Below are 72,089 nucleotides of genomic sequence, written 5' to 3'. Positions count from 1 at the left end.
CGAAACACTTAAGTGGGGTATTGGGTAGTGATAAACCCTAGTATTCTAAGACATTAACTTACTTCAAAAAATTTAGAGAATTAGTATATATGAACTAGGAATTTTGAGAATTTCTAGATTTAAACATGAATTGTTAAGTGAAGATGATACAATATGTATCTGATATATTTTAGGTTGAATACCTAATGGGGTAAGCACTAGAATATTAAGAGGAGATATGCCTTATATTCTAATATGTGCTAAAGGATAAGTAAATATAGCATGCTTTAGGTTTCATACCTATATTGCTATTATTTGAGAAAGTTTAAGGTCTGTTGCCTTCCTTGGTTTAGAAAATTTTATGTTTAGAATTCTAAGAATTTTCGTAATAGAATTTACATGAAATTTTTCGAAGTAATAAAGATACTCATGATAATTGATATTGATAAGTTTATTGATAAACGATCGAAGGATATCGTGAAATAATAAATATGGAATGTTATCGTAAATAGTGTATTAATACCTATAAAGTGGTATTATGCATTTAAAATATGTAAGATAATATAATAACATCTTTGGAAGAAAGATGTGCGTTTGAAATACATTTGGATGAGATAAATGTTTTGGTATAACCGATGAAGTTGTTCAACCGCTGTCCAGATTAAAGCAGTGATAGTTTATAGAGTCGGAAGAACCGAGGGTGGTGATAAATACTTCAACAGTATTGAAATTAATGTAGTAGAAGATTTAGAAGAATTAAATGAAGATCAAGGAAAAGGCTAATGAAGTTTTTTTAGACTTATTAGGCCAAGACTTTGTGATGAAGTATGTAGTTCGAGTAGTAACCCTATACAGGATGCTCAGACTTAGTATTTAATAATACTGAGTGATGATTGACTTCTATCACATCCTTATGGAAGTTCCATTGTGTGTTAAGCCGACTTTAACATACAAGATTGGGATAGTGAAATAGGTTATTTGGTTGTGAAAAAGCTGAGTGACTTACTTGTTAGAGTAAGATAGAGTATTTAGTTGAAGAAGATATACACTCATATTATTGTATGAGAAGAAATGTTGTAATTAGGAATGACAGAGAACCAAGTTGAAGCTAGTAGAGCTTGCTAAGATGCAGCTACAATGCAGACTTCTTGGGATATACTCCTATGAAGTAGACTTAAAAGATACAACCATGAGAAGAAGACTTACTCAGATACAGGAATGACGATGTCATGAAAGGATAATGAAACCAACGAATATGCATGATGGTTTGCATGAGTTAGAAGATGATGTAAGTAGTTGGAAACTATTTGTCTTTACACTGCTAGAGGAAATTTTGGGTGTAGTATGTCTTGCAGAGTAGACACTACCCGAGAAAGAATTTATATGAAGAAATGGAAGTAAAATTTCTATCGACCTATGGAAAAGTATTAGGATATATTAGATCGAGTTTATGCATGAGAAGAATCCTAGAAGGCGAGTATAGGTAATCCAATATATGTTTGATAGAAACGCGAAAACCCTAGTTGAGTCTAGGAGACGTTGTTGTATGTACTTGTTTGAACGCACTTAAGTGTGAAAATTTGCTTTGTGAAAACTTTTGAATGCTGACTTGGGAACTGCGAGACAATACTTGGGATGAGTATGAGTAGGTGTGAATAGTAGTAGAGGCCTATACTACTGGAAGCACAGGACTCACACTTGGATCAGGCAAAGTCACAAGGTTACCAAGAAGCTAGTAAATGATTCCGTTTTATTCATATGTGTCGTTACCTTCGTTTCGGTAATGACTAAGAAGATAATTATCGTTCAAATCTTAATGTCATAAAGAATCGAGTCCGATTAGTATAAATCCGCGAAAGGAGTTGATTGGTTCAGAGAACCATGTCTTGTATAGTGACGAAACTTCAGTAGGAATACTGAAGAAGTAAACGGTCGAGATAGTCGATAGAAATATAACGATCTTCATTAAAGGATTGAGCAATCCTTAACCAGAGATGTGACTTGCTATGTGGTGTTACTGGCCACAAGAAATGTTTCCGCCCTACTCTTACTAGTCAAATAACGGGGAGTCAAGTTTCCGATCAACAATCAAAGAATACTCCAACTAAAAAGGGGGAGGTGGCAAAAGCTAAAAGATGTATATGTCCGAAAGCACGAATTGGAGATACGTGGTGCTATGCTTTCTATTTCGAAGCATCCACGTGTTGTTCAAACTCTTTTTGTTTTATTTATTCCATCAGCTTGATTTATTCGATCTGATTCTAATACAAGAGTTTGGTTCGTTACGTGTCTTGTGCGTTATAAAATCAAAGGTCATTAGAATAAGACCATTCGAGTTGTTGTTATAGCAAAAGTAAAGACCTTATCTTGGGTTTAGTCTATAAACCAAGAAGGAGCAGGAGTCTGCAATGAGAATTGAGTTTTAACTCAAAGATTAGGATCGAAGACCCAATAGAGAATGATGAGCGGGTGCAGGTTTGAGCACCGCTAATAATTAAGAAATTTGAAGAGTTTGACAATCATTTGGCAAACCAAAAGTTAAAAATCGTACATTTTAGATTACCACAGAGGAAGTAAGTTAGGACACGAATGTTGTGACTAGTAATTTTCTCATAAACTTTAGATCTGCTCACATCTTATTTGATTGTGATGCCTCAGATTCTTTCGTGCCTTATAAAGTCGCATATTCTTTTCAAATTGCTTGTTACGCAATTGTCCAATCATTTCATATAGATAACATAGGAAATATATCATTACTTGCTGATAAAGTCTATAGAGATAGTGTCATAGGAATTGAAGGTTATAATCTTCCTGCTAACCTAATTCCTATCTATTTGCCCAACTTTGATATTATTCTCGACATGAATCGATTGTCAAAGAACTACGCAGATCTCTTGTGCTATGAAGAGATGATATGCATCCCTATCGAAAGGGAAGATTCTATTTATATCTACGGTGAAAATAATAAATTTATTTCTTAAAAACTCATAAATTTATATCGAAGGGATATTCTACTTATCCGGCTTATACAATTAATACCTTGAAAGAAGAGAAGAAAACTGTGAATGATAGCATTTGGATAATTATCGACCGGATGATTAAGAGTGCATATTTTCTCGCCATACGTACAACGGTTCTAATGGAGAAATACGCACAAGTTTACTTAGACGAAATTGTGGCGACTCATGGTGTGCCACTAAAGATTATTTCCGATCATGATACTCGCTTTACTTCTCACTTTTAGGCTAGTATGAAAAGTGAATTGGGATCTCGAGTTGCTCCCAACACAGCTTATCATCCCCAGACCAATGGTTAGACATAGAGAACAATCTAAACAGTAGAAGATATGCTTCGTGTATGTGTCTTAGAGTTCGGTAGTAAATGTGAACACCATTATGTTGGCATAATGTAGGACAGAAAATCCTTGGTGGTCCTGAAATGATTCAAGACACCACTGATAAGATTCAAATTATACGAGAAAGAATGAAAGTAGCCCAGGATCGACAAAAGACCTGTAGAAATGGAGGAGACGATCCATAGAATTCCAAGTGGGGTGATACTGAAGGTAACCCCGTGGAAAGGTATTATGAAATTTGAGAAGAAAAGGAGATTGAGTCCTAGATTTGTTGGACTTTTCAAAATTATCTAACAAGCATACCGCTTGGAATTGCCTGAAGATTTGGCAGGTATTCATGATGTATTTCATGTAAGATATCTACGTAAATGCTTGAGCATATATGATGAAACGGTTCCATTATCCAAGATGAAACGGGATAATAAACTTATACTTAGGGAAAATAAGAATGAGATAAGAGCGAAATATCCTCATTTGTCCAAATCGTTGTGATTTCGGGGACGAAATCCTCAAAAGGAGGAGGTATTTGTAACATACACGTTTTGAAATCGTGTTATGTAATTCAAAAAGTTAAAAATATTATGAAATATTATGTGAAATTAAGTGTTGAGTTCTAACAGATAGTTTTTACGAGAAATGAAGTAAAACTATGTTTAGAATCACTGATAAATTATTGGATGTCTTATGAGATTCCGATTAAAAGCCAAATAGTGAAATTTAGCGAAAATATAAAATTTGAAATAAGTAAAATTTTATTATTGAAAGTTGTAGATAATCTCGTTAGAAACATATAGGCGAAAACCTCATCGAAATTCGAGTTATAACGAAGAAGTTATGACTAATCGAAGATCCGCGATAAAACCGACACGGTGCCGAATGACGTAAAAAGTGAGTTTTTGATAAACTACTTTTTAGCCTTAGTGATCTAAATGAAAGTCGTAGTATTCGTTAAACCGAGAATTTTGATAAAAAGAACGCCAAAATCTGACTTCGTATGAGGAAGTTATGATTTTTAACAGTTTCAGCTTAGTAGTAGACAGCTAAAAACTCGAATTTTCGATCGAGTGGTTTTTAACTGACACAACCTAAATGAGAATCGAAGTTCTCGTCATTAGTAGTACAACGGTAAAAAGTCTGACGAAAACGGACATCGGATGAAGAAGTTATGAATTTTTAACGGATTTACCAGTCCCGGTCTGTTAAAAATAATAATATAAAAATAAAGCCAAAATTTTCCGACGAAGTCTAAACAAAAGTTGTAGAGCATAATTTTCTCTACGCGTGGATATAAAGAACGTAAAAAACGGAGCCCGTATGCAAAAGTTATGAATTTCGGAAGATTTTTGCACAAAAACCGAGAAATTGTGGATAAGACCCGGGGAATCTCGCATGAACAGTGCCGACCACCGCGATCAGCCACGTATCTGATGTCGATGAGTCGTGCGCGCCACGTATCACCGGTTCCTCGCACGTCCGATGCGTGCCGCTTCCGGATTCGACCAACGTCGCGACCAGTAGCCATCCGACGCGCTGCTGCTTCCGTGTCGCATCCGAGCTCGTTCCGCTTGCCTTCGCCTCCTGATTGCACGTCGCTGCTGACTCGCTACTTCTCGGATCAGAAGACTCCGGCTCGCACACTATAAATAGTGCCTGCGAGCCTTGCCGAGGAAAAGTTTATTTTTGCCACTTTTTCACCCCTTTTCAATATTTTTACCATTTTGATTTCTCCCGAAGCCTCGGTATCAACTTTAGCACCCGAAACACGCCCCGAGGTGCCCGAAGACCCGGAAATTTTATCTTTTCGGTTTCGAAGCCCAACCCTCGCAGGGCCCGGTTTTCAAGAAAACTCCCGGTTTTCAACGACGAAAGTCATATTTAGAGCCGAAGTGCTGCCCAAATTACTATTTTGACCCCCGGTTATTTCACGGTGAGTTTAATATGTAGAAACAATTGTATGTTATGTGTTATATGTGCTATGTGCTTTTCCATGTTATCATCTCGAGTTGTTGTATCCGCTATTTTTATAGCAAGGCTGTACCTCTGACTTGAAGTGTATCACATAGGCATCACTTGGGTATTGGTATGAACCGTTGACCATGAAGTGTATGACATAGGCATCACTTTGGCTTCGGTAGAATAATATTCCTGAGTATTTTCCCATGTTATTTTTTATTTCTTCTATTTATGATAACAAAGCTATACCTTTGACCATGTGATCAGTTTAAGAACTCAGATTCACAGTGGTACTGGTATGTAGCCTCTGGCCATGTAGAGCATGTCCCCCAGTAAGTGAATGACTCTATTCTATGGCATTGGCAGAAGGTTAGACAGGGCGTGAAAACCTGAAATCTACCTTAATGTTAATCATAAATTGTTTGTCTTCAGTGCCATTTGGGCCGAAGCGTTATTGATGTTTATCAAGTATGGAAATTGTTATGTCTCAATGATTGTATATCTTTGAATCAAATCAATAATTGTTAGGGAAAACTTATCACATTATGCCTTTGTTGTTCCTTGATCCTATTTGCTTCTGCCATATATATATATATATATATATATATATATATATATATATATATATATATATATATATATATATATATATATATATATATATATATATATATGGCATAACGTTATATTGTATCTATTATTGAACTCACTAAGCGTTATCGCTTACCCCTCCCAATGTTTTAACATAATGCAGGCAATAAGCACCCAGTATAGTTGGAAGACTTAGAATAGTTGTAATATTATTTTTTTGTATTTTGGTTTTGGTTTGTATAGATTTACAATATCCTGGGTAGTCATGTAAAATCTTAAAACATAGTCGGTTTGTATCCAATCTTTTGTAATGACTTTATCAATGTAAAAATATTATTTTATGAATATGCATGTAGCATGTTATGGAGTAACTTTATGAAAGTTTAGAAATATGAAAGTATACAAAGGGGTCCTTTCAATCATGGTATCAGAGCAGTGGTTTAAGTGAACTAAATCCCATGGATTGGTATTTAGACTTAAACTATTGGAAGTTCAATATATGAACTGGAATCATTGTAAATATATGGATACAAATCATACGAAACACTTAAGTGGGGTATTGGGTAGTGATAAACCCTAGTATTCTAAGACATTAACTTACTTCAAAAAATTTAGAGAATTAGTATATATGAACTAGGAATTTTGAGAATTTCTAGATTTAAACATGAATTGTTAAGTGAAGATGATACAATATGTATCTGATATATTTTAGGTTGAATACCTAATGGGGTAAGCACTAGAATATTAAGAGGAGATATGCCTTATATTCTAATATGTGCTAAAGGATAAGTAAATATAGCATGCTTTAGGTTTCATACCTATATTGCTATTATTTGAGAAAGTTTAAGGTCTGTTGCCTTCCTTGGTTTAGAAAATTTTATGTTTAGAATTCTAAGAATTTTCGTAATAGAATTTACATGAAATTTTTCGAAGTAATAAAGATACTTATGATAATTGATATTGATAAGTTTATTGATAAACGATCGAAGGATATCGTGAAATAATAAATATGGAATGTTATCGTAAATAGTGTATTAATACCTATAAAGTGGTATTATGCATTTAAAATATGTAAGATAATATAATAACATCTTTGGAAGAAAGATGTGCGTTTGAAATACATTTGGATGAGATAAATGTTTTGGTATAACCGATGAAGTTGTTCAACCGCTGTCCAGATTAAAGCAGTGATAGTTTATAGAGTCGGAAGAACCGAGGGTGGTGATAAATACTTCAACAGTATTGAAATTAATGTAGTAGAAGATTTAGAAGAATTAAATGAAGATCAAGGAAAAGGCTAATGAAGTTTTTTTAGACTTATTAGGCCAAGACTTTGTGATGAAGTATGTAGTTCGAGTAGTAACCCTATACAGGATGCTCAGACTTAGTATTTAATAATACTGAGTGATGATTGACTTCTATCACATCCTTATGGAAGTTCCATTGTGTGTTAAGCCGACTTTAACATACAAGATTGGGATAGTGAAATAGGTTATTTGGTTGTGAAAAAGCTGAGTGACTTACTTGTTAGAGTAAGATAGAGTATTTAGTTGAAGAAGATATACACTCATATTATTGTATGAGAAGAAATGTTGTAATTAGGAATGACAGAGAACCAAGTTGAAGCTAGTAGAGCTTGCTAAGATGCAGCTACAATGCAGACTTCTTGGGATATACTCCTATGAAGTAGACTTAAAAGATACAACCATGAGAAGAAGACTTACTCAGATACAGGAATGACGATGTCATGAAAGGATAATGAAACCAACGAATATGCATGATGGTTTGCATGAGTTAGAAGATGATGTAAGTAGTTGGAAACTATTTGTCTTTACACTGCTAGAGGAAATTTTGGGTGTAGTATGTCTTGCAGAGTAGACACTACCCGAGAAAGAATTTATATGAAGAAATGGAAGTAAAATTTCTATCGACCTATGGAAAAGTATTAGGATATATTAGATCGAGTTTATGCATGAGAAGAATCCTAGAAGGCGAGTATAGGTAATCCAATATATGTTTGATAGAAACGCGAAAACCCTAGTTGAGTCTAGGAGACGTTGTTGTATGTACTTGTTTGAACGCACTTAAGTGTGAAAATTTGCTTTGTGAAAACTTTTGAATGCTGACTTGGGAACTGCGAGACAATACTTGGGATGAGTATGAGTAGGTGTGAATAGTAGTAGAGGCCTATACTACTGGAAGCACAGGACTCACACTTGGATCAGGCAAAGTCACAAGGTTACCAAGAAGCTAGTAAATGATTCCGTTTTATTCATATGTGTCGTTACCTTCGTTTCGGTAATGACTAAGAAGATAATTATCGTTCAAATCTTAATGTCATAAAGAATCGAGTCCGATTAGTATAAATCCGCGAAAGGAGTTGATTGGTTCAGAGAACCATGTCTTGTATAGTGACGAAACTTCAGTAGGAATACTGAAGAAGTAAACGGTCGAGATAGTCGATAGAAATATAACGATCTTCATTAAAGGATTGAGCAATCATTAACCAGAGATGTGACTTGCTATGTGGTGTTACTGGCCACAAGAAATGTTTCCGCCCTACTCTTACTAGTCAAATAACGGGGAGTCAAGTTTCCGATCAACAATCAAAGAATACTCCAACTAAAAAGGGGGAGGTGGCAAAAGCTAAAAGATGTATATGTCCGAAAGCACGAATTGGAGATACGTGGTGCTATGCTTTCTATTTCGAAGCATCCACGTGTTGTTCAAACTCTTTTTGTTTTATTTATTCCATCAGCTTGATTTATTCGATCTGATTCTAATACAAGAGTTTGGTTCGTTACGTGTCTTGTGCGTTATAAAATCAAAGGTCATTAGAATAAGACCATTCGAGTTGTTGTTATAGCAAAAGTAAAGACCTTATCTTGGGTTTAGTCTATAAACCAAGAAGGAGCAGGAGTCTGCAATGAGAATTGAGTTTTAACTCAAAGATTAGGATCGAAGGCCCAATAGAGAATGATGAGCGGGTGCAGGTTTGAGCACCGCTAATAATTAAGAAATTTGAAGAGTTTGACAATCATTTGGCAAACCAAAAGTTAAAAATCGTACATTTTAGATTACCACAGAGGAAGTAAGTTAGGACACGAATGTTGTGACTAGTAATTTTCTCATAAACTTTAGATCTGCTCACATCTTATTTGATTGTGATGCCTCAGATTCTTTCGTGCCTTATAAAGTCGCATATTCTTTTCAAATTGCTTGTTACGCAATTGTCCAATCATTTCATATAGATAACATAGGAAATATATCATTACTTGCTGATAAAGTCTATAGAGATAGTGTCATAGGAATTGAAGGTTATAATCTTCCTGCTAACCTAATTCCTATCTATTTGCCCAACTTTGATATTATTCTCGACATGAATCGATTGTCAAAGAACTACGCAGATCTCTTGTGCTATGAAGAGATGATATGCATCCCTATCGAAAGGGAAGATTCTATTTATATCTACGGTGAAAATAATAAATTTATTTCTTAAAAACTCATAAATTTATATCGAAGGGATATTCTACTTATCCGGCTTATACAATTAATACCTTGAAAGAAGAGAAGAAAACTGTGAATGATAGCATTTGGATAATTATCGACCGGATGATTAAGAGTGCATATTTTCTCGCCATACGTACAACGGTTCTAATGGAGAAATACGCACAAGTTTACTTAGACGAAATTGTGGCGACTCATGGTGTGCCACTAAAGATTATTTCCGATCATGATACTCGCTTTACTTCTCACTTTTAGGCTAGTATGAAAAGTGAATTGGGATCTCGAGTTGCTCCCAACACAGCTTATCATCCCCAGACCAATGGTTAGACATAGAGAACAATCCAAACAGTAGAAGATATGCTTCGTGTATGTGTCTTAGAGTTCGGTAGTAAATGTGAACACCATTATGTTGGCATAATGTAGGACAGAAAATCCTTGGTGGTCCTGAAATGATTCAAGACACCACTGATAAGATTCAAATTATACGAGAAAGAATGAAAGTAGCCCAGGATCGACAAAAGACCTGTAGAAATGGAGGAGACGATCCATAGAATTCCAAGTGGGGTGATACTGAAGGTAACCCCGTGGAAAGGTATTATGAAATTTGAGAAGAAAAGGAGATTGAGTCCTAGATTTGTTGGACTTTTCAAAATTATCTAACAAGCATACCGCTTGGAATTGCCTGAAGATTTGGCAGGTATTCATGATGTATTTCATGTAAGATATCTACGTAAATGCTTGAGCATATATGATGAAACGGTTCCATTATCCAAGATGAAACGGGATAATAAACTTATACTTAGGGAAAATAAGAATGAGATAAGAGCGAAATATCCTCATTTGTCCAAATCGTTGTGATTTCGGGGACGAAATCCTCAAAAGGAGGAGGTATTTGTAACATACACGTTTTGAAATCGTGTTATGTAATTCAAAAAGTTAAAAATATTATGAAATATTATGTGAAATTAAGTGTTGAGTTCTAACAGATAGTTTTTACGAGAAATGAAGTAAAACTATGTTTAGAATCACTGATAAATTATTGGATGTCTTATGAGATCCCGATTAAAAGCCAAATAGTGAAATTTAGCGAAAATATAAAATTTGAAATAAGTAAAATTTTATTATTGAAAGTTGTAGATAATCTCGTTAGAAACATATAGGCGAAAACCTCATCGAAATTCGAGTTATAACGAAGAAGTTATGACTAATCGAAGATCCGCGATAAAACCGACACGGTGCCGAATGACGTAAAAAGTGAGTTTTTGATAAACTACTTTTTAGCCTTAGTGATCTAAATGAAAGTCGTAGTATTCGTTAAACCGAGAATTTTGATAAAAAGAACGCCAAAATCTGACTTCGTATGAGGAAGTTATGATTTTTAACAGTTTCAGCTTAGTAGTAGACAGCTAAAAACTCGAATTTTAGATCGAGTGGTTTTTAACTGACACAACCTAAATGAGAATCGAAGTTCTCGTCATTAGTAGTACAACGGTAAAAAGTCTGACGAAAACGGACATCGGATGAAGAAGTTATGAATTTTTAACGGATTTACCAGTCCCGGTCTGTTAAAAATAATAATATAAAAATAAAGCCAAAATTTTCCGACGAAGTCTAAACAAAAGTTGTAGAGCATAATTTTCTCTACGCGTGGATATAAAGAACGTAAAAAACGGAGCCCGTATGCAAAAGTTATGAATTTCGGAAGATTTTTGCACAAAAACCGAGAAATTGTGGATAAGACCCGGGGAATCTCGCATGAACAGTGCCGACCACCGCGATCAGCCACGTATCTGATGTCGATGAGTCGTGCGCGCCACGTATCACCGGTTCCTCGCACGTCCGATGCGTGCCGCTTCCGGATTCGACCAACGTCGCGACCAGTAGCCATCCGACGCGCTGCTGCTTCCGTGTCGCATCCGAGCTCGTTCCGCTTGCCTTCGCCTCCTGATTGCACGTCGCTGCTGACTCGCTACTTCTCGGATCAGAAGACTCCGGCTCGCACACTATAAATAGTGCCTGCGAGCCTTGCCGAGGAAAAGTTTATTTTTGCCACTTTTTCACCCCTTTTCAATATTTTTACCATTTTGATTTCTCCCGAAGCCTCGGTATCAACTTTAGCACCCGAAACACGCCCCGAGGTGCCCGAAGACCCGGAAATTTTATCTTTTCGGTTTCGAAGCCCAACCCTCGCAGGGCCCGGTTTTCAAGAAAACTCCCGGTTTTCAACGACGAAAGTCATATTTAGAGCCGAAGTGCTGCCCAAATTACTATTTTGACCCCCGGTTATTTCACGGTGAGTTTAATATGTAGAAACAATTGTATGTTATGTGTTATATGTGCTATGTGCTTTTCCATGTTATCATCTCGAGTTGTTGTATCCGCTATTTTTATAGCAAGGCTGTACCTCTGACTTGAAGTGTATCACATAGGCATCACTTGGGTATTGGTATGAACCGTTGACCATGAAGTGTATGACATAGGCATCACTTTGGCTTCGGTAGAATAATATTCCTGAGTATTTTCCCATGTTATTTTTTATTTCTTCTATTTATGATAACAAAGCTATACCTTTGACCATGTGATCAGTTTAAGAACTCAGATTCACAGTGGTACTGGTATGTAGCCTCTGGCCATGTAGAGCATGTCCCCCAGTAAGTGAATGACTCTATTCTATGGCATTGGCAGAAGGTTAGACAGGGCGTGAAAACCTGAAATCTACCTTAATGTTAATCATAAATTGTTTGTCTTCAGTGCCATTTGGGCCGAAGCGTTATTGATGTTTATCAAGTATGGAAATTGTTATGTCTCAATGATTGTATATCTTTGAATCAAATCAATAATTGTTAGGGAAAACTTATCACATTATGCCTTTGTTGTTCCTTGATCCTATTTGCTTCTGCCATATATATATATATATATATATATATATATATATATATATATATATATATATATATATATATATATATATATATGGCATAACGTTATATTGTATCTATTATTGAACTCACTAAGCGTTATCGCTTACCCCTCCCAATGTTTTAACATAATGCAGGCAATAAGCACCCAGTATAGTTGGAAGACTTAGAATAGTTGTAATATTATTTTTTTGTATTTTGGTTTTGGTTTGTATAGATTTACAATATCCTGGGTAGTCATGTAAAATCTTAAAACATAGTCGGTTTGTATCCAATCTTTTGTAATGACTTTATCAATGTAAAAATATTATTTTATGAATATGCATGTAGCATGTTATGGAGTAACTTTATGAAAGTTTAGAAATATGAAAGTATACAAAGGGGTCCTTTCAATCATGGTATCAGAGCAGTGGTTTAAGTGAACTAAATCCCATGGATTGGTATTTAGACTTAAACTATTGGAAGTTCAATATATGAACTGGAATCATTGTAAATATATGGATACAAATCATACGAAACACTTAAGTGGGGTATTGGGTAGTGATAAACCCTAGTATTCTAAGACATTAACTTACTTCAAAAAATTTAGAGAATTAGTATATATGAACTAGGAATTTTGAGAATTTCTAGATTTAAACATGAATTGTTAAGTGAAGATGATACAATATGTATCTGATATATTTTAGGTTGAATACCTAATGGGGTAAGCACTAGAATATTAAGAGGAGATATGCCTTATATTCTAATATGTGCTAAAGGATAAGTAAATATAGCATGCTTTAGGTTTCATACCTATATTGCTATTATTTGAGAAAGTTTAAGTTCTGTTGCCGACCTTGGTTTAGAAAATTTTATGTTTAGAATTCTAAGAATTTTCGTAATAGAATTTACATGAAATTTTTCGAAGTAATAAAGATACTTATGATAATTGATATTGATAAGTTTATTGATAAACGATCGAAGGATATCGTGAAATAATAAATATGGAATGTTATCGTAAATAGTGTATTAATACCTATAAAGTGGTATTATGCATTTAAAATATGTAAGATAATATAATAACATCTTTGGAAGAAAGATGTGCGTTTGAAATACATTTGAATGAGATAAATGTTTTGGCATAACCGATGAAGTTGTTCAACCGCTGTCCAGATTAAAGCAGTGATAGTTTATAGAGTCGGAAGAACCGAGGGTGGTGATAAATACTTCAACAGTATTGAAGTTAATGTAGTAGAAGATTTAGAAGAATTAAATGAAGATCAAGGAAAAGGCTAATGAAGTTTTTTAGACTTATTAGGACAAGACTTTGTGATGAAGTATGTAGTTCGAGTAGTAACCCTATACAGGATGCTCAGACTTAGTATTTAATAATACTGAGTGATGATTGACTTCTATCACATCCTTATGGAAGTTCCATTGTGTGTTAAGCCGACTTTAACATACAAGATTGGGATAGTGAAATAGGTTATTTGGTTGTGAAAAAGCTGAGTGACTTACTTGTTAGAGTAAGATAGAGTATTTAGTTGAAGAAGATATACACTCATATTATTGTATGAGAAGAAATGTTGTAATTAGGAATGACAGAGAACCAAGTTGAAGCTAGTAGAGCTTGCTGAGATGCAGCTATAATGCTGACTTCTTGGGATATACTCCTATGAAGTAGACTTAAAAGATACAACCATGAGAAGAAGACTTACTCAGATACAGGAATGACGATGTCATGAAAGGATAATGAAACCAACGAATATGCATGATGGTTTGCATGAGTTAGAAGATGATGTAAGTAGTTGGAAACTATTTGTCTTTACACTGCTAGAGGAAATTTTGGGTGTAGTATGTCTTGCAGAGTAGACACTACCCGAGAAAGAATTTATATGAAGAAATGGAAGTAAAATTTCTATCGACCTATGGAAAAGTATTAGGATATATTAGATCGAGTTTATGCATGAGAAGAATCCTAGAAGGCGAGTATAGGTAATCCAATATATGTTTGATAGAAACGCGAAAAACCTAGTTGAGTCTAGGAGAAATTGTTGTATGTACTTGTTTGAACGCACTTAAGTGTGAAAATTTGCTTTGTGAAAACTTTTGAATGCTGACTTGGGAAATGCGAGACAATACTTGGGACGAGTATGAGTAGGTGTGAATAGTAGTAGAGGCCTATACTACTGGAAGCACAGGACTCACACTTGGATCAGGCAAAGTCACAAGGTTACCAAGAAGCTAGTAAATGATTCCATTTTATTCATATGTGTCGTTACCTTCGTTTCGGTAATGACTAAGAAGATAATTATCATTCAAATCTTAATGTCATAAAGAATCGAGTCCGATTAGTATAAATCCGCGAAATGAGTTGATTAGTTCAGAGAACCATGTCTTGTATAGTGACGAAACTTCAGTAGGAATACTGAAGAAGTAAACGGTCGAGGTAGTCGATTGAAATATAACGATCTTCATTAAAGGATTGAGCAATCATTAACCAGAGATGTGACTTGCTATGTGGTGTTACTGGCCACAAGCAATGTTTCCGCCCTACTCTTACTAGTCAAATAACGGGGAGTCAAGTTTCCGATCAACAATCAAAGAATACTCCAACTAAAAAGGGGGAGGTGCCAAAAGCTAAAAGATCTATATGTCTGAAAGCACGAATTGGAGATACGTGATGCTATGCTTTCTATTTCGAAGCATCCACGTGTTGTTCAAACTCTTTTTGTTTTATTTATTCCATCAGCTTGATTTATTCGATCTGATTCTAATACAAGAGTTTGGTTCGTTACGTGTCTTGTTCGTTATAAAATCAAAGGTCATTAGAATAAGACCATTCGAGTTGTTGTTATAGCAAAAGTAAAGACCTTATCTTGGGTTTAGTCTATAAACCAAGAAGGAGCAGGAGTCTGCAATGAGAATTGAGTTTTAACTCAAAGATTAGGATCGAAGGCCCAATAGAGAATGATGAGCTGGTGCAGGTTTGAGCACCGCTAATAATTAAGAAATTTGAAAAGTTTGACAATCGTTTGGCAAACCAAAAGTTAAAAATCGTACATTTTAGATTACCACAGAGGAAGTAAGTTAGGACACGAATGTTGTGACTAGTAATTTTCTCGTAAACTTTAGATCTGCTCACATCTTATTTGATTGTGATGCCTCAGATTCTTTCGTGCCTTATAAAGTCGCATATTCTTTTCAAATTGCTTGTTACGCAATTGTCCAATCATTTCATATAGATAACATAGGAAATAAATCATTACTTGCTGATAAAGTTTATAGAGATAGTGTCATAGGAATTGAAGGTTTTAATCTTCTCGCTAACCTAATTCCTATCTCTTTGCCCAACTTTGATATTATTCTCGACATGAATCGATTGTCAAAGAACTACACATATCTCTTGTGCTATGAAGAGATGATATGCATCCCTATCGAAAGGGAAGATTCTATTTATATCTACGGTGAAAATAATAAATTTCTTTCTTAAAAACTCATAAATTTATATCGAAGGGATATTCTACTTATCCGGCTTATACAATTAATACCTTGAAAGAGGAGAAGAAAACTGTGAATGATACCATTTGGATAATTATCGACCGGATGATTAAGAGTGCATATTTTCTCGCCATACGTACAACGGTTCTAATGGAGAAATACGCACAAGTTTACTTAGACGAAATTGTGGCGACTCATGGTGTGCCACTAAAGATTATTTCCGATCATGATACTCGCTTTACTTCTCACTTTTAGGCTAGTATGAAAAGTGAATTGGGATCTCGAGTTGCTCCCAACACAGCTTATCATCCCCAGACCGATGGTTAGACGGAGAGAACAATCCAAACAGTAGAAGATATGCTTCGTGTATGTGTCTTAGAGTTCGGTAGTAAATGTGAACACCATTATGTTGGCATAATGTAGGATAGAAAATCATTGGTGGTCCTGAAATGATTCAAGACACCACTGATAAGATTCAAATTATACGAGAAAGAATGAAAGTAGCCCAGGATCGACAAAAGACCTATAGAAATGGAGGAGACGATCCATAGAATTCCAAGTGGGTGATACTGAAGGTAACCCCGTGGAAAGGTATTATGAAATTTGAGAAGAAAAGGAGATTGAGTCCTAGATTTGTTGGACTTTTCAAAATTATCTAACAAGCATACCGCTTGGAATTGCCTGATGATTTGGCAGGTATTCATGATGTATTTCATGTAAGATATCTACGTAAATGCTTGAGCATATATGATGAAACGGTTCCATTATCTAAGATGAAACGGGATAATAAACTTATACTTAGGGAAAATAAGAATGAGATAAGAGCGAAATATCCTCATTTGTCCAAATCGTTGTGATTTCGGGGACGAAATCCTCAAAAGGAAGAGATATTTGTAACATACACGTTTTGAAATCGTGTTATGTAATTCAAAAAGTTAAAAATATTATGAAATATTATGTGAAATTAAGTGTTGAGTTCTAACAGATAGTTTTTACGAGAAATGAAGTAAAACTATGTTTAGAATCACTGATAAATTATTGGATGTCTTATGAGATTCCGATTAAAAGCCAAATAGTGAAATTTAGCGAAAATATAAAATTTGAAATAAGTAAAATTTTATTATTGAAAGTTGTAGATAATCTCGTTAGAAACATATAGGCGAAAACCTCATCGAAATTCGAGTTATAACGAAGAAGTTTTGACTAATCGAAGATCCGCGATAAAACCGACACGGTGCCGAATGACGTAAAAAGTGAGTTTTTGATAAACTACTTTTTAGCCTTAGTGATCTAAATGAAAGTCGTAGTATTCGTTAAACCGATAATTTTGATAAAAAGAACGCCAAAATCTGACTTCGTATGAGGAAGTTATGATTTTTAACAGTTTCAGCTTAGCAGTAGACAGCTAAAAACTCGAATTTTAGATCGAGTGGTTTTTAGCTGACACAACCTAAATGAGAATCGAAGTTCTCGTCATTAGTAGTACAACGGTAAAAAGTCTGACAAAAACGGACATCGGATGAAGAAGTTATGAATTTTTAACGGATTTACCAGTCCCGGTCTGTTAAAAATAATAATATAAAAATAAAGTCAAAATTTTCCGACGAAGTCTAAACAAAAGTTGTAGAGCATAATTTTCTCTACGCGTGGATATAAAGAACGTAAAAAACGGAGCCCGTATGCAAAAGTTATGAATTTCGGAAGATTTTTGCACAAAAACCGAGAAATTGTGGATAAGACCCGGGGAATCTCGCATGAACAGTGCCGACCACCGCGATCAGCCACGTATCGGATGTCGATGAGTCATGCGTGCCACGTATCACCGGTTCCTCGCACGTCCGATGCGTGCCGCTTCCGGATTCGACCAACGTCGTGACCAGTAGCCATTCGACGCGCTGCTGCTTCCCTGTCGCATCCGAGCTCGTTCCGCGTGCCTTCGCCTCCTGATTGCACGTCGCTGCTGACTCGCTACTTCTCAGATCAGAAGACTCCGGCTCGCACACTATAAATAGTGCCTGCGAGCCTTGCCGAGGAAAAGTTTATTTTTGCCACTTTTTCACATCTTTTCAATATTTTTACCATTTTGATTTCTCCCGAAGCCCCGGTATCAACTTTAGCACCCGAAACACGCCCCGAGGTGCCCGAAGACCCGGAAATTTTTTATTTTCGGTTTCGAAGCCCAACCCTCGCAGGGCCCGGTTTTCAACGACGAAAGTCATATTTAGAGCCGAAGTGCTGCCCAAATTACTATTTTGACCCCCGGTTATTTCACGGTGAGTTTAATATGTAGAAACAATTGTATGTTATGTGTTATATATGCTATGTGCTTTTCCATGTTATCATCTCGAGTTGTTGTATCCGCTATTTTTATAGCAAGGCTGTACCTCTGACTTGAAGTGTATCACATAGGCATCACTTGGGTATTGGTATGAACCGTTGACCATGAAGTGTATGACATAGGCATCACTTTGGCTTCGGTAGAATAATATTCCTGAGTATTTTCCCATGTTATTTTTTATGTCTGCTATTTATGATAACAAAGCTATACCTTTGACCATGTGATCAGTTTAAGAACTCAGATTCACAGTGGTACTGGTATGTAGCCTCTGGCCATGTAGAGCATGTCCCCCAGTAAGTGAATGACTCTATTCTATGGCATTGGCAGAAGGTTAGACAGGGCGTGAAAACCTGAAATCTACCTTAATGTTAATCATAAATTGTTTGTCTTCAGTGCCATTTGGGCCGAAGCGTTATTGATGTTTATCAAGTATGGAAATTGTTATGTCTCAATGATTGTATATCTTTGAATCAAATCAACAATTGTTAGGGAAAACTTATCACATTATGCCTTTGTTGTTCCTTGCTCCTATTTGCTTCTGCCATATTGGTATATATATATGGCATAACGTTATATTGTATCTATTATTGAACTCACTAAGCGTTATCGCTTACCCCTCCCAATGTTTTAACATAATGCAGGCAATAAGCACCCAGTATAGTTGGAAGACTTAGAATAGTTGTAATATTATTTTTTTGTATTTTGGTTTAGGTTTGTATATCCTGGGTAGTCATGTAAAATCTTAAAACATAGTCGGTTTGTATCCAATCTTTTGTAATGACTTTATCAATGTAAAAATATTATTTTATGAATATGCATGTAGCATGTTATGGAGTAACTTTATGAAAGTTTAGAAATATGAAAGTATACAAAGGGGTCCTTTCATCAGAGCATTTTAGCCCCATTGTATTTATAGTTGTATATCTTACATGGTTTGATATACTTAGTTTACTATAAACAATGCTCTGATACCAATCTGTCACACCCCCAAACTGAGTAAAATGGCGAAAACGTCTGTGGGCGGATGACTTTCACGTACAGTATCATAACAATTGAATAATAGAGATCAAAGCATTACAACCATCATATTGATAATTTAATATTTACATTGAGTTCGATTCATTGTTTGTTTGACTCCAAAAACACACGACAAAAATATAAGACTTGACACTGCTACGCTCCATCTTCACAAAACCTGTGTGGGTACCTGTCTACTAATTCCCTGAGAATACAGGTGGTTTTGAAAAAGTGTCAACATTTAAGTTGGTGAGTTCATAAGCATTTTGTATGTGAAAGATATGCCATTGTTACTTGAAAATGATAGTGTGTTCTTCCGGAAAATCCAATATTTTTTTTAAAGTGAATTGTAGACTTAGGAACCCTAAGACTGAAAATGTATAAGTATTGATGTCCTCTAAAGTAGTATAATGTAGTTTTATATCTTTATAAAACCATTTGAATGCATATTTCCAGAAATGTAAACTGTACTGTACTGGAAAATAGTGTAATGTAGTTTTATCTAAATAAAACCATTTGAAGGTATGTATGTATTTGTAAACCAAACGTATTGTTAATATTCCTTGTGAGTTATTATAACCATGGTAATGACCTAGTTGGCCTGCTACGACGTTCTTCATACGTCGGTATGGTATGACATTTGTCACCCCAGACCTGCCGGTCCAACTGTAGCTAACAATTTAGGTGCGGGATTGTCAGTCCCATATAGATCTATACACAAGTGTCACGCTTTCTTTCGGGAGATTCTGGTTATAATACAGGGACTTTAGTATGTACTGTGGTAAGTACAGTGAAGGTATGTCTCATAAAGCCGTATTGATGGTTTACGTGTAGTATAATGAAAAACCATTTTGTAATGTGGAAGTATTATCCTTCCATAGAAGTTACATGGTATAAAATAATTATGCCTTTAAATAATTATTTTGTATTGTATCCCGAAATGGTAAAATAGAGTGTATGTCCCATAAACTATACCTATTATAGTTTATAAAGATGTTTCGTTGTATTGAAAATCCTTTGTATGTACATTATCATTTTTACTATGATAATAAAATGGAATGAAATAATTATATATGTAATTTTTATATAATTATACCCTTTTGCTCAACATATTACTATAGGGTTAAAGTCTTATAAACTATATTTATCAAGTTTATTATTGTAATCAAATTTGTACCAATATATATATATATATATATATATATATATATATATATATATATATATATATATATATATATATATATATATATATATTGTAAGAATAACATATGTAATGGTTTGTATATTAACACAAGTTTCTTGTGTTTTACTGGTATCCCCCCCTAATAAAACATAGGAAAATATTGAAAACTGTAGGGGTATGAACTCACCTAGAGTGTGTTCTAGGCTGGATAACGAAATGGTAGGGATGATCTTCAAGTTAGAACACTTGTGTAGCACCCGATTCCTGGTACGTATTTAATTTCATTGAAATGTTACAATTTACTCTGGGACTCGGCGAGTTGGAGGCCCAACTCGTCGAGTAGACTCGACTGTTGGATCGAGGGTTTAAGTGACCTACTCGAACAGTTGGAAGACCGACTCGACGAGTAGGAGCTTTCTGGACAAACCCTAATATTTAGGGTTTGCACCCTATTTAAACACTTTATCTCGTCCCAACCTAGCTTCCATCACCCTCCCAACTCAGAGAAGCCCTAGATTGAAACCCTAAACCTTTTTTTGAGTGATTTGAGCTCTTTTGGTGCCTTTTTGTGTGTGTTTGAAGTTGAAGGAGAAGAAGAGAGCTTAGGAGATCAAGAGGAAGCTAGTAGTTCCCAAGGTTTTGCTTCATTCTCAGTCCATTCAAGGTAAAAAGCTTGAACCTTGACCATCTATTTCCTAGATCTTGTTTTGGGGCTATTTCTCCACCTTTTCTAAGCTTTTGAGAAGCTATGTTCAATTTTGCTTGTATATGTGGGTTGTGCTTCAGATCTGGAACCATTGAGGGTTCCCATGGCATAAAGGTGCCAACTTTATGGCCATAGGAGACCCATGCATCATATAAATCCCATTTTATAGCCTTTTGAGCCAAAAACCCCATGCATGGACATCAAGTTCGTAGCTTTACGTATAAAAGGGACCATAGGAGCTCAGATCTATGATTGGGATGCATTAAGTCCCACTAAAATCGACTGTATACTTTTGGACAAAGAAGGACTCGGCGAGTCACTTAGGTGATTCGGCGAGTCGGGACGCTTTTTCCCCCAAAGTGTCTCCTGGAAATGGTTTTGGTTGAGTGGAAGGAACACTCAGCCTGATAGCAGTTTGTTTTGGACCTGGAACTCATGGGACTCGACGAGTGTATGAACAGACTCGGCGAGTCCAAGGCAATCTCCCAACTTATGAAGACGGACGCGGCGAGTTCAGATGGAACTCGGCGAGTCATAGAATGAACATCTTCTTATGAATGAAGATAAACTCGACGAGTTCAAGAACGAACTCGACGAGTCGTTTGAAGATCGTCCGATGTGTTGTTGAAGGCGAACTCGTCGAGCTCTTGCTAGACTCGACGGGTAGGAGCGGGTTTATGACATTTTGTGGTTATGGGGACTCGACGAGTTGGCGGGCCAACTCGGCGAGTCGAGTCAACCAGATGTTGACTTTGACCAAAGTTGACTTTGACCATGGATTTGACTTGGACATTGATTAGGTTTGGGTTGACCCTTGTAAGGGTTGCGAGTATGAGTATGAGTTGATAAATTGGAAGAGTTGTCGTGTAGTGATTGAGGAGTCGGGGAGAGTCAATTTCCACATCGAGATCAGTGCAGACACTACGCGACATCGAGGTGAGTTACCTTCCAGTAGCGGGGGGGTCTACGGCCACAATGCCGGCCCACCAGTAGGAGTTGTATGTTAGATGATTGTCTTTGTGATATTCATCTAGGTTGTTTGAGAGATAGGGTCAGGGATTGGTGGGAGTCGGTTGGTGACTCGTTGGGGGCCTCGGGGATTGAGGCAATGACTTGGTAGGACTTTGTGTCCAAGTTCAGGTCTGAGTTTGCGCCAGCTGTAGAGCTTCAACAGCTGGCCATGGAGTTTCTGGATATGAGGCAGACGATAGAGTCAGTGGCGGAGATTACCGCCAAGTTCCGGGAGAGGGCATTGTTGGTGCCCCAGTATGCGGGAGATGAGGATATGCGGAGGACCCGCTATCACGACATGTTGAGAGCTGATAGTCAGGAGCATGTCAGCTTCTCAGCATGCCCGACCCTGGATTCCATGATTGTCAGGGCGAGGGAGAGAGAGATAGACTTGGAGCACATCAGGAAGAGGAAGGCGGAGGAGGGACAGGTTACTGGGGCTTCGGGGAAGAAGCCCAAGGGATCCGACTCTAGGTCGAAGGGCCAGCAGGGTCGGGGCCGCTGCGGAAAGTACGACAAGACTCATGAGGGGGTTTGTAGGATGGTATCATCGTGCTGCTACAAGTGCGGCAAGACGGGGCACTTCAGTAGGGATTGTACCGCCCCTGCGCCCACTTTCCAGACATCAGAGTTGCTGTGTTTCCACTGCAACCAGCGAGGCCATAAAAAGGCCAATTGCCCTCATTTGACAGCAGCAGCACCAGTGAAGGCGCCAGCTCCAGCGACCCTGTGGATTACTGATGGCTGGCAGGGCAAGACAGAGGCTCCAGTGGTGAGGAGCCGAGCCTTCCAGCTGACTACCGAGGAGGCACGCGTCGCAGCCGATGTGGTGACGGGTATGATTTCTTCTCCATAGATTTTATTATATGCTGTTTACAATATTGATATGTTATGTTGTATGTTGTTTAGGATCGTTCTATGTGAACGGTATCCCAGTTCAGGTATTGTTCGATTCGGGTGCTACCCGATCATTTGTCTCTCTTGTGCTTAACAAGAGGTTCTCTGAGTCTTCGGGCATGTTGGATTGCCCTCTAGAAGTTGAGATTGCGGATGATCGATCGGTGCGAGCATCATCGGTTTTCAGAGATTGTGTTCTGAGTTTATTCGAAGAGCGCTAACTGGTAGACTTGGTTCCCATTCCGCTGCGTGGGAACAAGGTGATTATAGGCATGGATTGGTTGAGCCCCAACGGGGCAGTGATCGACTGCGTGCAGCAGTTGGTTCGGATCAGGACCTCGAGTGAGGTAGAGCTGGTGATTCAGGGCGAGAGGCCACGGCGCGGACCAGCACTATGTTCAGCAGCGAGGGCTAGGCGCTATCTTCAGCAGGGCTGCGCTGGGTATGTCGCCTATGTTATGGATACCCGGGAGGCGGGTAAGAGTATGGTGAGCGATGTTCTGGTGGTGTGAGATTACGTGGATGTATTCCCAGAGGAGATGCCTGGGATACCTCCGGAGCGACAGGTGGAGTTCAGGATCGACCTAGTCCCTGGTGCGGCTCCGATAGCCAAGGCACCATATCAGTTGGCTCCTCCCGAGATGCAAGAGTTGTCTACACAGCTGCAGGAGCTGTTAGACAAGGGATTTATCAGGCCGAGTAGTTCGCCTTGGGGAGCCCCGATCCTGTTTGTCAAGAAGAAGGACGGGTCGCATCGCATGTGCATAGATTACCGGGGGCTGAACAAGGTAACGATGAAGAACCGTTACCCACTTCCGAGGATAGATGATTTGTTCGACCGACTTTAGGGAGCGTCTTGGTTTTCCAAGATAGACTTGCGGTCAGGATACCACCAGATGAGGGTCAGAGAGGAGGATGTACAGAAGACGGCTTTTCGGACTCGGTATGGCCGCTACGAGTTCGTGGTGATGCCCTTCGGGCTCACCAATGCTCCTCCCGCGTTCATGGACCTCATGAACCGCGTGTGCAGACCGATGCTAGATCGGTCTGTGATAGTTTTCATTGATGACATCTTGGTTTACTCCAAGACGCAGGAGCAGCATGATGTTAACTTGCGAGAGGTGTTAGATACCCTGAGGAGGGAGAGCTTGTATGCCAAGTTCTCCAAGTGTGAGTTCTGGTTGCGCGAGGTGCAGTTTCTTGGACACCTTGTCAACCAGAACGGGATATTGGTTGACCCGACCAAAGTGGAGGCCGTGATGAGATGGGGGGTTCCGAAGTCTCCATCTGAGATTCAGAGTTTCCTCGGAATGGCAGGCTATTATCGGAGATTCATTCAGGACTTCTCCAAAATAGTCGTACCCTTGACGCGGCTGACGAAGAAAGCCGTTGTCTTTCGCTGGGGGCCTGAGCAGCAGACACCATTTGAGACGTTGAGACAGAGACTGTGCGAGGCGCCGATTCTCGCCCTGCCCGAGGGCGTGGAGGATTTTGTGGTATATTTTGATGCTTCCATCTCAGGGTTGGGCGCGGTATTGATGCAGAGAGGGCACATTATCGCTTACGCTTCGAGGCAGCTGAAGCCTCATGAAGCGAACTACCCGACGCATGATTTGGAGTTGGGCGTGGTCGTCTTCGACCTCAAGATTTGGCGACACATCTACACGACCCACAAGAGTTTGAGGTATCTCATGGATCAGCTGAATCTGAACATGAGGCAGCGTCAGTGGTTAGATGTGGTGAAGGATTACGATTGCGAGATCCTTTACCACCCGGGGAAGGCCAATGTCGTGGCCGATGCGCTTAACCGCAAGGCAACGCCAATCAGAGACATTTGCATGAGGAGGACGGTGGTGACTCCTCTTTTGGAGCAGATCCGAGAGGCTCAGCAGGAGGCTATGAAGGAGGAACATCGGAAGAGCGAGCGTATTGTGGGACAGATTTTCTTCGTCGACTATGATATCCGTGGGTTATTGACGCTACACCACAGGGTGTGGGTTCCCTATTATGGGGGTGTGCGCCAGGTTCTGATGGAGGAGGCGCACAAATCCTGATTCTCGATTCATCCCGGGGCGACGAAGATGTACAAGGATCTTTGACCCGATTACTGGTGGCCCTGCATGAAGCGGGACGTCGCCTGGTACGTAGAGCGATGCTTGACCTGCAGGAAGGTCAAGGCTGAGCACCAGAGGCCACACGACAAGATGCAGCCTCTAGACATTACCATGTGTAAATGGGAAGATATTACTATGGACTTCATCACCAAGCTTCCCAGGACTGCACGGGGAGTGGATTCGATTTGGGTTATCGCGGATCGGTTGACCAAGAGTGCCCATTTCATACCGATCCAGGAGAGCATTTCGGCCGAGAAGTTGGCCGACATCTACATCCGATAGGTAGTAGCTCTGCACGGAGTGCCAGTTTCGGTGATTTTGGACCGAGACGTGCGGTTTACTTCCAGGTTCTGGAAGAAGTTTCACGACGAGTTGGGTACTCGTCTTCATTTCAGCACATCGTTCCACCCGCAGACGGATGGTTAGAGTGAGCGGACCATCCATAATTTGGAGGATATGCTGCGGGCCTGCGTTCTAGACTTCGGTGGTAGCTGGGATACCTACCTTCCATTAGCTGATTTCTCCTACAACAACAGCTACCACGCGAGTATCGACCGTCCTCCCTTCGAGATGTTGTACGGAAGGAAGTGCAGGACCCCGATATGTTGGGGCGAAGTCGGATAGAGGGTCATGAGGAGCACCAAAGTGGTGCTCAAGACGACAGAGAGAATTCAGCATGTTAGGAGCAGGCTTCAGACTGCTCAGAGTCGGCAGAAAAGTTACGCCGACAAGCGCCGATCAGACCTGGAGTTCCAGGTAGGGGATATGGTCCTCCTGAAGGTGTCGCCTTGGAAAGGCGTCATCCGATTCAGGAAGCGGGGCAAGTTGGGCCCCAGATACATTGGACCTTTCCAGGTTGTAGCCCGGGTGGGCAAGGTGGCATATAGTCTCGACCTGCCAGCCGAACTCAGTCAGATTCACAGAACGTTTCATGTCTCCTAGTTACGGAAGTGCCTAGTGGACGACTTAGCAGTTGTACCCTTGGAGGATATTCAGGTGGATGAAAGCCTGAATTACATCGAGCGGCCCGTAGCGATCCTCGACAGGAAGTCGAAGGACCCAAGGAACAAGAGATGGGAGCTGGTGAAGGTGCAATGGCAGCACCGCAAGGGATCAGAATGGACTTGGGAGCCGGAGGATGAGATGAGGCAGCGCTACCCCGAGCTTTTTCCAGAATCAGCAGCAGACTTCGAGGACGAAGTCTAAAATAAGTGGGGGAGATTTGTAGCACCCGATTCCTGGTACATATTTAATTTCATTGAAATGTTACAATTTACTCTGGGACTCGGCGAGTTGGAGGCCCAACTCGTCGAGTAGACTCGACTTTCGGATCGGGGGTTTAAGTGACCTACTCGACGAATCGGAAGACCGACTCGACGAGTAGGATCTGTCTGGACAAACCCTAATATTTAGGGTTTGCACCCTATTTAAACACTTTATCTCGTCCCAACCCAGCCTCCATTACCCTCCCAACTCAGAGAAACCCTAGATTGAAACCCTAAACCATTTTTGAGTGATTTGAGCTATTTTGGTGCCTTTTTGTGTGTGTTTGAAGTTGAAGGAGAAGAAGAGAGCTTAGGAGATCAAGAGGAAGCTAGTAGATCCCAAGGTTTTGCTTCATTCTCAGTCCATTCAAGGTAAAAAGCTTGAACCTTGAGCATCTATTTCCTAGATCTTGTTTTGGGGCTATTTCTCCACCTTTTCTAAGCTTTTGAGAAGCTATGTTTAATTTTGCTTGTATATGTGGGTTGTGCTTCAGATCTGGAACCATTGAGGGTTCCCATGGCATAAAGATGCCAACTTTATGGCCATGGGAGACCCATGCATCATATAAATCCCATTTTATAGCCTTTTGAGACAAAAACCCCATGCATGGACAGAAAGTTCGTAGCTTTACGTATAAAAGGGATCCTAGGAGGTCAGATCTATGATTGGGATGCATTAAGTCCCACTGAAATCGACTGTATAGTTTTGGACAAAGAAGGACTCGGCGAGTCGGGACGCTTTTTCCCCCAAAGTGTCTCCTGGAAATGGTTTTGGTTGAGTGGAAGGAACACTCAGCCTGATAGCGGTTTGTTTTGGACCTGGAACTCATGGGACTCGACGAGTGTATGAACAGACTCGGCGAGTCCAAGGCAATCTCCCAACTTATGAAGACGGACTCGGCGAGTTCAGGTGGAACTCGGCGATTCATAGACTGAACATCTTCTTATGAATGAAGATGAACTCGGCGAGTTCAAGAACGAACTCGGCGATTCGTTTGAAGATTGTCCGATGTGTTGTTGAAGGCGAACTCGTCGAGCTCTTGCTCGGCTCGACGGGTAGGAGCGGGTTTATCACATTTTGTGGTTATGGGGACTCGATGAGTTGGCGGGCCAACTCGGCGAGTCGAGTCAACCAGATGTTGACTTTGACCAAAGTTGACTTTGACCATGGATTTGACTTGGACATTGATTGGGTTTGGGTTGACCCTTGTAAGGGTTGCGAGTATGAGTATGAGTTGATAACTTGGAAGAGTTTTCATGTAGGGATTGAGGAGTCGGGGAGAGTCGATTTCCACATCGAGATCAGTGCACACACTACGCGGCATTGAGGTGAGTTACCTTCCAGTAGCGGGGGGGGGGGGGGGGGTCTACGGCACAATGCCGACCCACCAGTAGGAGTTGTATGTTAGATGATTGTCTTTGTGATATTCATCTAGGTTTGCTACTACCTGTTATGTTTTATGTGCTAGCATGATATAATGTTACGTGATGATGGTAGTAGTAGGGGGAGATAGTCCCCAAGTTACCGGCCGTTAGGGCCGAAGGGGTAGTTTAGTACCCAACTATGTTAGATTATGATTACGTGACTGTATGTGATAGACCGGTCGAGAGGGCCGAAGGGGTAAGCCAACACCCAGATATGTTAGGCAAGGTCACCGGTCGAGAGGACCGAAGGGGTAGGCCAGCAACCAGATATGCTAGGCAGGGTCACCGGTCGAGAGGACCGAAGGGGTAGGTCGGGCACCCAGATATGCGTGGTAGTATGTATGTTATGTGTTTGTATGGTATGTGGTATGATGGGGGAACTCACTAAGCTTCGTGCTTACAGTTTTCAGTTTTGTTTCAGGTACCTCTTCAGCCAAGGGGAAGGAGTCGGCGCGGTAGCGGCACATCACACTCGCACATGCTTTCCGCATTGAGTCTTCTGGGATTGTACTCTGATTATTACTATTATCCGATGATATGTTTTTGAGACACGACGTAATGGTTTTATGAAGTAATATAATATTAGCAATGTTTGATAAATGATTTTACACGATTACTTAATTAAAAATGAAATTTTTAGCCTTGAAAATTGGGATGTTACAACTTGGAGGTGTTCGTGTCCTATGAGTAATTAATACACGATAATGTTTATAAGTTAGTTGAATCTACATTTAAGTGTTATATAAAATACCTGATTTAACAAGGAAACTTACAATGTTTCCTAAGAATTAACTTAAGGAGTTTTGTTTTTCCTAGGAAAGTTTGAAGATGTTCTGGGAAACTGTATGAAGATTTGATGATGTTCTTGGGGATAAAACGTATGAACTTGAAGATGTATGAAGTTGAATTCGGTTCTTGAGAGCAAATTGAAGAAACTTTGAGGATGTAAATAAGGAATGTGAATGTGAGTTCGGTCCTATATATAGATAAGGTGTAAGAGTGATGTGATAATTGCATTGGTATGTGGATTATATCACATTGGGAAGAGCACCACCTTATCCAATTGGTGTTTTTGGCGTAGTCACCACTGAGTTCACCCTTAGCCCACCGAAATCATATGTGATTTCGGTCCTAGGCATGAATGGGATCAAGCATGATTTCGGTCTTAGGTGTTTTCGGTCCTAGCATGTGATGATTTCGGCCATGGTATGATTTCGGCCTTGAAGATATTTCGTTCTGTGAATGAGATCTCGGTCCAATACAACTGAAATCTCATGGCTTTTGATTCCCAAAAACGAAAACCCTCAAGTAGGGCATTAATTAAACTTTATGTCCTAACTATTTGACTTGCTTTGACTTTTGTTGACCCGAAATAGCCGGTTGTTACATTATCCCCCCATTAGAGGGAATTTCCTCCCAAAATTATTTCTAAAGTGGGTACTCATGAACTAGGGAAAAGATGTGGGTATTTTTGTTCCATGTGGTCTTCTCGTTCCCATGTGAATTCAGGTCCTCTCTTGGCGTTCCAGCAGGCCTTCACTATTGGTATACGACTTTGTGTCGTTCTCTTTATCTCCATGTCCATGATTTCTACAGGTTCCTCTACGAAGTGTAGACTCTCGTTTATCTCGATTTCATCGAGTGGGATTACAAGAGTTTCGTCAGACAAACACTTTTTCAGATTGGACACGTGGAAAGTGGGGTGTATGTTGCTGAGTTCCTGCGGTAGTTGAAGTTTGTAAGCCATCGGGCCGATTCTAGCAAGAATCTCGAATGGCCCGATGTACCTTGGATTTAGCTTTCCATATTTTCCAAAACGTATCATTCCCTTCCAGGGTGAGACCTTTAACAGAATGCGGTCACCAACCTGAAACTCCAAGGGCTTTCATCATTTATCCGCATAACTATTTTGTCGGTCCCTAGATGATTTTAGTCATTCCCGAATTTGGACGATCTTCTCTGTTGTCTCCCTTATGATCTCAGGTCCGGTTAGAGTGCTGTCAGGAACTTTTGTCTTAGCTAGTTGTGTGTTACCCACTTCAGCCCAGCACAGAGGTGATCTGCACTTGCATCCGTAGAGGGCTTCGAATGGCGCGACTTTGATGCTAGTGTGATAGCTGTTATTGTATGAGAATTCGATGAGTGGTAAATGGGTATCCCAAGCTTTACCAAAGTCTATCACTCAAGCTCTCAACATGTCTTCCAGCGTCTGAATGGTTCTCTCGCTTTGCCCGTCAGTCTGGGGATGGTACGCTGTACTCATGTCGAGTTTGGCTCCTAAGGACTTTTGTAGTGATTGCCAAAACCGTGAGGTAAATATACTATCTCTATCGAAGATAATGGATATTGGCACACCATGCAATCGTATGATCTCTTTATTGTACGTCATGGTTAGCTTCTCCATCTTGTCGGTCTCTTTTATTGGTAGGAAGTGCGCGAATTTGGTCAACCTGTCAACGATTACCCAAATGGTGTCAAGACCACCCGTTGTCTTGGGAAACTTGGTTATGAAGTCCATGGTTATCCGCTCCCACTTCCGCTCGGGTATATCTGGTTGTTGTAGTAAACCCGAGGGCTTCTGGTATTCTACCTTGACCTTGGGGCAAGTCAGGCACTTGCCCACATAGATAGCGATTTTCGCATTCATGTATGGCCACCAATAAAGTTTCTTGAGGTCCAGGTATATCTTGTCTGAACCGGGATGAACGGAGTATCTGGTCTTGTGAGCCTCTTTCATGACAACGTCTCTATACCCACCGAACTTCGGTGTCCAGATCCGATTCATGAGATAACGAACTCCGTCACCCTTAACTTCCAAGTTTTTATCCATTCTTCTTAAGGCTTCACCTGTCATATTCTCGCATTCGTAATCATTTAGCAGCTCTACCCATCGTCGTTGCCTCATGTTGAGTTCCTTTTGGTAAAAAATGTGCTGGAGACTCTTATGGTCTGTGAAGATTCACTTCGTACCATAAAGGTAGTGCCTCCGGATCTTCAGAGCAAATACTAATGCTCCCAGCTCAAGGTCATGTGTGGTATAGTTGACCTCGTGAGTCTTAAGCTGTCTCGAGCCATAGGAAATGACCTTTCCTAGTTGCATAAGTACACAACCTAGCCCTTTCTTAGACGCATCGCAGTAGACCACAAAATCTTCCGTCCCTTATAGGAGGGATAAGATCGGGGCGCTGCATAGGGCTTGCTTTAGTGTTTGAACGCAATTTCTTGTTTCTCCTCCCAGTTGAAGGTTATACCCTTCTGATTCAAGGTGGTGAGTGGCTTTGCGATCTTGGAGAAGTTTTGTATGAACCTTCTATAGTAGCCAACGAGGCCTAAGAATTGACGAATTTCAGTTGGAGTTCTTGGTGTCGCCCAGTTTTCGATTGCCTTAATTTTGGAGGGATCCATGTGTATCCCTTCCTCGCTGACCACGTGACCTAGGAAATCTACCTTTCGAATCCAGAATTCACATTTCGAGAACTTCGCATATAATTTCTCTGCGCTTAATGTTTCCAAGACTTGTCATAGGTGCTGAGTGTGTTCCTCCTTACTTCGTGAGTAGAATAATATGTCATCGATGGATACTATCACAAATTTGTCTAAGTAAGGTCAGCATACACGGTTCATCAGTTCCATGAACACCGCGGGTGCATTGGTTAATCCAAAGGGAATTACTACGAATTTGTAGTGACCGTAGCGAGTTCTGAATGTGGTCTTGGGAATATCTTCCTCCTGGACTCGCAGCTGATGGTACCCAGATATGAGATCGGTGTTTGAGAAGTAACTTGATCCTTGTAGCTGGTCGAAGAGGTCGTCGATTCGAGGTAAAGGATATCGGTTTTTGACGGTGAGTTTATTTAATTCCTGGTAGTCTATGCACATGCAGAATGATCCATCTTTATTTTTCACGAACAGAACCGGTGCTCCCTAAGGTGAGATGCTTGGTCTTATGAATCCTTTGCTTACCAGTTCGTTCAGTTGACTGGACAATTCCTGCATTTCTTCCGGTGCTAAACGGCATGGGGATTTGGCTATGGGGGTGGCTCCAGGAATTAAGTTGATTCTGAACTCGACTTGGCGTTCAGGAGGTACCCCTGGGAGGTCTTCAAGAAATATGTCAGGGAAGTTACAGACTTCAGGAATATTTTTGATGTTTTTCACTTCCTATTTCTCATCCACTATGTGAGCTAAGAAGGCATAGTATTCTTTGCGTAGATACTTTTGAGCCTTGACGCAAGAGATGATTCAAAGGTTCGTGTCGGGTTTGTCACCATAAATGACGATGGTTTCACTACTTGGTAGATTAAGGCGAACGACTTTTTCGTAACACAGGATATCTGCATGGTGAGGACTTAACCAATCCATACCAATAATGACGTTAAAACTTTTTATTGTGACCGACATTAGGTCGATTTGGAAAGAGTAGTTGTTTAGAGTGAGGGTACATCCTACGTATATATCGTTAGTACTCTCTGCCGTTCCATTTGCCATTTCTACAGTGAATGTGTATTTTAGTGATTGGGAATTTTGTTTAAGTAAGTGCTTAAACTTGTGGCTCACGAAACTTTTCTCCGCACCACTATCGAAAACTATGCGTGCATATGAATTATTGAGGAGGAACGTACCGGTAACAACGGTAGGATCATTTACGACCTCCTCGTACCCCATTATTAGAACTCTGACCACACCTCCGACATTCCTTCCTTTTGGATAATCCCTCTTGTAATGCCCCATTTCACCAGATCCATAGCAAACCTGGCTCACTCCGACATTAGCAGCTTGGGTGGTTTGTTGTGTCGGTGCCTTACAGAAACGGGCGGTGTGCCCCTTCCTGTTGCAATTACTACAGTGCATCTCTCGGCAGGCTCCATAATGATGAAAGTTGCACTTGTTGCATTTTGGGAGAGTTCCATCATATTGTTTAGCGGGAGCTGGAGTAGCAGGAGCAGTAGCAGCGTGGACTGCCACAATTTGTTGTTTCTTTGTGGGCTCTTATGACAGTTGGCTCTTGTTGCATTTATGAGTTTTAGCTTTTTATTTTTGTTCAATTGGAATGTCCACAGCCTGACATTGGGAGTGCTATATTGATGAGAAATTCACATACACGATTGTCCACGGCGTGGCAGCCGTTTGGGCCTATGTAACACACGTGTTTCCCGCTAGGTGTTAATAAAATGATGTAATTATAATGGTCAACAATTGTAACCTTTTACCAAGTTAATAAAGAGAATTTTCTGAGTATTATGTGATTTATGTAGTTATGAGTAGTATATGTAACATCCATAAAAATTCAAGCCAATTTAAAACTTTTTAAAACATTTAAAACCATTAAGTTATTACCGTTAGTTTTCAAAATAGTTTAAACATCATAGTATCCCCAGAATTAAATCATAAAATCATAAAATCATGAAATATGAGGAGCTGTACGATCACGTCTTCGCCTTCCCGCGATCATCAGAAGTACCTGAAACAATAATCAATAAATGTAAGCTCGAAGGCTTAATGAGTTACCCCCAAAATACCAACGCCATATAGATATAACCATATCATATAAACATATAAGAAATTAGCATGCACAATAAGCCTTCAGCCTGACTGGACCGCCTCGCATGCGTTCAGACTATCTGGACCGATCTCCGAGCCTTCGGCACATTTGGACCGCCTCACAGGGCCTACAGCCTATCCAGACCTCTCACTGGGCCTTCGGTCTGACCAGCATGCCCTCCTGGGCCTGTAGTCTATCCGGACCGCCCTGGGTATGTTGGCCTTCATACGTTAGCATATACAACAGTCAAACCGATCTAACAGATCATCAATCATAGCAACATCCTATATCCAGGATACAGACCTAACCGGTCACTAACATAGCATCATCCTATATACCAGGATACCGACCTAACCAGGTCACTAAGCATAGCATCATCCTATATACCAGGATACCGACCTAAACAGGTCACTAAGCATATCACCATCCTAACTACCAGGATGTAAATCAATAAGCATATCATGCAATAAACGCAGATACAAATCCGATAAGGGCCGGCATTGGTGCCTTAGACCCTGTTGATATAGTGAGGATAACTCACCTGGCATTGCTAAAGTCCTGCGGATAAAACTCCAACTGCTAGTTGACAGCTTCCCGAACTGTCAACATCAAACAATACCCAATTAATAATTGGTTCGCAGCCCAAGGTCCAACTCACACAACAAAGGCCCAAAAGTCAAGTAATGGGCCAAAGCCCAACATATGGCCCAATTTTCCAAATTGGGCCCAAACCTCTACATGGTCTTTCCTTAAGGACCATTCAATTATTCTAGTCCAAACTCTTGGTATTCCCATTGCCCAATATCACATAATCATTAAGGCCCAGTTATGGCCCACCTATGGCCCAATTTTCCAAATTGGGCCCAATTCGTTAACATGGGCCTTATCCTAAAGCCTATCCAATTATTTTGGTCCATTTACTTGTTCTTGGATAGCCCATCAATTGTCTAATCACCAAAGCCCAACAGGAAGGCCCAACTCAAGGCCCAAGTGAAATTAGGGTTTTCACATGAAATGATGATTAGGGTTAGGTGTTCCTACTTAACCCATTAAGGACTTAATCCATTATGTCCAATATTGCCTTAGGTTAATTTGCCAATGATTTTAAATTAATATTTTAAGTTTATTAAATAATTCCAGTGCGAGTCCCGATCAATCCCCAAAATTAGGGTTTCATGACATTAGGGTTTTCCAAACCCTAATTAGGGTTTCCAACCCAATACTAGCCCATTAGTCACATGGTTGGGCTTTTAGGTCAATTAGGGCTTCCTTGGGCCCATTAGGGTTAAACAAGTCAGGCACTACCCACTACCACCTCGGGTAGTGGTGGTCAATGGCGGCTCACGGCGGCGGCCACCACCTCGTGGTGGTGGTTATGACTTTTGGCTAAAAAAATGTCCGAGCACCTAAACTAACAATCCAACACACAATGCACACCGCCGCCCAACACGGCGACAGGTGGCGGCAACCACCACCTCACGGTCGTGGTTATGAGTTTCTTTTTATTATTCCAGCCACTAATTACAATTTACAATGAAATATCCCAAGTAGACACATACACATACTAAAATAAACACACACACACACACAGCCACTCTAGTGGTGCCCGACAGTGGCACATGGTTGCAGCCACCACCTCACGGTGGTGGTGGTGGCTGTTCTTGTGAGTTCCAGGCAAACGGAACCACCTACAACACACACACACAAATGCTTTGCTTCGTAAAAGAACCCCGCCACCCACCTGGTGGCATACTGCGGCAGCGGTGACACAAAAGGAGGACAACATCGGCGGTCGGTCGGCAATGTAGCGGTGACTCAAACGGCGGCTGGAACAATAGTGGAGAAGAAAGAGGACGGCAGACGTCCGTTGACGAGGCAGCAAACACGACGGCATCGGCTTCTGGTTGGAAGGGAGTGAGGGTAGTCGTTGGAGTCCACAACGAACAACATCAAACTAGCCACCGACATTGGCGGCGGCTTCGTCTTCAACGGCTGGGCACATCGGCGGTGGTAATGTAGCAGTGGAATGAGGTGGTGGCGACGACTGAAATACAATCGATCTAGCAAACGGCGGCAGCGACAGCCTCAACTTCGGTTCCCGGTGGTCCTCAACGCCAACAGCAAGAGCTTCACGGTGGTTTGTGACTCGACGGCAGTGGGGGTGTAGCAGCACCAGAGATCGGAGGAAAGAGGGGTGATTGGTGTTTAGAAGTGGGGTGGCGGCCGATGTCTCTAGGTTTAGGGTTAGGAAAAAAGGTGACGGGTTTATAGTCCCGTCCATTCAAACTATGATCCATATTGACACTACTGGTCCTTCCTTATCCTTTCTCTTTCAATTTCGATCCAAAATTTACCATTTCTACCCTGCTCCCATAAATCCTTCCAGAATAAGTCTAAAAGTTACCAATTACACCCTACCTTCTAAAATCCTTTCAAAATAAGTCCCGAAATTACACTTTAACCCATGTAGATTCAAATCTTGTCATTTGGCTTCCCGAAATCAACACCCCGCTAATTATTATTTGATTTTGGGCTATAATGATATAAAATAATAATAAAAATTACATCTCGTGGTTTCGGTTTATTATTTAATTATTCTATTTTAAACGGGATGTTACAATATACGTGCTTAAAACAATATAATAAAACAAGACTAAAATACACGTCCAAAATGAAATAATAATTAGGATGAATAGCCTTGATGAAAGAGGAAGTAGTCGTGATGAGGATTCCAAAGATATAAAGAATAATCCAATCTGACTTATAACGGAGAAGTTATGTTGCGTTGAAATTTCGCGTTCGACCCAATACCGCTACAAATATCATAAATTGTTAATCAGAGATAGATCGCTTAATAGCATAAGTAGTATAAAAGAAAGTCGTAGTAATCGTACAACCGAGAGCATGCATATAGAGAACGTCTAAATCTAACTTCATGAGAGGAAGTTATGATATTTCAAATATTTCAGCATAACTGTGTTTCCACAGAATTCGAAATTTAGATCGGTTAATTTTTAGCCAAAACAATCTAAATGAGAATTGAAGATCTCGTTAATAGGAGTCCATCGATATAAAGACAGTTGAGAAACGGAAGTCGGACAAGATAGTTATGAATTTTTAATGGAGTTTAATAGTCTAAGCCTGTTAAAAATATATCTTTAAAAATAAATTCAAAAATAGCTGATGGAGTCTAATGAAAGTTGTAGATCTCGTCGATAGCTAAGCATGGATGTAAAACCCATCAAAAACAGAGCTTATATGAAGAAGATATGAATTTTTGAAGAAAATATGATTTTCGTGCGCAGCCGCGCGCTCAGACAAGATGCACGGTGCGCATCTGACATCCACCCAAATCTCGGCATATGACACCACTCAGAGAATGACACGTCAACACCCCGACCATTTGCACGACGCGCCCCGACAGAGTGCGCAACGCGCATATCTTTTTTCGGCTATAAATACTCACCTATGTATATGTTTCTCATATCTCACCCCTATAGATCAATCCCTCGAGTTCTCTCTACATTAGATCCAAATTTCCTTAGTTTCTAGTATACCGACGAAGCCCTGTGACTCGTGAGTGCCCAAAAAGTAGTAGCCATCGAGTAGGAGCTCTGTCAGTGCAATTTCTAGACTTTTGTCTAGGGAATCTCTGTAAGTTAGGTTACACTCTATATTATTTTAGTGTAATTTATATTTATATACATAGTCGTTATTATGAATTTATAAATAAGATTTGTCAGTGATTCCAAATCATTATACTGATTGATCTAATTATGGGGGTGATGTCTATGAAAGATTTAGTGAGGTGTTTAAAGTAGGATTTCCAAACAGTATACTTTATATACCAAACAGACCCTACCTACAGTATGATCTTATCTGGCCGCTCCTTAGTTGATAGATCTCTATGTAGACATTGAGATTGTTGAGGAATCTAGACTATTAGTTAGTCATAAGGAATAAAAAACTAAGGCTTAGTGATAACTAAACCTAGGTCACATCAAGGGAAGAGATAAGTGCTAAAGAGAAACGATGCGCAACTTTCTAGTCATCCACTTTAACAAGTGAGTGCATAGTTACCTTCAGCTTACACATAAATATAAAGTATCTAGATGATTAATTGCTATGTGTGCCTATTATCTGAATTACTTGATATCTGTGTTAGATAAATTATATGATTTTACTTGATTAATTATATATGTATTTTCTTATATATTTATATAAAATATGTTGGGAAGTAATGGGTGATGAAAATGATGAGATGATGATGAGAGGCCTTGACTTTTGATGAACCAGTCATCTACCAGAGTATAGATGGCGACCACAGACTATTCTAGACAGTCTAGTGGAAACGCTAGCAGGCTCGCAACCTGTAGGTGTTAATGAACTATATGTTCATTGATGTACTCTACCCCCATGGTTGCCTTATTGACACATATTTCTATAGGAATCTGCAAAGAAGTATTGTCTACCCGTTGATGATGATGATCATTAGGATAGGTCCCTTGAGATCAATATTTTAGGATCCGTATGTGAGAATAACAGGAATGGGTAATCGGGTAAATTATTTGATGTGGATTATATAATTAAAAGAACTTAATTATTGTGGGTTGAAAACCCTATGTGCTCACCAGGCCCCCTCAAGCCTGACCAACTCAATTTCTTTGTATCACAGGAAGCGGTACGAAGACACTTGGATGATGAGTATTTGAGGAGTTTGTAGGACATTAGTATAATAAGATGTTGTAAGGCCTATTAAGACTTGTTTATGTTTATGTATCTGTATTGACGGTGACATCCCATGGTTTTAGTTATAAATGAAATACATTTCCTTCGAAATGCTTCATAATAATATTATCATGTTTTGGGAACAAATTCCGCAATAAGTTTCACACTCTGAATAAAATAAGTATAAAGAAAAAGTTTAAAATTGGCTGTGAAAATGGGGATGTCATAGTTGGTACCAGAGCAGTAGTTTAAGCGATCTAGGAATATTTGAGGATTTCAGACTTAAGCTTATAATGCTAAGCAATGATTATACGGCGAGTGTCTGCTATATTTTAGGTAGTATGCATGAAATGACACATACACTAGCTTATTTTAGGAATGATGCCTAGATTGCTTTTATGTGCTAAATGATATATGTTAAAGCATGCTATAACAATAAAATGCCTGAAGATGCTTTTGGTTACCATCCTAGGATGCTATTATTTGGATAAATCGATGGTCTTTTCCGACCTAGATTTAGAAACTTTATGTGTTCAGGATTCAAAACGTTTAATTACGGTATTAGAACTGGCATATAACTTTTCGGAGTGATAAGGAAGTCTTATGCATCTAAATATATCTAAAAGCTTCCCTACCTTAACTTCTCATTTGGTACACTGAACACTATTTTGGTGTATAGATCGACATGGTGAGAAATCAAAGTGGATTAGGAAACGTTAATCAACAACCAGAGCCTCGTGCACTTGAGCATGCACCAGGGGCAATGCCTGCGCAAGAACCAATCATGATGGCAGGAGTCCAAACAATGATTCAGGCTATGATGGTCGAACAAAGGGAGGAGATGATACAAATGTTACGTGATAATAAGGATGAACCCACGACACCTTTTGTACAACTCGATCTGAATGAAGGAACGTCTGAGGAAGGAAACTATAGTCAGCCTGTTAGCCAAGCTAAGGCATGTGTGGTTAGAAGGAACCAACCAAATGAAGGAGATGATGGACGTGGATGCAAGTACAAGGATTTCATGGCATCCAAGCCACCAAGTCTTTATGGAAGCCCAACACTGGTGGTAGTCATGGAATGGATCTCCGAGATGAAGATGGTGTTTGAGAGCTACGACTATAGCAACAAGCAGTAGACCGTTCTCGTGGTCAGACATTTGAAGACAAGAGTATTAAGCTGGTGGAAGTTACCGGCTGATACCATGCCCAAGGGAGAAGCTAGTAAAATGTCTTGGGAATACTTTTTGGTATAACTGAAAATAAAGTACTGCTCTGAGTAGGATCTTCTGGAGATAAAAAACGAGTTCCGGAACCTAAAGAAGGGCAAAATGAGCGTCAGTGAATATGTTGCAAGTTTTACGGAGAAAATGAAATGTGTTCCTTACTTGGTTCCAACTGAACTCTCCAAGATCAACAAGTTTGCTAGTGGACTACCAACGAATTTTTATCCAACGGTGAAGCTAACAACCCCCTTGAAGGCAGCTATCTGGGCAGCTAAGGATGTTGAAACCCAAATAAGAGATAAGGGTTTGGAAAGAGTGGAGTGAGGAGAAAACATAAACTTTGAGGGATCTTCAAGATCCAGCTAGAAGAGCATATTCTCAAAATTTTCCCCCAACAACAAGAAGTTTGGGGAAATGGTGAAGCAAAGTGGTGCGAGAAGTGTAAGAAGAAGCACTCTGGAAGATGCAATAATGAAATGACTTGCTTCAAATATGGGAGAACCGATCGCCACTCTAATGAATGCACATACAATAAGGGAGTGTACTACAACTGTGGAGAGGATGGGCATATTCATAAGGATTGCTCGAAGAAGAAGGAGGCTGCAAAGCTAAATGTGTCGCCGAAGCCAAAGGAAAGAGCATTCCAGATGACTCTAGAAGCAGCAAAGGAGGAAGCAGATGTCGGTTCAGGTACTTTCCTAGTAAATGATTTGTCTTTCAATTTATTTTTTGATTCAGTAGCTAGTTATTTTTTTATTTCGCACAAATTTGGTAGAAGACTTGCATTGCCTGTAGATAGACTAGATAGTACTCTAGTAGTAGAAGCTGCTAGTGGCAAGTTCGTACCTGTTAGCGAATGCATGAAAATATCGCCATTGACTTGAATGAGAATAAGTTCTACGAGGAAATATTTCCCATTGAGCTAAACAGTTTCAAAATAGTATTATGAATGGATTGTCTTAGTGGAAACGATGCCGATATACTATGTAGAAAGAAGATGGTGAGAGTAAACCCGCCTGGAAGAGAATCATTTATGGTGTATGGGGATAAACGTCGAGTTAATTCTGAAATCATCTCTTTGATGAAGGCTAGAAAGTGTTTTGCCAAAGGATGTACATCATACTTGGTATTTATGATCGATGCAAAGAAGGTGAAGAAGGATATACAGAGAATACCAGTAGTGTGTGACTTTTCGAAAGTCTTTCCTGGATTTCCCCCGTGATAGACAAGTAGACTTTCGGATAGACATGTTACAAGGAACAAAAACGATAGTGAAAACACCATATCGATTAGCACTGACAGAGATGAAGTAGCTTATGATGCAACTTCAGCAGTTATTGAACAAAGTTTTCATAAGACTTAGTTCTTCACCCTGGGGAGCTATGGTGTTATTCGTGAAGAAAAAGGATGGAAGCATGAGGATGTGCATATATTACAGAGAGCTGAACAAAGGAACGGTGAAGAATAAATACCCATTTCCTAGGATTGATGGCATGTTTGATCAAATGAAAGGCACAAGCTACTTTTCAAAGTTTGATCTAAGGTCAGGGTGTCATCAGTTGAAGGTGTGTGGGCAAGATATTGAGAAGACCACATTTAGAACGAGATATGGACACTATGAGTTTTGGTTATGTCGTGTGGACTGACTAATGCTCCAACGTCATTTATGGATTTGAGGAATCGAGTTTGTAAACCTTTCCTCGATAGATTTGTAAAAGTGTTCATCGATGACATTCTGATTAACTTAAAGAGCCAGCAGGGGCATAACAAGCACTTGCGAGAAGTATTGGAAGTACTGAAGAAGAAAAAGTTGTATTAAAAGTTCTACAAATGTGATTTTTGGATAAGAGAGGTGCAATTCTTGGGTCATGTGGTTAACCAAGAAGGAATAATGGTTGATCCAACAAAGATCGAAGCAGTAATGAAGTGGGAATGACCGAAAAGTCTCATTGAGATTCATATTTTTATGGGATTAGCTGGATATTATCGAAGTTTTATCCAAGGATTTTCATCAATAACTGCTCCATTTACCATTTTAACCCATAAAGGAGCTACTTACTCGTAGAGTGAAACTCACGAGGAAGCTTTTGAAAAGCTAAAGAAGCGATTGTGTGAAGCACCAATCCTTGCATTACCTGACAGAGTTGAAGACTTCACAATTTACAGTGGTGCATTTGGAGGTGGGTTAGGGTGTGTTTTAACCCAAAAGACAAGGTGATAGCATATGCTTCTTGACAACTGAAAGATCACGAGAAGAACTACCCCAATCATGATTTGGAGTTAGCAGCAGTAGTTTTTGCACTGAAGATATGGATACATTATCTTTATGGCACTAAGTGTAAACTTTTCACCGATTATAAGAGTCTTCAGTATCTCTTTAATAAGAAGGAATAGAATATGAGACAACGACGTTGGCTAGAATTACTCAAGGATTATGATTGTGAGATACTTTACCACCCTGGTAAAACGAATATCGTAGCAGATGCTTTGAGTAGAAAAATAAACATGGAAAGGAAAAGGCCAGGTGCATTGAGAATTAAAATTACCTCGAAAATTGTTGAAAGTATCAAGAAAGCTCAAAATGAAGCTTTGAGAGAAGAAAACCGAAAGGAAGAACGTTTGGGTAGAACATTAGTGTTCAGTACAAGTAGTCAAGGATTGAAGGTATTCCAAAACAATATTTGGGTGCCTAAGATGGGAGGAATGATAGAACTTATCATGGAAGAAGCTCACAAGACCATGTACATGATTCATCCCGGCAGTACCAAGATGTATAGGGATCTAAAGCCTTTCTATTGGTGGCCGACGATGAAGCTCGACGTTGCAAAGTATGTGGCTGAATGTGTATCCTGTGTGAGAGTTAAGGCGCAACATCAGAAACCATATGGGAGTTTGGAGACTTAACCTATATCCATGGGTAAATGGGAAGACATTACCACGGATTTTTATGGCCAAGTTACCCAGGACAAAGAGTTGTCATGATATGATTTGGGTAATCATGGATCGATTCACCAAGAGTGCACACTTCATAGCGGCCAATGAGAGATGCTCTATGGATAAGCTTGAAAATGTTTACGTGAAAGAGATAGTGAAACTTCATGGTGTTCCCTTGACAAATGTGTCAGGCCGTGACAGTCATTTTACTTCAAGGTTTTGGAAGAGCTTACAGGAAGAGATGTGTACAAAGTTGTGTTTGAGTACTGCTTACCATCCACAGACTGGTGGTCAAAGTGAGAGAATGATTCAAACACCGAAGGATATGTTGAGAGCTTGTACGTTGGAGTTTATGGGTAACTGGGATGAGCATCTACCATTGCCGGATTTTTCCTACAATCATAGTTACCATTTGAGCATTAAGAGGTCACCTTATCATGCGTTTTATGGTCAGAAATCTCGTACGTCGTCTTGTTGGCTTGAAGCTGGAGAGAAGCAGTTTATGGGTTCCGAGATTGTTCATTAGACTGCTGAGAAGTTGAAAGTGATCAAAGAAAGGATGTTAGCGGCTCAAAATCGTCAGAAGATCTATGCAGATAAGAAGCGACAATTGATTAATTTTGAAATCGGAGACCAAGTGTTACTTAAAGTCTCGCCATGGATGGGACTCATTAGATTTAGAAAACGAGGAAAGCCGAGTCCAAGATTCATTGGACCATTCAATGTTCTTCAAAGAATTAGGAACCAAGTTAGAAGCTGGAATTACAAGAAGAACTGGAAGGCATTTATAACACTTTTCATATGTGTTATTTGAGGAAGTTCTCAGGAGAAGTTCCCGATATAATTCCACTTATGGAGTTAAGGATCAATGAGAATATGAGGCTGATTGAAGAACCCGAAACGATTGTTGACCGTAAGACAAAGAAGTTACGACCTAAGATGGTCGAATAAGTGCTTGTGTGATGGAAACATATGTATGGACAGAACCTCACTTGGGACGAAATCATCCTAAGGGGGAGAGAATTGTAATGCCTGCGTTTCTCGATAGTCATTAATAAAATGATGTACTTATAATGGTCAACAATTGTAACCTTTTATGAAGTTAATAAAATAATTATGTGAGTATTATGTGATTTACATAGTTATGAGTAGTATACGTGCTTGAAACAATATAATAAAATAAGAATAAAATACATGTCTAAAATAGAATAAAAATTAAGACGAATAGCCTTGATGAAATAGGAAGTAGTAGTGATGAGGATTCCAAAGATATAAAGAATACTCCAATCCAACTTATAACGAAGAAGTTATGTTGCATTGAAGCTTCGCATTCGACCCAATACGACTACATATATCGTAAATCGTGAACCACAGATAGATCACTTATTAGCATAAGCAGGATAAACGAAAATCATAGTAATCGTAAAACCAAGTAATTTGGAGATCTTGTTGATAGGAGTCAATCGATATAAAGACAGTCGAGAATGGACGTCGGACGAGAGAGTTATGAATTTTTAATGGATTTAACAGTCTAAACCTGTTAAAAATATAACTTTGAAAATAAATTCAAAATTAGCCAACGGAGTCTAAACGAAAATTGTAGATCTTGTCGATAGCTATGCGTAGATATAAAACTCGTCGAAAACAAAGATCGTATGAAGAAGATATGATTTTTTGAAGAAAATACAGTTTTCGCACACAGCCGCGCGTAGAGACAAGATGCACGGCGCACATCTGACATCCACCCAAATCTCAACACATGGTACAACTCATAGAACAACACGTCAGCACGCTGACCATTCGCGCAACGCACCTCGATAGAGTGCCTGACGTGCATATCTTTTTTTTGGCAATAAATACTCGTCTCCGTATATGCTTCTTATATATCACCCTATAGCTTAATTCCTCGAGTTCTCTTTCCATTAGATCCAAATTTCCTTAGTTTCTAGTATACCGGTGAAGCCCTGTGACTCCTGAGTGCGCGGAAAGTAGTAGCGATCGAGTAGAAGCTCTGCCAGTGCATTTTCCGAACTTTTGTCTAGGGAATCTCTGTAAGTTAGATTACATTCCATATTATTTTAGTGTAATTTATATTTATATTCATAGTTGTTATTATACAATTTTAAATAAGATTTGTCAGTGATTCCAAGTCATTATACTAATTGATCTACTTACGGGGGTGATTTATAGGCAAAATTTAGTGAGGTGTTTAAAGTGGAATTTTCAAACAGTATACTTTATATACCAAATGGACCAGACCTCCGATATGATCTTATCTAGTTGCTCCTTACTTTATAGATCTTGATGTAGACATTGGGCCTGTTGAGGAATATAGACTATTAGTTACTTATAAGGAATAATGAACTAAGACTTAGTGATAATTAAACTTATGCCACATCAAGGGAAAAGACAAGTGCTGAAGCGAGGCGCTACCCAAATTTCCAGTCATCCACTTTAACAAGCGAGTGCATAGTTACCTTCAGCTTACACATAGATATAAAGAATCCATATGGTTAATTGTTATGTGTGCCTATTATCTGAATTACTTGATATTTGTGTTAGATAAATTATATGATTTTACTTGATTAATCATATATGTATTTTATTATATATATTTATATAAAATATGTTAGAGAGTAATGGGTGATGAAAATGATGAGAGGCCTTGAATCTTGATGAACCAGTCATCTAACAGAGTATAAGTGCCGACCACAGACTATTCTAGACAGCCCAGTGGAAACGCTAGCATGCTCGCAACCTGTATGTGTTAGTGAACTATATGTTCATTGATGTACTCTATCCCCCATGGTTACTTTATTGGCACGTATTGCTATAGGAATCCAGAAGAAGTTTTTTCTACCCGTTGATGATGATGATCCTTAGGATAAGTCCTTTGAGATCAATATTTTAAGATCAGTATGTGAAAATAACGGGAATGGGTAATCGGGTAAACTACTTGATGTAAATTATATAATTAAAAGAACTTAAATATTATGGGTTGAAAACCCTACGTGGTCACCAGGCCCCCAAGCTTGACCAACTCTGTTTCTTTGTATCACACGAAGCGGTACGAAGACACTTGGATGATGAGGGATTTGAGGAGTTTGTAGGCTATTAGTATAATAAGATGTTGTAAGACATATAAAGACTTGTTTATGTTTATGTATCTATATTGACGATGACATCGCATGGTTTTAATTATAATCGAAATACATTTCCTCGGAAATGATTTGATAATAATATTAGCATGTTTTGGGAACATATGTAACATCCCCCTATGGCACATATCACAATATTGTCCTCTTTGGGTTCCTGACACGAAAACTTCCCAAGGGTCACCCATCCCTGAATTGCTCTCGCCCGGGCACACTTGAATGCAACGTTCTTATGGGATCTGCTGCCCGTATGGCTTTAAAACGCATTGTGATAGGGAAGGTATCCACACTCCATATAAGGAATGCTTAGTTCTCCTTCCCAACCGATGTGGGATCAGGTGCAGCTAACCTGCCCGCCTTCAACCCCCGACCCATTATAGGTTTTGACGTCCCTGTCGAACATATCGACCCGTGCCCCAGCTCTGATACCATTTGTAACATACCCCTCTGGCACATATCACAATATTGTCCTATTTGGGCTCCCGACACGAAAACTTCCTAGGGGTCACCCATGCCTGAATTGCTCTTGCCCGGACACGCTTAACTACAGAGTTCTTATGGGATCTGCTGTTCGCATGACTTTAAAACACGTTGTGATATGGAGTATCCACACTCCATATAAGGATTGCTTAGTTCTCTTTCCCAGCCGATTTGGGATCTGGTGTAGCTAACCTGCCCGCCTTTACCTGTGATATCCCAAAAATCATGAGGAAACATTTCATTTTTAATTCAACCATAAAAATCATTTAATCATTCAAAAGCACATCAGAGTAAAAATAGTTATCATAGTATGATCCCAAAATCATAAAGTGGGGCGACGTTAGTGGATGCAGTGCAGTCATGCCGGGCTATTCCCTTTTGTACCAGAATTAGCTGAAACCATGAACATAAACTGTACGCACAAAGCTTTGTGAATTCTCTAAAATACCACATACCATACATACAATAGAGATTGCTATTTTCCGACCATAGTCTAGCCATTATGCCACGAGCCTTATAATGGTCTTTCCTTGCCAGGTCGGGGCCAAAACCCTAGGTCTTATAGACAAGTGCTAAGAGCCACCTCCTGGTCTTCCATGCAAGTATCACAAAGACAACTAGCATATTATCTTTACACCTACACACACACACACACACACACACATATATATATATATATGTATGTATATATATATATATATATATATATATATCTGCCAGGGTCCGATCCCTAGTCTTGGATACAATTTGCCGGGAGCCACCTCCAGGTCTTTCATACAAATGCCAAGGGCCACCCCCTGGTCTTCCTATATAACATGAGCTAATGGGCCGACACTGGTGCCTTCGACCCATAGTACAGTGAGGAGACCCACCTCAAGCTGCTGAATCTCTCAGATAAGATCTCGGACTGCTGATACAGAAAGTCCCCGCGCTAGCATCATCAAATAATACCCAATTAATAATTGGTCCACAACCCATAGCTGGAAGCTTAGTCTGATTGTCCAACACCCGGAGTAAAAGTCCATTTTACCCTTTCCTTACATGGCCCAACATCCAAGGCCTAAACCAATAGCACCAAGAAGCCCAATATGGCCCAACTTCCTAATTGGGCCCAAAACCCCTCATGGGCCTAATCCAAGAAGGCCCAAAATCCTAAATGACACCTTAAGCTCTAAATGGGCCCAAGAACATGAAGGCCCAAAGACAGAAAACTAAGGCCCAAAAGCCCAAAATTACATCTCACGTCGTGACCAGTCCTTAGTCACATCGTGAGAGCTTACCCGATCTGATCCCAACTCATCACGCGTCAACTTAGCCAACTCAATCAATGAATGACAACTCAGCTGTCCTCACAACGTGGGCAGCCTTTCCTCACGTCGTGAGCACCACTAAGCTCATCAAAAACAGGATCAACCGCTCCTCACTTTGTGAGACTTTGTGTCTCACGTTGTGAGAACAGTCTGAGTCCAAAAATACAACTTTTAAGTCGTTAAACGATTAAGCCTTGAACTCTAACTTTCCAAAAGGTCTTATAACCTCTTAATACACTTGAAAGTCGATGCTTTTAAGACATATATGTCCAATACATGTCTAGATCTCATTTAGGTCCAAATTTGAAGAAAAGACATCCAACTTTCATGCAATCCTCCAAAACTCAACCATTCTCTAGATCGGAACTCCAAGACTCTCCTAAGGCCCTCTTAACCCATAAAGTTGCCAACTTCATGGTTTCCATAAAGTTTCCAATTTTCTTCCAAGAATGCATACTCCAGATGTTCAGGCAAAGCTTTCAACTCGATTTTTGGTTTTTGAGCAGTGACCTCGACGTGGATATCTTGCCACATTGTTGTGTCATATTTTTTTATGTCATATCAAGAAAATTCAGATGACCACGTCGTGGTGTCAGTACCACGTCGTGGTGATTCTTCACATACCTTTTTCAATTTGTTGTACTCGCTCTCTTCCAGTAGCTTCTATAACTCTTGTATCTCATGTTCAACATCAAAATCTCTTTCTTGTAGAACCATGTACCCCTCAGTTTCTTTTTCTTTCCATCCTCCAAGCTCATTCTCTATAATTTCATCGAACACATCAACCGAGAAAGTCGTATCATCACTTATCCTTGAGTGTTGGATTGCTCTTTTACTCCAAAAGTGACCGCTTCTTAGCCAACTCGTAGAGTGAGTTTGGATTCTCTTATATCAACCAAGGCTCGGGCAGTGCTTAAAAAGGGCCTTCCAAGAATAATTGGGACTTGTTCGTTTTCCTCCATGTCTAAAACAATGAAATTCGCAGGAAAAACAAACTTGTCAACTTTAACTAATAGATCTTCACAAATTCCTCTTGGAAAGGTCCTCATTTTGTTTGCTAAGTGGATGACCATGCAAAATGGTCTTGGTTCCGGGAGATCAAGTTTCTTGAAGAATGAATAAGGCATCAAATTAACACTTGCTCCCGAGTCGGCTAGAGCGTGGCTAGTGGCTAGATTTACGAATTGGCACAGAAGTTTTAAGCTTCCTGGATCACCCATCTTCTTTGGTAGCATATTCAACATTGCAGCTAAGCAAGTTTCAATTAGTACCACCTTCGATATCCCCTCCATCTTCTTTCGGTTTGTCAGGAGATCTTTTAGCAACTTTGCATACTTTGGCATTTGAGCCAATGCTTCAAGCAATGGAATATTGATTTCAAGGGACTTGATGTGATCTAGGAACTTCTGGTAGTATTCAACATTCTTTGCTTGTCTTGCTCTACTAATAAAGGGCAGCAGTGGGCGGTATGGCTGAACGGGGTCAACACTTTTCTTTTCAGGTACCTGCCACGTCGTGGTGTTAGTACCACATCGTGGTGACTGTTCAAAATTCTTTTGTTTACTTGCTTCTCGACCTTCCTGATCATAATCCATGTTGTTCCTATTAATGGGAGTCAGATGGGTAACATTTTTCCCACTTCTAGTTGTAATGGCTTGGATGTAAGATCCTTTCGGGTTTTGTTCGGTGTTTCCTGGAAGTGTACCCGATAATCTTTCATTGAATTGCTTGGATAATTGCCCAATTTGTTGCTCAATATTCTTGATTGCAGCTTGCTGATTTCTAAGTACTGCTTCAGTATCTTCGTTTCTCTTTTCCGATGCGGCAACAAAACAAGCAAGCATTTTCTCGAAATCGGGTTTCTTTTCGGGAGCTGGTTCCTCTCTTTGGTAAAAGCCTCTTCCTTTTTGCTTATACTTCTCTTCTTTGGCTTTATTGTACTCATCATAAGGTAATCACTTTTTCTTGGGCTTTCTCCAGTCTTCATCATAACGATCACCGCTCGAGTAGCAAGCTTGAACCTTTCGGTTTCCATTTTCATCAAGATCACAGTCTCTAGTTAAATGCGGACTGTTATAGTTTTCACACCCCACTCGTATAGCATGGATTGTTTGATCCATTTTAGTCATCCTCCTATCCATGTTATGCAACATTGTTAAAAATTTCGACAAATCATCCGAAGTTGAATTTACGATTCCCCTAGTTGCATCATGTCGAGGGTTATGGTATTCTCTCGAATGGTTAGAAAATTGCTCGATTAGCTCCTTGATTGCGACAAATTATTTCTTTGTGAGTGGCCCTTGAGAATCAAGGAGTTGCCTAGTAGTGACGTTTACCCCATCATAGAAACTTGAGACCTCTTGTTGCACATTTAGATCATTTTGAGGACAGATTCTTAGCATCCCCTTATAACCTTCCCATGCCTCATATAGTGACTCCACCGCTTGTTGCTCAAAATTTGCAATAGCCTTCTTCAATTTGGAAACTTTAGAAGGTGGGCAAAACTGTTGTATGAATTCTTCCTGCATTTGTGCCTATGTTGTTATAGTCTCCGGTGGGAGTGCCTTCAGCCAATCTTTTGCTGCACCCTTTAGAGTAATGGGGAGCATTCTTAGCAGAACTGTCTCGCGTGGTATGTTTGGTAGTTTGAAGTAGTCGGCAATTTCATTAAACTCATCAATGTGTTGTAGGCATCCTCATGGTCTTTCCCGTAGAAGGGTATGTCTTTCATTTGAGCAAGTATGTGTCCCTTCAGTTCAAAGCTCGATGTGTTGGGAATTATGGGTTGCACCAGTCCCGGTTTGTTGTCTTCATGCAACCGTCTCTTGTATGCTTCCATCGTTATGTTAGCAATGTCCTTCATGTTGACTTTTGGTTCGCTTTTGGGTTCACTTAGTTGTCTGATTCTTGTTCGCTTTCTGGCTCGTAACGTGCTTCCTTCTTGTTAGGAGTCTTCTCAAAACTTTCAAATTCTCTTTCTAGAGTTCTTTTTCTTGATTCTCCGAGTTTTGTTGTCTTCTTCTTGTGGAATTCTGACTCAGCATCTTCAAATGGTGGTATGATTGGTGTCTTTGATCCTCAGGTCATAAATCAGTAAAACAAAAACAAATGAAACGCGTAAAAAGAACAAAAATAAAAAAATAGAATTTAACTGTTATGACACCACGACGTGGTGTTAATGACCACGACGTGGTAAGTGTTGAGAGAAAAACTTGGAGACACACTTGAACAAACGTTAGAACAAGTGGATTGCGGAATAGTTAATCTCGAAGGATCTAAAAGCTCAACAATAATATTAATAAGTTATAGTTAGATAGTTAGAGAGTTAGTTGCGGAAAAGTAAAGAAATAGAAATGACAACAATTGTTATATCAAGTATACACATAAGTTGATTCATAACAAGGAATGCATTCAAACCAAGTTAATAAGGAAGATCAAACTTAGTGATTAAGTCACAGAGGACTTGCTCCAGAGAGAGGTTATGATCAGTTATGTTCTAGGAAGGATTGAGAGTAAGGAGGGATGAGAAATAAGATAGAGGAATAGAAAAGATAACTTAGAGAAATGTATTCAGAATAGATGTGTGAGTTATCCGTGTTGAATAAAAGAGAATGAGCTCTTATTTATAGAGACTCATGAAGAGAACTAGATTACATCTCTATAAGTAGCCATGCAAGGCATACTGGACAATAGAGTGTATTACAATAAAGACAAGTAAAGTACTCTAGCTAAGTGACTGCGGTAGGTAGACTCTGGTTGCGGTTGCTGATGAAGAAGCTTGACTGCGGGTGCTGGATGACTGCGGTAGCTGAAGAGATTGCGGTAGCTGAAGTTCAAGAGGGTCACTTTTTATGATTCAACAATTTCCCCCTAAGTGACCTCTTTAACTTTTGTTCAACTATCAAGTTTGAGGAACTTGATCAGGATCCACCAAAACTTCCTGATGTTTTCCAGCCAGGTGATTCTCCTTGAGATCTCGAACTTGACTTCTGCAGTAGTGTGCTTTGATCTTTCAACTGCGGTTCGGCAGATGTCAAGTTGCTTCTTGGTTAGGCGATGCATGGCAGTCATAGGAATGAAGTATTTGACATTATCTATCTTCCTTTCGAAAATGACTCCAAGTTCAGGAAAGTTGGTTGCTCCTAAGGATCTTTCTTGATAGCCTTCGGTAGGCATTGGAGCAAGCTCGAGAGGTGGCAGATCAAATTTCTTGGCAATTATAGGATAGATATCTGCATCGATCTTGGCGAAATCACAGACCGTTTCCTTCAGAAAAGTATTGGCCTTTTCAAGCGCGATCTTCATTTTCGGGTGCTTTTCTGACTTGTTTTGGAACACCTTGGCAATAAGAAAGATTTCTTCCGGATTCATACAGGGAAAGTCTGCCTGGGTGCGGATGTAGTCATGCTCCCTTCTAGTGAGGGTATACTGGATGTAGTCAGCCTTCATGAACTTCCAGATTTTGTAATTCTTGACTGCGGATGGTCTATCGTTAGACCATATATTTTCAATAGAAGAGGCATGTTTAGCATGAAAAAGACTAAGTCTCTCAAATTCCATTGGCAGTCTTTTGTGATCAGGAAGGCTGCAGTCGAATTGCTCAAATACTGTGAAGTATTTGGCATTTGGGGAAATTGAGACATCCCAGTAGCCATCGGTAGGGGGTTCAACATAGGTGAGGTGGGGTCTGTAATCTTCGTCCAGCAGTCTGCGGTGAGGATTGATCCAAGAGTTTATTAAGGATTTGTCCATCATAGTATCAAAACCGCATTCTCTCCATATAAGCTCTGCAAGTTTGGCTGCCTTCCAATCTTTCTTCCTTTGGGTGGTGGCAGGAGAGTCAGTTGAGCTCGGAGAGGACATATGCTTAGCCAGATCTTTGAAGTGAGGGGGAGTCTCTGGCTTTTGAGGAGTGACCTTCTCTTGCAGTGGAGTGTCATGGGGTGGAGTATGGTGAGACGGTTGCGGTGAGGGCTGCGGTGTAGGAATTTTTTCTGTGATGATGGGGGGACTCTGATGTTGTGAGATGGAGTGATCAGAGTGATGGACTTCTTCTTCTTCACTTTGATGGACTTCGTCTTTACTTCCCCCTCTTGAGGAATTCAATGCAGGTGATTCCTCAAGCCATTTCTTAAGGCCATCAACCTTGGCAAAAACCTCTTGAAATTGAGCTTTGAGGGCTTCGGCCAACTGTTGATTATTGGGAATGGAGGAGCTGAAGAGTAGCCTGTGTATTTCCTTTGTGAGCTGGAGGATCTCGGGACCATGGAAGTTGGAGGACAGGGATCGTTGCAGTCTGTTGATTGTTGCTTGAAGAACTGAGATAGTGGACTCATACGCAGTGTGAGTCTCAGCTATCAGTTTCTGAGACTGAGTGGCTTGATCCGCAATGGCTGTTTGGAGATCCGTTTTGATTACGGTCACCTCAGTGATGAGGCGTTCCATAGCAGCCATAAAATCCTTGTGATCTGCTTTGCGGTTGTTGTCAAGGGACCGGATCCCCATTTCCACTTTGAGAGAAATTCTCTCAGCAGCCAAACGTTCCCTTGTTTCCAGACGCTCTATACGTTCGATCAGGGACTGCGGTCCCGGGGTGTCTTCTGGTTGCGGTTGAGTTGGTTTGACCGCAGCTAAGATCTGATCGACTTTAGCTTGTAAGCTCATAAATTCTTTCCTGGTGACAACATTCTTCTTCTTTTTCTTCTTTTCTTTGGGTTTAGAAGTCGAATGTTGAGAGCCACTGGATTCTTCTTCCTCAACGAACATCATGAGGTCATCATCAGAAGGACTGGGCTTGTTTACCTCCTGAATGTCTTCATCATCAAGACCGAAGGTGGGAGCATAACTGACTTCGATTGTGGTTCCTTCGTCTTGTGATTCATTGACTGTTGGAGTTGGAATAGGATTTGGAGTAGCTCTGGAGGTACCTGCACCTTCACCTGTTGCCTGAGCTTTAAGGACTGTTTCAGCCATCTCGGTCATCCAGTCCTGAACCTTTTGGATGGTGGCTACGGTATTGGCATTATTGATTGCGTCAGCGCAATACCGTGCCACTGAATGGATATCTTGCTCCTTTTGCTGCTGCTGCTTGATCTGTTGTTCCTTGCGGGCTTGGAATGCCCTTTTGAAAGCAGTATATTTCTTGATTTCTGACTCAGTTACCGGATTGTACTGTAACCATGAGTCATTGGATTCACCTCCGTCAAAACCTTGGAAACGCACCGAAGTGTCCTTCGGGTCCACGGATCCTTGCACATTTGTGTTCACGGTGCCTAAACCACCTGCTGCGAATGTAAGCAGAGTAGGATTTCCTGAGCTTCCTCGGTCTCCTTGACCCGTGGTCAAGTTTGGCCTCGGCTCAGTTCTGGCATGGGCGGAAGAAGTGCCCTGCGGTTGGGAAGGTGTTTGAAGTGTTTGGGTGACGTTTAAAAGGATGGAGTGCAACTCCTCAGGTGAAAAGAAATGCAGTCGGGAAGCCCTGGAGACCTTAGGGCGAGCACCAGTGTCATCCTCTTGGGAGTGAGCTGGGGGGGGGGGGGGGGAGTCTCCACGATGTCGTGAATAAGACTCACTTTCTGAGTCTGAATGGAAAATGATAGTGGTGTTGAATGGGTCTGCGGCCACCCCAAGGACTACCGGAGCCTTTTGAGAGGCTTCAGTATCGGTCCGGTCACGCATTTGGCCAGGGGAATCGGTTTTTCTTTTCTTAAGGATAGTAATTGGTTGTCTATCCTCATCAGAATCACTACTAGGTGTAGGTGCGGTTGGTTTGGTTTTACGTTTCTTGGTGGGTGCGGTTGGTTTTGGAGCATCCTTCTTAGGGGTTCTTTGTTTCTTCTTGGTTTCCAATTGCTTTCTTCTTTGAGAAAGATTGGAGAGTGTAGTGGCAGAAGGGACTACGGTACCTTCAGGGTTAACAATTGCGGATGGGAGTTGAAGAGGCGGGGTAGGAAGGTATGGGGCAATACCTTCTGTAGCCTCAATGTGATCTGAGACATCAGCAGTCTCAAGACCAAGTGTGGAAAGAATGTGGGTAGGGAGTATGCGGATAGGTCCAAAAACAGTTTGATCAGAAGAGGGATTGTACCTTTTGAGATCCTTAGTGACAAAGATGTTGATGTCACTGCCCATGTCGATTCCAGCGTCCGCATGAAGGTCTGAAATGCAGAGTGACCAGAACCTTGCAAAAGTGAGCTCAGTTGGGTTCTCCCTTGGACTCTCTTTGGGAATATATTGAAGGAAGTCGTCCCATAGGATCTTCCCGTAGTTTACATCGTGTCCTGTGAATATGCTCCACACCAACTCCAGTAGCTTGAGTCCCATGTTGTCTATGCCTCCGGTTCTGCCGGATAGACAGCGGATGATGAAATGGCACACAAACTGCCAAACCGCAGGCAACTGATTTTTCTTGAATTCACCAATTCCTATAATTGGTTTCTGATACCCCATTTGGTAAAGGGTAGAGGTAACGTTCGCCATGGAAGGAGAGAAGATCTTGATGGAGGGATGAACCAGAAGGTTTATTGCAGAAAGAAACTTTTCTTTGGATAGGATGACCAAAGAATCATTAATCAGGTTGAGGTGAACTTCTTGAGGGTTTTCGATTGGGCGATAAGCGGAGAATGCACATTTGAAGAGGGTCGAGACTGGAACAACATCTGTAAAAGCGTCGAAAGGGCCAAACAGAGGGTGATTCTTGAGAAACTTGATCATCAGTTTGGTTGGAGCATTGTATGAAGAATGATCTTCAAACACTGCTCGAAAGTTGCTTGAAGCAATCGTTGGAGAGTCTGAACCGGTAGGATTCACTGAGCCTGAAACCTTGGATTGTTTCTTTGATGCACCTGATTTCACCGTTGTAGGAGCTTTGAGAGAAGGAGTAGAAAATAGAGTTCTTGAAGGGTTTGAGAGAGAAGGTTCGATGTTCAGAAAGCGTAAAGTGATTTTGGGTAAGAAGATGGGTTTATAAAGAGGTGAAAACTTTTTAACCCTAGGTAAAAGGTAAGGATAAGGTAAAAAACGTCGTTTGGGGTTTGGAGGGAATCTTTGAATTGGGGATTAAATCTTAGCCACAAATAATGAAACGGTTTAAAAAGGATTTGGGAGATTTACTAAAGGAGGGTTTGCATTTAATGAAAAGTCAGACATCTATCAACGTGTCAGGTGATCGTGGGGTGAGGGGAAAGGAAGTTGTAACGGATGGGACGTGCTGGGGAGAGGAAAAGACAGATTAAGGATGAGGTTATGGAAAAACGTTCTTTTTGTCATATACCTAAAATAGGTCTGACACAATGTTTATTTAGAAAGAGAATGAGACAGTTTCTAAAGAGAATGTTTTTTTTATTTAATGTTTTATTTAATGAAGGATCATTAAATAGCACACAAAAGATTCAAGGGTTGATGAAACAGTTGAGAAATATCAATAATGATCGCGGATGGAAACGTCATTGCGGATGACCAGATGTCATTGCGGATGAACAAATGTCATTGCAGATAGGTAGATTTATGACTTCAGTAGAAGAAACTGAGAAGAGCACTTGTACAAAAATTAGTAATAACAAACAATAAAGACCCATGAAAAATAAGTATGATATATGGTTGCGGTACCTAAACTACGGTACCAAAACCATCTATCATAAGTAACTTTCAGTTAGAACCGCAACGGAGACCAAGAATGGTCTGCGGTATCTAACAATTCAAAAAGAATTGCGGGTCTGGATTCATCATTCCTAACATTTGCAGGAAGGTGTTAAGTTTTGTGGATTCGAGTGCTTTTGTGAACACATCAACAATCTCTTCATGAGAATGGACAAAGATGAGTTCAATGTTACCTTTCAAGATGTGGTCTTTGATGAAGTGATACCGTAGTTCAATATGCTTAGTCTTGGAGTGTTGAATTGGATTGTGAGAAATAGCAATAGCACTTTCAGAGTCACAATAGATCGGTATCCGCAGCATTCTATACCCGTAGTCCAATAGTTGAGTTTTCATCCAAAGGACTTGAGAGCAACAACTGGCTGCGGCCACATACTCAGCTTCTGCGGTAGACAGAGAAACACAACTTTGTTTCCTTGAGGACCAGCTGACGAGTCTTCCACCCAAAAATTGACATCCACCTGAGGTACTTTTGCGGTCTAATCTGCATCCGGCGTGATCCGCATCTGTGAAAGCTTGCAGGCTGAAGTCATTGCCTGCGGGGTACCATAGACCAAGAGATTTGCTTCCTTTCAGGTACCGTAGAATTTGTTTGGCTGCAGTCATATGTGACACTTTTGGGTCAGCCTGATACCTTGCACATACACCAGTTGCAAAGACAATGTCTGGCCTGCTTGCGGTGAGGTACATCAAAGAGCCAATGATACCTCTATAAGTCTTGTGATCCACAGATTCGCCTGAGAGATCAGCAGAGATCTTATAACCGAAGGCCATGGGGACCTTAGCAGAAGAACAGTTGTCCATGGAATATTTCTTTAATAGTTCAGTGGTGTATTTTTCTTGATGAATGAATATCCCTTGCGGAATTTGTTTCACTTGAAGTCCTAGAAAGAAGTTAATCTCTCTATTCATGCTCATTTTGAACTTGTTGGTCATGAGCTTAGCAAATTCATCCACCATTCCTTGATCAGTCGATCCGAAGATGATATCATCCACATATATTTGTACAAGCATAAGGTGGTTATCATTTGCTTTTCTAAATAACGTGGGGTCAATCACTCCTCTCTTGTACCCGGATGAGACAAGGAATTCAGAGAGAGTCTCATACCATGTTCTTGGGGCTTGCTTCAGACCGTAGACTGCTTTTTCAAGCTTGTAGCAGTGGTCTGGGAATTCAACATTTTCAAAACCTAAAGGCTGCTGAAGGTAAACCTCTTCTTTTAATTCCCCATTGAGAAAGGCACTCTTAACGTCCATTTGGTGTACCTTGACGTTCTTGTGGGCTGCGTATGCTAGGAAGATCCAGATAGCCTCCATGCGTGCTACCGGAGCATACGTTTCATCGTAGTCAATGCCTTCAAGTTGACTATACCCCTTTGCAACTAGTCTTGCCTTGTTTCTGACTACCACACCAGATTCATCCAGCTTGTTTTTGAATACCCATCTAGTGCCAACAATAGAGTGACCATGTGGCTTCGGAACGAGCTGCCAAACTTTGTTTCTTTGAAATTCTTCTAGCTCTTCTTGCATTGCAGTTATCCAGTCAGGTTTAAGCAATGCTTCTTTGATCGTTCTGGGCTCTACCGGGGACATAAATGATGCGTAGTTGCAGTGATCAGATAGGTCCTTGGAAGATCTAGTCTGGATACCTGCGGATGGGTTGCCAATGATTTGACCTGGTGGGTGGTCCTTTGTCCATACGTGTAGACGGGGTTGCAGATGATCAGCAGCTGCGGTAGAGGGAATATCTTGAATATCAGGAGAGTCTGCGGTTGGAGATGGCAGTTCCCCCTGGACTTGAGAACATCCTGCTGAGTCATCTTGGTTTGTTGAAACGAGAATGGAGTTTTCTAGAGCAGTTGGGAGAGGTTCCCCCTGGATTGCGGATGGGCGTTCCTCTGGAACCTGAGAAGGTTCCCCCTGGACTGCAGATGGGAGAGTGATAATCCTTGGATCGATTCTCGTGTCAATGTTCTCTATGAGTTCATCATCCGAATCTGACGATACGTTTGATGGTAATGATTCTCTCCGGATAGGAACTTGAGCAGCATCAAGTACTGGAACCTCGACAGTTGTTGTTAGATCCGGAGTAGAGCTTTCCCCCTCAACCGGAGAGGTGGAAGTATTGAGAGAAGCGACTTCAGATAGAGATGATCCAGAAACATCAGCGTGTTGTTGTTGAGCTGCAGGTGATACAAGAACTTCGGATAGTTTCGCCGTTTCAACAGGATCGAAAAGATCGTCATAATTGACTTCAACTAGATTTAAAGGACCTGAAGAGGCAGGAATATCGTTTTCCATTATTGCGGTGGTTTCAGTGGATGGAGGTCCGTTGCGGATGTGAGAATCATCAAATTTCACATCGAAGCTTTCAGTGATCAGCCTTGTACGTCTGATGAGCACTCGATAAGCAACCTTGTTAGTGGAATAACCAAGGAAGATGCCTTCATCAGACTTTCGTGCAAACTTGTTAAGCTGATCGCGGTTGTTGATCACGAAACATCTACACCCAAAGATATGAAAGAAGCGAACATTTGGCTTGCGGTTGTTAAGGCCCTCATATGGTGTTTTATTCAGACGTTTGCACAGAATGCTTCGATTTTGAACAAAGCATGCGGTTGCTACAGCTTCAGTCCAGAAGTAGAGAGGAAGGTGTGCGAAGTTGAGCATAGATCTGGCTGCTTCTACGAGTGTGCGGTTCCTTCTTTCTACTACTCTATTTTGTTGCAGTGTGTAGGGAGCTGAGAAGTTATGAGAGATGCCCTTGGTCACCAAGAAACTATTGAGAAGATAATTAGTGAACTCGGTTCCATTATCACTGCAGATACGTCTTACTGGAAGCTTGATCTGAAGTTCGATCTCTTTGATGAAGTTGATGAAAATCTGCGGTGTTTCTGACTTGAGTCTGAGGAAGAAGACCCATGTGAAGCGTGTAAAGTCATCTACGATAACCAGTATGTACTTCTTGTGATGGAGACTGGCTACGGTTGATGGACCGCAGAGATCAATGTGCAATAGCTCCAGTGGTTCAGAAATTGAAGAATCCATTACTAGAGGGTGACTTGCTTTGGACTGTTTACCATATTCACAAGCCGGACAGAGAGTATCGTTGCTGAATTTGAGAATAGGGAGACCTCTGACTAGTTCTCCTGTGACCAAGTTGTTGATGTACCTGATGTTGAGATGAGCCAGCTTGCGGTGCCATAGCCAGCTGACTTCGGATACAGCTCTGGATAGGAAGCACAACTGCGGTCTGCCAATGATCAGAGAGACATCCAAGGGGTACATGGTACCTTCGGATCGGGATTTGATCAAGCATGTGTTCCTATCACTTGTCATTACGTAGCAAAACTGATCATCAAATTCAACTCGATGTCCTGCTTTACGTAGTTGGCCAACACTGATGAGATTGTGTTTAAGGCTTTCTACATAAGCAACCTTCTGAATAGAAAAGTTCCTCGTAGTGAGAACACCGTAACCTCGGATGATTCCATTCGCATTGTTACCAAATGTAACATTTCCACCATTGCATATTGGCCTGAAATCCTGAAGGTATTCTAACCTTCCAGTCATGTGCAAGGAGCAGGCACTGTCAATTAACCATTCTTCTTCTTGTTCCTCCTTGCACAAAGCCTGAGAATTACATGGTTAGTTTAGGCATCCAAACTAGTTTGGAGCCTGGGGCAACTGGTGAATTTTTGAAAGATGCATGGACCGAGGTTGCAGGGACGGGTCTCTTATCAACTTTTATTCCTAGTCCTGGGTGTTTGTGCAGATTTGGAGTGTTGTGAGTTTTTGAAAAAGCACTACGTTTCTGACTCTGACTAGATTTGAAATAGGATGAATCTTTTTGACAACTACACTGACATTTGCAAAAGGATTTTTTGTCATTGGATCTGACATTGTGATTGGTCAGCGGTCCATAGGATGAATTGGACTTGTTACCGGTCCGAGTTTGAAAAGATCTGACATGAGTGTTGTTTAATTTCTGAAAAGTTTGTTTTGAACAAGGTTTAGCACGTGCAAATCTTTGAGTCCTTTTTGGTGGATTTGGTAGGATACCTTTCCATTTGTTGAAATTTTGACGTGACTTTAAAAGTGTTGGAGTGGGTAAAATACCTTTCCATTTAGGATCATTTGAGGAATAGACCTGAAAACCATTGTTTCGAAAAGACTGAACACCCTTTTGGGTTGTGTCAGAAGAAGTAGGAATGACTTTTGAAGCTGTACTTTCCGTTTTGTTTGTTTTCTTGATTGGAGAGTTTTTTGAAAAGTAGTGTGAGAAAACAAATTTTTCTGGACTCTTGGACTTTGGAATTCTGACATGCTTCTTGTTTTTCGAAAAAGTTTGTCTGTATGTGCCTCGAGATCTAAATTCCTCTTTGAAGGCCTTTTTGGCCAAAGATTTTGGTGAACCGCAGTCATTGTTGTTCAACTGCGGTTTCCTGGAATTTTTAGAATGATTTTGAAAACGTGGGCTTGAGTCATCCGAACTTGAAGATTCTGGGGTTTGTGAGCATTGACCCACTTCAAAGTTCTCTATAGGTAATTCATCATGAATTGCCTGAAGGGTCACGGTTCCTTTTACTGATGATTCCGGTAGTGATGTTTTAACTACTGCAGAGTAAGTCTGAGTTGAGACTGCGGTGGGACTTTTGTGGGACTTTTGACTATAGTGTGATACACTGCGGTCTGAAGACAGAGGTGGAAAGTCTTTTGAGACTTCGGGGCCCTCAATGACAATTTCTTCATCAACTACGGATGAGGTTTGAGAATTTGGGTAAATGGTGCCACAGATAGGAATTTGATCACATGTGTGACCCGAAACCTTAGACACAATTTCCTCAATGATACAATTATTGCTTAGACTATGTAGTCTACCGAAGTGAGTTTTGATGTCTTCGGGAAAAGTCTTGTCATTGAGTGGGAAAAGAAATTATCGGTCTGGAGGGACATACAATCTGTCTTTATTGAACCGGGGTGAGGAATCCATTGCGGTAGGATATCCATTTGACCAACCCCAATTGTATGTATTGTCCACGGTTCCATTATTCACTAAATTTTCAATAGCTTCACTTTCATTGAACAATTTTTCGATTAAAAGATTTAGGCGTACAATTTCTCTCTGAGCTAAATCTCTTTGATTCAAAGCTATCTCTAATTGTGTTTCACTTAACATTCTCGCGTCTTTCTCTAACTCTAAATCTTTTTCTAACATAGCCAATTTGAGTCTTTTGTTATCCAGTCGTCCTCTTACATGGAACATCTCTTGGGACGCAATGTTCTTCTCATCTAAGGCTTTGTTATAGTCTGTAAGGACGGCATCACACGTGTCATTAAGATCATCTATGTATGGTTGACAGTCATGCATGCTATAGTTTAGAGTTTGGATCATGAGTTTTACCTGTTCGACGATGCTTAGAGTTCCATCCTTTGCCATGCAGCAGTAGTTCTTTTCCAGCTTTGTGGACTCATCATCATCCGCAGTTGCCAGCATGCAGATTTTCCCTTTTCCTTTGATACTGCTGATGGCTTCATCTTCATCTCCAGATGACCACACTTGATGGTCTCTTTTGACATGGGCTACGTATGCCCTTGCCTTTTCTTTATCTTCCAACTCTTGAGCCATTCTAAGGTAGAATGCTCTGTTTTTTACTACATTGGCCTTACAATCTCTTGCAAAGTGATTCTCTTTGTTGCATTTGTGACAAATTACAACATCAGTTTTGTCTTCTGAGGGAGTACCGGAGTCAGTGGTTTGGTTGATTAATTTGAGATTGCGGTGGTGGATGAGAATTTTTGGAATATCGAGAATGGTTATTCTAGGAACCGAAGTTACGGTTGAATGGAGGTTTATTGAACTGTTGATTCTTGCGGAAGGAAGGAGGTGGTAGACAGTTGAACTGTTGACTAACCAGAGCAATAGCCTTCTGAAATTCTTCTTCATCATCATACTATGAGTCAGCTTCGTATGACTGCAGTGGAGTGTCATACGATGAAGAGTAGGGTGACTGCGGTGGAGCTTGTGCTATGAGAGCAAGTGGTCCTCCGAATTCAGCACAGTCTTTGAGTACGGTGGATTCTTGTGCTTGCAGCTCTCCGTAGAGCTTGTAGAGTGACAAAGAGTGAATCTTTCTATCGCCTTGGACTATCATCTTAGCCGTAGTCCAATGTCTTCCCAAACCATTAAGAAACTGAAGGTTTGTTTCATGGTTACTGCGGATGGTGCCCGCATTGGATAACTTGGTGACTATCAGATTGAACCTTTTGAAGGAGTCTTCCAAACTTTCGCTGGTATGAGCTTTGAAGTTGTTGAACTCATTGAGTGCGGTAGTAAGCTTCTTATCCTGTGCTTGTTCTGAGCCTTCGTACAGATTCTTGAGAACTTCCCAGATCTCTTTTGATGATTTGCAATTTATGATAATATCGAAGTTGTCAGGAGCAACTCCACAGGAGATTTCATAAAAAGCAACATCATCATTTTCCATTTTATCGAGATCATCCTTGGTGGGACGGCTCATAACTGGTTGACCTCCTCCTAGTCTGGTTGTAGCGCCGTCGGTTTGGACAGGTGTAAGGACTGGGACATGTGGTCCTTCTTCTACGGATCGCCATACATCTCTACCAAGTCTCATTAAGTACCTTTCCATTCTTTGTGACCAGTGATGATATTCATTTGCTACCAATATTGGGGCTCGGTTAGAACCACCAACACTGTTGGAAATGTTCAGAGATAAAGATTGTGCCATTTGAAATTGTTTTTTTAAAGAAATGAGCTTAAGTGGTATAGAAGGCCTTTTGAGAAATCAAAGATCCGTTTTCAAAAAGCAACCACTATGGCTCTGATACCAATTGTTGAGAGAAAAAATTGGAGACACACTTGAACAAACGTTAGAATAAGTGGATTGCGGAATAGTTAATCTCGAAGGATCTAAAAGCTCAACAATAATATTTATAAGTTATAATTAGATAGTTAGAGAGTTAGTTGCGGAAAAGTAAAGAAATAGAAATGACAACAATTGTTATATCAAGTATACACATAAGTTGATTTATAACAAGGAATGCATTCAAACCAAGTTAATAAGGAAGATCAAACTTAGTGATTAAGTCACAGAGGACTTGCTCCAGAGAGAGGTTATGATCAGTTATGTTCTAGGAAGGATTGAGAGTAAGGAGGGATGAGAAATAAGATAGAGGAATAGAAAAGATAACTTAGAGAAATGTATTCAGAATAGATGTGTGAGTTATCTGTGTTGAATAAAAGAGAATGAGCTCTTATTTATAGAGACTCATGAAGAGCACTAGATTACATCTCTATGAGTAGCCATGCAAGGCATACTGGACAATAGAGTGTATTACAATAAATACAAGTAAAGTAATCTAGCTAAGTGACTGCGGTAGGTAGACTCCGGTTGCGGTTGCTGATGAAGAAGCTTGACTGCGGGTGCTGGATGACTGCGGTAGCTGAAGAGATTGCGGTAGTTGAAGTTCAATAGGGTCACTTTTTATGATTCAACAGTAAGCCAAAAAGAAAAAAAAAACTAAAACGAAAATTTAAAAGAAAATAGACAGAAAAATTCCTAGAAATAGAAAATTCAAATTAACTAAAAATAGACCGTTCCCCGACAACGGCGCCAAAAACTTGATGCATAAATAATTATGCATTAGTTGATCCTACTAATGTAACTAATTATTACCTAAGACAGTGTATCTTGTTGAAAATACTATAGCACAATAGACAGGTATCGAACACAGGGAACAAAATGATTAGCTAATTCTTATCTACTGACTAACTAAATTACTATTACATTTAGAAAAAAAGGGTGTTCTCTAGTTTTGAAAGACTAGAAACTTTATTAACAAAACTAACTAACTATCAACTATTGAAGCAAATATTAAAACTAAAAGCAAGAAACACAAAAGACGATTTAAAGAAAGGTAATTGAGAGACTTTCGTTTAGCTTTGATTTACTTGCTATTATGGTTGATTTATGGAAGTGCAATGGTTTAATATTTCGTTGTTTACCGATTCCTAAGATGACTAGGTTAATGTTCACTAATCCTAATCCTTTAGCAACAAGGTCATTCATACGGTGATCAGGCGGATAAACTAACAAGTTTACTAGTGTTCAGTTCGAGTTAAATTAGACTTATAATGAATTGATTAATTGGGTTTATTAGATCAATTCAATATACGATTGGTCGTCATATATTAGCTCCTACGATTACTTACCCACTTTTCTATTTAACCCTAGGTTTTGGTCAAAACTCTAGTCCTACAATTTTGTAATTCACAAAGATCATAAGATTCAAGTTTAATCAAGAGTGATGGTCATGCAAACTTAATTATGTTGGATTAGGTGTCTAAGCCCATAACTATAATTGGTATGTACTTGAATTGATAGCAGCACAGTCCTTTTGGGTTGCCCTCAACCTAGCAACTGGACAAGGAAATTATGAAAGGAGAGATATTAATTTATAAGATTAATAAATTAATATATAAATGATTTATTAATATGTTAATAGATTAATATATTAATTAGAAATCATTATGTTTAATTAATAGTTAGCCAGAAATTAATCAGAATTAATTTTGGGGTTAAAAGAATTAATTGTAAAGTGCAGGGACTAGTTTGCGATTAACTAATAGTTGAATGGAAGGATCCAGAACCTCCTTGGATGGAGGTGGACGAAATTCATAGGGGAAACCCTAGAGATTCCGTCCAAGGGGTTCTAGATAAAGCCCTTGGGCTTTGCTTAGGCCTTAAGCAAGGATCATTAGGGTTTTCCCAAAACCCTAGTTCCCTCAGCTATTTAAGGAGCCTCCTGGCTCACATTTGAGGTCACTAATTCTTTGGAAGAAACCCTAAGGCCGAAATTGCATACTCTCTCCATCCTCTCTCCTCCAAGTTTCCTTCTTGCTAGTTCTTAGGTGTGATTCCATTAGAGGCATTACATTTGTGGTGCTAAGCTTCCAAGAAGATCAAGATCAAGATCAAGAGGATTATCAATTGTTTACTATAACAATTGAAAGGTATGTAACTCCTAAACCCTAGTTTACTATTTTCGAAAATAGCCTCCTCCTCTAGGGTTCTTGTTTTGCAATTCAAAGTTGTATGTTCAATAGTTAAAACATAGATCCAAAGTAGGTTGCATGTGAACTTAGGAATTGTTTTCTGGTTTATTTGTTTTACCTAAAACCCATCAGTGGTATCAGAGCCATTGTTTGTTTTAAATTGAATTGCTATAATAGTTGAATTGCAAATTAGGGTTTATAGCCATTAAACCCTAAAGGCCAAATTTTCGCAATTAGGGTTTTGGATTGAAGGGTTTTCGAAAACCCTACCCTCCAAAGAACCCTAATCGAAATTAGGGTTAGGGTTTTGAAAACCCTAGCCTCCTCCCTTGTAAATTTCGAAATATGCTAGAAGTTTTAGGGTTTCTTGTTTTGGATAATTGTTACTTGATTAGATTAATTGGATAATTATCCTTACCCTATTTTTCGAAATTTAGAGGGATAAGGATTAGGATTAAATTAATTGATTAATTTGATTAGATAATCCTTATAAGATTTAATAAATTGATTAAAAGTTAATTAATAGATAAATATTAAATCTAGATAATTGGTTTATTTAAATTTAAATTTAATAGTTTGAATTTCGAAATTTATATAAACCTTGAAGTTTTAAAAAGTTTTAAAACACACCTTATATATGTATTATGATTAAATGTTTAATATTATATATGTATAAGAATATGGTCAGTCAAATCGCTAGTATGCCTCATTCACGAAGCTAGTCTATAAGGGGGGTATAAGGAAACTGCCTATAAAATGGTAGTTGAATGGGTGTCCATTCTCACCCACCGCTCCCTTGATTAATGGAGGGTCATTAGCAGAACGGATTTGATAGGACAACTACTTCTCATTAAAAGTATAATGTTATTAAAGAAAGTATTAGAACATTATTTTACAAAATCCCAACTCTAGTTACTTTAGGAAAAATGTGAAAAGTATGCTAATCCATGAAATTGCACATTATGCTTTATTGGTCGTTAGTGGAGCGTGTGTGGTTAACCAGCACACTAAAAGGCACTAATAAAGAGTAGTAATGGGTATCTCATAATTGTCATTTTGATGGAGCGTGTGTGGTTTACCAGCACATCAATAGTTAATGATAAAAACAATGAGGTTACCAAGCACATTTGCATGGTTATTCACATATTGTTTGTGATCCTCGGCATCCCAGTCACAAATAGAAGAGCATAATCTGAGATTAAAACATGTCATTGAATAGTTTCAATGTATCTCAAAAGAATTAGGAATTTCACTTCGTTTGTTTCGTCTAAAGGTGGAATTGGTGAATCGTCATTCACCTACCTTTATGAAATTTACACTTGGATCTCGGCATCCCATTTCTAAGTTGTGAATCTTCATAGTTGGATCCTAACCTTGATATTTTATCTTTGGGTTATTATATTGAGGTATCTTGAAATCTAACTAAAACTTTCTTTCTTTTCAGATGTCTACTCCTGGAAACACTTCTGCTTCATCCTCCTCCAACCAAAACTTCTCTTTGCTCAATATCTGTTCCAAAGTCGTTATGGATGGCTCAAACTATAACGATTGGATGCGCAACATCAAGATGGCGCTTCGTTTTGAGAACAAAGAATATGTTCTTGAAAAGGAGCTCAAAGAGCTTGATGAGTTTGAAGCTACTCCTGAAGATCTTGCTGCCTACAAGAAACATTACGATGATGCTACCAAAGTGGCGTGCATCATGGTGGCAACCATGTCCCCAGAACTGCAAAGGTACTATGAGGACTACTGGCCTTTCGAGATGAACAAGGACCTTATGGAAAAGTATCATAAGCGAGCTCGTCAAGAAAAGTTTGAAGTAGTCAAGTCACTCATGGCTTGCAAGATGAAAGAAGGGGAATCGGTTGTGTCACATGTGCAAAGAATGCAACGCTACATAGAGCGTTTGGTCAAGCTCAACATTCACTTTGATGAGGAATTGGCCATTGACATGGTCTTGAACTCACTACCTGATTGTTATGGTCAGTTTATTCTAACTTACCATTTGAACAATACTGAGCAGACTTTGGCCCAATTGCACAACTTGTTGCAGACAACTGAAGCAGGGATGAAGGGTAAAAGTATACCCTCCACACCTGCAAGTGCCCCTGTTTTGGCTATTGGACAGGGAAATGGGAAAAAGAGGAAAGGTCCTCCCAAGAAAAACTGGAAGAGCAAGGCTCAAGCTGGGTCATCTAGCAATGGCCCAAAGGCTAAGCCCAATGGTTCCACTCCCCATATTTCTGATCCAAAAGAGGTCGTTTGCTTTTACTGCAATCAAAAGGGGCATTGGAAGAGATCTTGCCCACAATATCTGCAAGATATCAAGGATGGCAAAGTGAAGCCATCTTCGGCAGGTATTTACACTATTTCTGCTAATAACTCATTATCTTCTCGTTCATGGGTCCTTGATACAGGATGTGGTTTTCATATATGTTCTGATATGCAGGGACTAAAGGAAAGTGAGGAGATAGAGCGAGGAAGGATAAACTTGATCATGGGAAACAGAAAGTCTTCACCAGTAACCAAGATCGGAGTTTATCAGCTTTTGCTTAGTAATGATGTTAGATTAGATTTGATAAATTGTTGCTATTCGTCTGAGATGACGAGAAACATTATTTCATTTCATGCATTGTTCAGACAAGGTTTTAAATATTCTTTTAATGATTTGAATGGTTCAATTTCTGTTTATAAGAATGGTGTTTTTATGTTTGAAGCTTTACCTTGTGATGGTGTGTATGAAACAGTGACTTGTGTTGATAGCTTAGGAAATAGTGTACTTAATATTGACATGTCTAATAGTGTAGACAAGGCATGCTTATGGCATTGTCGTCTTGGATACATTAACAAGAAACACATAGCCCAACTCCAAAAGGATGGAGTGTTGGAATCATTTGACCTAAAATCAGATGATATGTGTGAATCTTGTCTTTTGGGAAAGATGACAAAATCACCATTCACAGGGTCTTGTGAAAGAGGTGAAGGTCTGTTGGATCTCATACATACAGATGTGTGTGGGCCCTTCAGATCAACTACAAGGGATGCTAATCGATTCTATGTGACTTTCACTGACGATTATAGCAGATATGGTTATATCTACTTGATCAAACATAAGTCAGAAACCTTTGAAAAGTTCAAAGAGTTTAAGCATGAGGTCGAAAATCAATTGGGCAGAAAGATAAAGATACTTAGATCCGATAGAGGCGGGGAGTATCTTAGTATCGAGTTCAACGACTATCTGAAAGAATGTGGGATAGTCTCACAATTGACTCCTCCTAGGACACCACAGTTAAATGGTGTAGCTGAGAGGCGTAATCGAACCTTGTTGGACATGGTTCGTTCTATGATGAGTCGTGCTTCGCTTCCTATTCACTTCTGGGGGTATTCCTTAGAGACAGCCGCCCACATCCTCAATCTTGTCCCTACAAAGAAGGTTGCCAAAACACCTCACGAAATGTGGACGGGGAAAGTTCCCTCGTTGGCACATATTAAAGTCTGGGGTTGTGAAGCTTTCGTAAGACGAGAGACTCACGACAAGCTAGCAGCTAGAAGTGAGAAATGTGTTTTCATTGGTTACCCAAAGCAGTCTTTTGGATATTTGTTCTACAGGCCTAGTGAAAACGTGGTCTTTGTAGCACGAAGAGGAGTCTTTCTAGAAAGGGAGCTCATATTCAAAGAGGACGGTGGGAGCACCATTGAACTTGAAGAAATTCAAGAGTTAGCCAATGAAGGAACCTTAGATGACACTAGCACTCAACCAGAGGAAACAGTTCCTGTTGAACCAGTTGATAACTCATTACCTCTTCAAAGGTCCACTAGGGCGAGTGTGCCACCTGAGTTGTATGGTTTTCATATTACTTCAGATGGTGACACATTCATAAGTGACAGAACACTGGTTAACTTAGATGAACCAGTCACTTATAAGGAAGCAATGGCAGGCCCAGAGGCTTCCAAGTGGAAAGAGGCAATGGACAGCGAGATTAAGTCCATGTATGACAACCAAGTTTGGAATTTGGTTGATAGTGCACCAGGTCGTAAGACAGTTGGGTGCAAATGGATCTTCAAGAAGAATACAGACACGGATGGGAATGTGCATACATTCAAGGCTCGACTGGTTGCAAAAGGTTTCACTCAAACCCCAGGGGTTGACTATGATGAGACCTTTTCGCCAGTAGCTAAGATTAAATCTATTAGGATATTGCTCGCCATAGCTGCCTTTCATGACTATGAAATCTGGCAGATGGATGTCAAGACTGCTTTCCTTAACGGGAAGTTGGTTGAGGATGTTTACATGAATCAGCCAGAGGGTTTTGTTGATGCAAAGTTTCCCAATAGAGTGTGCAAGCTTGAGAAATCCATTTATTGATTAAAACAAGCATCTCGCAGCTGGAATCTTTGCTTCCATGAGAAAGTCAAAGAGTTTGGTTTCTCTAGAAGTGAAGATAAGTTTTGTATGTATATCAAGGCTAGTGGGAGTATAGTAACTTTTCTGGTGTTATATGTCGATGACATATTACTCATTGGTAACGACATTCCAACCTTGAGAGATGTTAAGTCTTGGCTTGGAAAGTGTTTTGCCATGAAAGACCTTGGAGAAGCTGCCTATATTCTTGGGATTAGAATATTGAGAGATAGAAAGAAGAGACTAATTGGACTTAGTCAGAGCACATACTTGGATAAGGTACTAAAGAGGTTTAGTATGGAAAATTCCAAGAAGGGAGAGCTACCTATCCAGAGCAATACCAAATTGAGTAAGACTCAATGCCCGAGTACAGATGTTGAAATAGATGACATGAGTCGTGTACCTTATGCTTCCGCTGTCGGAGCGATCATGTACGCTATGACATGTACTCGCCCTGATGTGGCATTTACTTTTAGCATGGTCAGTCGCTATCAGGGAAACCCAGGTAGAGCTCATTGGATAGCAGTAAAGAATATACTCAAGTATTTGCGAAGGACAAAGGACTGGGTCCTTGTGCTTGGTGGCAATGATACTTTGAGAGTAGATGGTTACAGTGATGCCAGCTTTCAGACGGATAGAGATAACTTCCGTTCTCAATCAGGCTGGGTATTTTTACTGAATGGAGGAGCAGTTACTTGGAAAAGTTCCAAGCAAGATACGGTGGCTGATTCTACTTGTGAATCAGAGTACATAGCAGCGAGTGAAGCGCCGAAAGAAGCAGCTTGGTTGAGGAACTTCATCGGAGATCTCGGAGTTGTTCCAACCATCCAGGAGCCTATGGAACTGTTCTGCGATAATGAAGGAGCGGTTGCCTTGACAAAGGAACCGAGAGATCATGGTAAGACTAGACATATCGATAGAAAGTACCATTTCATCAGACATAGAGTAGAAGAAGGTCATCTTATAGTAAAGAGGGTGTCATTTGAAGATAACCCAACAGATCCCCTCACAAAGGGTCTGAGTAGGGCTAAGCATATTCAGCATGCTCGGAGCATAGGACTGAAAGATGATATTAGTTTTAGTAGTTAGATTAGTTTTGTTCTGAAACTTGTAACAAAGTAAATGTAATTGACTTTTGGTGATTAAATAATAAAGTATTGTTTATAAGTTTGGTTACTGCCTTCTGTCAATTGTTTATTATTGTGTTTCATATTTTGCATGTTTTACTTCCTGAATAATAAGATTATTCAAACTCCACAGTCGCTCGTACTTTTGGAAGTAAGTAGTGAATTAAGACTGTCATGAACTAGATTGTAGATTGTCTGAGGATAGGCATGGCAATAGAATTGCTGCAACGTTCATGAGTACTCAGAAATTGAGATTTGAGTATTGGATAAACCCTCGCTCAGAGTATCACTTCATGGAATTCATCACGAGTAATACTGAGACGATAATATCTTATAATCTTGAAACAAAGATATATGAGTTGTAATTTACAAGTCGGTCATGCATTGGTGATACGAAAACGCATCAGTAACTTGGTGTTATAAAACGTATTGTCATGTATAATTTGATGAGTAAAAGATACAAGCATATGAGTCAACGTTTATTCGTTCCTTTTGCCCTAAGCGGAAAAGCGATATCTGTGGGCCCCTCGATGATTTGGTGTTGACTTATGTGCTGGGCCCAGCCAGGACTAAATTGATGTGTTCAATTAGAAGTCCTACATCATCACAAATCAGAAATCGAGAAACATAGATTCTGGACAAAAAGATTGATTACATTCCATGTCTTATGTCTAGGGATATCTAGCAGAATGAAGGATTATATGATCACTTATCTTAGGACACGTAACTGACTGGGTCAGAGTTCAGCAGCAGCTTTTGGAAGCTACAATTTGCTGGTCAAATTTAGAAGGCATACTAGCAATTATAGTTACAGACTTATCCAAGTGGGAGACTGTTGGATTAGGTGTCTAAGCCCATAACTATAATTGGTATGTACTTGAATTGATAGCAGCACAGTCCTTTTGGGTTGCCCTCAACCTAGCAACTGGACAAGGAAATTATGAAAGGAGAGATATTAATTTATAAGATTAATAAATTAATATATAAATGATTTATTAATATGTTAATAGATTAATATATTAATTAGAAATCATTATGTTTAATTAATAGTTAGCCAGAAATTAATCAGAATTAATTTTGGGGTTAAAAGAATTAATTGTAAAGTGCAGAGACTAGTTTGCAATTAACTAATAGTTGAATGGAAGGATCCAGAACCTCCTTGGATGGAGGTGGACGAAATCCATAGGGGAAACCCTAGAGATTTCGTCCAAGGGGTTCTAGATAAAGCCCTTGGGCTTTGCTTAGGCCTTAAGCAAGGATCATTAGGGTTTTCCCAAAACCCTAGTTCCCTCAGCTATTTAAGGAGCCTCCTGGCTCACATTTGAGGTCACTGATTCTTTGGAAGAAACCCTAAGGCCGAAATTGCATACTCTCTCCATCCTCTCTCCTCCAAGTTTCCTTCTTGCTAGTTCTTGGGTGTGATTCCATTAGAGGCATTACATTTGTGGTGCTAAGCTTCCAAGAAGATCAAGACCAAGATCAAGAGGATTATCAATTGTTTACTATAACAATTGAAAGGTATGTAACTCCTAAACCCTAGTTTACTATTTTCGAAAATAGCCTCCTCCTCTAGGGTTCTTGTTTTGCAATTCAAAGTTGTATGTTCAATAGTTAAAACATAGATCCAAAGTAGGTTGCATGTGAACTTAGGAATTGTTTTCTGGTTTATTTGTTTTACCTAAAACCTATCAAATTAAACTCATCAATAAA

General features: G+C 40.0%; 1 protein-coding gene and 1 non-coding gene across 2 annotated transcripts; one reads left to right on the top strand and one right to left on the bottom strand.

Moving 5' to 3' along the window:
• Positions 1-47,973: 47,973 nt before the first annotated feature.
• Positions 47,974-48,963, bottom strand: LOC145104545 (uncharacterized). Its single transcript, XM_079041769.1, has one exon. The coding sequence runs from the start codon at positions 48,961-48,963 to the stop codon at positions 47,974-47,976; it is 990 nt and encodes a 329-aa protein (XP_078897895.1).
• Positions 48,964-49,492: 529 nt separating this feature from the next.
• On the top strand, positions 49,493-49,599 carry LOC145110493 (small nucleolar RNA R71). Its single transcript, XR_013709872.1, has one exon. It is a non-coding gene; the product is annotated as a small nucleolar RNA R71 (small nucleolar RNA).
• The last annotated feature ends 22,490 nt before the right edge of the window (positions 49,600-72,089 follow it).

The sequence above is a fragment of the Lactuca virosa genome, chromosome 4 (assembly GCF_052849685.1).
Source record: "Lactuca virosa cultivar CGN04683 chromosome 4, Lactuca_virosa_CGN04683_v6, whole genome shotgun sequence".
Lineage (NCBI taxonomy): Eukaryota > Viridiplantae > Streptophyta > Magnoliopsida > Asterales > Asteraceae > Lactuca > Lactuca virosa.
Note: the sequence above shows the minus strand (reverse complement) of the source record. Positions and strands in the feature narration are given on the sequence as shown.

What these genes read in the sequence shown, in the direction of transcription:
- LOC145104545 (XM_079041769.1), bottom strand. Translation starts at nt 48,963, where the DNA reads ATGCTTGCTTGTTTTGTTGCCGCATCGGAAAAGAGAAACGAAGATACT.